Source organism: Myotis myotis, unplaced genomic scaffold (assembly GCF_014108235.1).
Source record: "Myotis myotis isolate mMyoMyo1 unplaced genomic scaffold, mMyoMyo1.p scaffold_m19_p_28, whole genome shotgun sequence".
Taxonomy (NCBI): domain Eukaryota; kingdom Metazoa; phylum Chordata; class Mammalia; order Chiroptera; family Vespertilionidae; genus Myotis; species Myotis myotis.
Genome location: NW_023416333.1, coordinates 2,742,768 through 2,802,527, shown reverse-complemented (window position 1 = coordinate 2,802,527; position 59,760 = coordinate 2,742,768). Strand labels below are relative to the sequence as shown.

At 56.8% G+C, this 59,760-nt stretch overlaps 7 protein-coding genes across 11 annotated transcripts; 1 reads left to right on the top strand and 6 right to left on the bottom strand.

Moving 5' to 3' along the window:
* Positions 1-1,600: 1,600 nt before the first annotated feature.
* Positions 1,601-9,597, bottom strand: VSIG10L (V-set and immunoglobulin domain containing 10 like). 2 transcript variants are annotated; one of them, XM_036296170.1, is made up of 10 exons: positions 9,388-9,597; positions 8,452-9,144; positions 7,767-8,060; positions 7,332-7,616; positions 6,332-6,586; positions 5,621-5,902; positions 4,865-5,161; positions 3,997-4,110; positions 3,612-3,766; positions 1,601-2,519 (listed from the first exon to the last, which is right to left on the bottom strand). In XM_036296170.1, the coding sequence occupies exons 1-10, from the start codon at positions 9,425-9,427 to the stop codon at positions 2,448-2,450; spliced, it is 2,487 nt and encodes an 828-aa protein (XP_036152063.1). In that variant the 5' UTR covers positions 9,428-9,597; the 3' UTR covers positions 1,601-2,447. The 2 variants fall into 2 exon arrangements, with proteins under 2 accessions (XP_036152063.1, XP_036152062.1); XM_036296169.1 differs by having other exon boundaries at positions 1,602-2,519; positions 8,452-9,168.
* Positions 9,598-13,031: 3,434 nt separating this feature from the next.
* Positions 13,032-28,435, bottom strand: ETFB (electron transfer flavoprotein subunit beta). Its single transcript, XM_036296186.1, has 6 exons — positions 28,285-28,435; positions 18,717-18,875; positions 17,808-17,966; positions 15,864-15,926; positions 14,040-14,198; positions 13,032-13,243 (listed from the first exon to the last, which is right to left on the bottom strand). The coding sequence occupies exons 1-6, from the start codon at positions 28,339-28,341 to the stop codon at positions 13,073-13,075; spliced, it is 768 nt and encodes a 255-aa protein (XP_036152079.1). The 5' UTR covers positions 28,342-28,435; the 3' UTR covers positions 13,032-13,072.
* A 1,312-nt stretch (positions 28,436-29,747) lies between these two features.
* Positions 29,748-31,275, bottom strand: CLDND2 (claudin domain containing 2). Its single transcript, XM_036296195.1, has 4 exons — positions 31,107-31,275; positions 30,622-30,759; positions 30,136-30,255; positions 29,748-29,906 (listed from the first exon to the last, which is right to left on the bottom strand). Exons 1-4 carry the CDS (start codon positions 31,273-31,275, stop codon positions 29,833-29,835), a joined length of 501 nt encoding a protein of 166 aa, XP_036152088.1. The 3' UTR covers positions 29,748-29,832.
* Positions 31,276-33,152: 1,877 nt separating this feature from the next.
* Positions 33,153-34,351, bottom strand: LOC118649287 (protein NKG7-like). Its single transcript, XM_036296191.1, has 4 exons — positions 33,932-34,351; positions 33,700-33,846; positions 33,481-33,615; positions 33,153-33,380 (listed from the first exon to the last, which is right to left on the bottom strand). The coding sequence occupies exons 1-4, from the start codon at positions 34,086-34,088 to the stop codon at positions 33,322-33,324; spliced, it is 498 nt and encodes a 165-aa protein (XP_036152084.1). The 5' UTR covers positions 34,089-34,351; the 3' UTR covers positions 33,153-33,321.
* A 33-nt stretch (positions 34,352-34,384) lies between these two features.
* On the top strand, positions 34,385-36,338 carry LOC118649288 (protein NKG7-like). 2 transcript variants are annotated; one of them, XM_036296193.1, is made up of 5 exons: positions 34,385-34,512; positions 35,338-35,559; positions 35,645-35,791; positions 35,876-36,010; positions 36,111-36,338. In XM_036296193.1, the coding sequence occupies exons 2-5, from the start codon at positions 35,403-35,405 to the stop codon at positions 36,167-36,169; spliced, it is 498 nt and encodes a 165-aa protein (XP_036152086.1). In that variant the 5' UTR covers positions 34,385-34,512; positions 35,338-35,402; the 3' UTR covers positions 36,170-36,338. The 2 variants fall into 2 exon arrangements, with proteins under 2 accessions (XP_036152086.1, XP_036152085.1); XM_036296192.1 differs by lacking the exon at positions 34,385-34,512 and adding an exon at positions 34,935-35,153.
* A 7,006-nt stretch (positions 36,339-43,344) lies between these two features.
* On the bottom strand, positions 43,345-48,135 carry LIM2 (lens intrinsic membrane protein 2). Of its 2 annotated transcripts, none has more exons than XM_036296189.1 (4): positions 47,835-48,135; positions 45,253-45,414; positions 43,855-43,989; positions 43,345-43,633 (listed from the first exon to the last, which is right to left on the bottom strand). In XM_036296189.1, exons 1-4 carry the CDS (start codon positions 48,133-48,135, stop codon positions 43,572-43,574), a joined length of 660 nt encoding a protein of 219 aa, XP_036152082.1. In that variant the 3' UTR covers positions 43,345-43,571. The 2 variants fall into 2 exon arrangements, with proteins under 2 accessions (XP_036152082.1, XP_036152083.1); XM_036296190.1 differs by having other exon boundaries at positions 43,346-43,633; positions 45,253-45,402; positions 47,961-48,135.
* Positions 48,136-48,889: 754 nt separating this feature from the next.
* Positions 48,890-52,563, bottom strand: CUNH19orf84 (chromosome unknown C19orf84 homolog). 2 transcript variants are annotated; one of them, XM_036296188.1, is made up of 3 exons: positions 52,180-52,563; positions 51,198-51,279; positions 48,890-49,998 (listed from the first exon to the last, which is right to left on the bottom strand). In XM_036296188.1, exons 2-3 carry the CDS (start codon positions 51,230-51,232, stop codon positions 49,467-49,469), a joined length of 567 nt encoding a protein of 188 aa, XP_036152081.1. In that variant the 5' UTR covers positions 51,233-51,279; positions 52,180-52,563; the 3' UTR covers positions 48,890-49,466. The 2 variants fall into 2 exon arrangements, with proteins under 2 accessions (XP_036152081.1, XP_036152080.1); XM_036296187.1 differs by lacking the exon at positions 52,180-52,563 and having other exon boundaries at positions 51,198-51,415.
* Positions 52,564-59,760: the final 7,197 nt, after the last annotated feature.

Sequence of the window (59,760 nt, the reverse complement as noted above, 5' to 3'; positions counted from 1 at the left end):
CCAGTAGGGGGCATGCAGAAGGCAGCTGATCAATGATTCTCTCTCATCATTGATGTTTCTATCTTTCCCTCTCCCTTCCTCTCTGAAATCAATAAAAATATTTTTTTTAAAAAGAAGAAGAGGAAAGAAAGCTTTTCCCCACTCAGGAGATCGGGCGAGGAGAGGTGTGAGAAGAGAGCCCTGCCCCCTTCTCTTTGCCTTTAGACACAGTTGCGTGAAGATGTGATACCTGGAGCCACAGCAGCCATCTTGCTACATGAGACAACATGCCGACCCACTGAGGATGCAATAAGCCCAGGTCCTTGATGGGGTCCCTAAGATGCCCCACCAGCCTGAAACCACCCACCTCCATGATTCTTACCACCGTTTATTTTGTTAATTGTGGCCAAAAGATTCTTCACTGATGCACCCCTTCATTTCCAAGGGCACCCCTGCTGATAAAGGAAGACATGGTGCTGGGGAGAGCAGCAGCCAAGCCAGCCCTTCACTGGCACCCACATATCTGGGCAGTTCACCTGTATTTATTGACTAGAGGCCCGATGCACGAAGATTCGTGCAAGAATGGGCCCTCCTTCCCCTGGCTACCACTCTGCCAAAGCCGCCTTTCCACCTTCTCACGCTGCCCAGAGGCCCAGAGCAGCTGGGGCGGTGCCATGGTGACATGCAAGCGTCCCGCCCATCTCCGGCCACTCAGTGCCTGTGCATGCAAATTAACCTCCCATCTTTGTTGGGTTAATTTGCATACTCACTCCTGATTGGCTGGTGGGTGTTGCAAAGGTACGGTCGATTTGCATCTTTCTCTTTTATTAGTGTAGATTGCCTGCTGTTTGCCAGGCTCTGTGTGAAGTTCTGGGGATGATGACATGGTCTCTGTCTCCATCCACAGAGCTCTCGGTGTAGAGAGGGAGTCAGAGGCTGAACCAGTAATGATGTGTTTATGGATGAGAAGCAGAAGGTGCAGGGTCTCCAGGGCCTAACCCATGACTGAGGCAGGGGTTAGAGCAGTGATGGCGAACCTATGATACGCATGTCAGAGGTGACACGCAAACTCATTTTTTTGGTTGATTTTTCTCTGTTAAATGGCATGTCAATATACAAAATAAATATCAAAAATATAAGTCTTTGTTTTACTATGGCTGCAAAGATCAAAAAGTTTCTCTATGTGACACGGCACCAGAGCTAAGTCAGGGTTTTTCAAAATGCTGGCACGCCGTGCTCAAAAGGTTCGCCGTCCCTGGGTGAGAGGAGCATCTTCTGAGATGGGCACGGTCACCTTTACACTTGAGAAACGTACCACACAAGAGACAGAGCCATGCTCCACACAGAGCACACGCTAGGGGCAAAGGCCCGGAGGCACATTCACATGGCTGAGAGAGGGCCTGTGCCACTGGAGGGGCCGGGGGAGGATTGGGGGGTGGGGGTCAGAGAGGCCAAGGGAGGTCAAACCACGAGGTTTTGAAGGTCGTGGTGAGGCGTTTGGACAACATCTGAAGGGCAATAAGCAACCAGATAAGGGTTGAAAGCAGTGGTTCCCAATGTGGAACACATGCCTCACGGGGGGAAGGAGGGTGCAATTTGATTTTTAAGGGGGGGGGTGTAATTTGAGAATGAGTTATTAACAGTTTTTAACAGTTATTAACAATTTTTTGTATTTCGTATGGTTCTAGGGGCCTCATATGCAGTATACAAATATGTATGGTGACATATTTATGCATTTCAGTCCTCTAGAATATGTTTTGAAACTTTATTTGCTATTTTTTCATATATTTCCCATTATCACTATTTTTTAAACAATTTCGTAATGATGTCTTCCTCCGTACTTCAACTGTCCTTTCGTTCTTTTCTCTTTCTCTTTCACGGATGCCATGTCCTTTGGAATCTTGTTTAGACCAAGTCAATGGCCTTTCAGGCTTCCTCTATGTGAACAGGAGCTCACTTTTTGAATAATAAGAATTCTATGTCACGGGGGTGGAGGGGGCCTCAGGATTTTAGAGATGCTTAGGGGGGAGGCGTGGCCAAAAAAGGTTGGGAACCACTGGTTTACAGGGAAGAGGACATGTGATCCAGTCTGTTTTAAGATGCAGACTCTGGGAGCTGGATGGGCATGGTCTGGGGGAGGCAGAAGTGGACGTAGGAAGACCTTTTCAGGGATGAGGTGGGGCCCCCTCTCTGACTCAGAGCGGCACAGCAAGCCCCCCTGTTCGCCGCACAGCCACCACGTCTTGCTTGCTTGGTGGTTTGCAACCACACTGTTAAATCCTCGGGAGTCTCCCCAAGCCCGGGAGTCCCACCTCCTTCGTTGCACACATACAGGCAGAGTCTTCTCAGGTGAGAGAGGGAGACAGAAAGTCCCACTTTCAGAGTCCGGCCTTGAGTCACAGTAGGACAGGAGGCAGAACAGGAAGTCTTGCCCAAAAAGTCCTGCACAGAGCAGGCCATTCGCCCGGTCACACCTGTGTGGCTGCCCGGACCGTCTTCGGGCCCCCGCCTGGGGAGATGACTGGGCTGGGGCTGGTGGCCTGGAAGAGAGAGAGAGAGGGGTGGGGGGACAACCTCAGGAGTTACCCTCATGTGGCATGACTCACCCTTTTCTAGCACTAGCTCTCACTATTCAGAAATTAGCGGGGTTTCCTCCACTGACGAGGAATAAAAAATGTCTAGCCGCCCTTGGGAGGAAGGAGACATACAGCTTTACCGGGAAAGAGAAATTCCATCCCACTTCTGAGAGAAAATGGGAGTCTGGCCCATTTTTATGGGGAAAAAAAAAAAAATAAAGGAGGTCCCATCTTACTCCCTCTGTGGGGAAAATCGGAATGTCACGCTTCTTTTAAAATACATGAAGCAAGCATGTCAAACTCGCGGTGCATGAGGAATATGTTTGCGGCCCAGCCAATGTAACCGTATGTAAGAAACGTTTTAATAAAAATTTTGTAACTTAATGTTTACAACATCCTGTTGTACATAATTATTAATAACGAAAGACAACGTTCGCTAATGACTGATGACTATAATCGCGTTGCATTCATTTCCCTTACGCGTCTTACACGCAGGCGCACCATTTCTCTCCACTAATACCAGCAGCGAATATTCTAGCAGCCGATGGCCACTTCGTTAGTCTTGGACTGACTTGTTGGGTGTGCACAACGGGAAATGTTTCGCTTTCGGAGAACAAGAAAAATAGGTTTATTTGCGTGACGCTTATTAATCTGTGCAGTGATTCAGTGCCTGGTAAGCTAATGTTCAAGAAAAAAATATTAATTTTTATTAAAATGTTCTATTCTTTTATGTGAACGATGACTCATTTATCCCAGCCCTTTGCATTCAGCACGTCTCTATTGAAATAAACCCACGTGTCTATGAAAATTGAAGCTTTGGGGGTTTTTTGCGGCCCCACAGACACTTACACCTTGTTTATTTGGCCCGTGTTAGCCTCTGAGTTTGACACGCTTGACATAAAGGTTGGATGGGAAGCCCAGTCGAGCCTTTATATATTTTCAAAAGGATCACATTTTACCAGGATTGTGAAACTGCAAACGAGGAAAGCTGCGGGAAGAGAACTCAGACCGTTTCATCTCCCTGGCTAAATAACAAAGAAACTCCACACTACTCACTTGGTGGGCCCTGGTTGGGCTCGGGGCCTCCAGCGGGACTTTGGGGGGCAGAGGCTGTGGAGTCTGCACCGGGACCACGCTCTGCATCTTCTTTTCTGGTGGGGGGATCACAGGGGCAAAGGTGGGGAGATGCTTCTTCTTCTTGGGAATCGCTCCTGGAAAAGAGAGAGGAAGAAAAAAAACAACAAAAACAAAAGAAAACAGAAACACGTGATTGGCTGCCCCAACATCCCGACCCAGCGGATGGAAAGGGAAGCTGGGGGCTGAGAAGTGGAGCCTTGGTCTGATTGGCTGATAGGGACCTGTAACCGTGCTGATTGGTCCAGCCAGGCCTCCAATCGGGTTTTACCTAGGGACCCTTCCCCGTGGGGCCCCGCTCACTCACCCCGAAACCTGCGCAGGCAGCAGATGCACAGGAGGAGAAGGGCTGCCAGGAGCGCCAGGCCCAGGAGGGAGCCCAGGACGATGCCAGCGATGGCCCCGGGGCCCAGGGTGGAGTCTGGAGGAGGACAAGGAAAGGGAAAGGCAAGGTTGGAACTGTTTCCTAAGTCCCCTGCCCCAGCTCTCCGAACCCAGGGTGCTGGCACCCAGCACTCAGTTCATTTAAGGCTCATTCAGGGACTGTGTGTGCCCAGCATCCTACCACGTGACCAAGACCCATTCATTGCTCAACAAACCCGAGATACCTACTCTCATGGGGGCTCATTTTAGGAGGAAAATCAGAAATGAATGCAAATAAATAACATAATTATATGCCCAGCCGGGTGTGGCTCAGCTGCTGACCATCAAACCGGAACCAGGAGGTCACTGGTTCGATTCCCGGCCAGGGCACGTGCCCAGGTGGCGGGCTCGATCCCCAGTAGGGGGCGTGCAGGAGGCAGCCCATCGATGATAATTCCTCTTTCAGCTCCTTGATGTTTCTAACTCTCTATCCCTCTCCCTTCCTTTCTCACTAAAAATCAATAAAAACATGTTTTTTTTAAAAAAAAAAAAATTGCCAGGCACTGTCAGAAGCTGGAAGGGGCAAGCAGGGCTTCTTTCTACCCAGGGACCCTGAAGGAGCAGGGCCCAGAGGACCCCTTTATTTTTCGTGGCCTCCAGAGCTGTGTGAAGATATGTGTCTGCTGTTTCAAGCCACCTAGTTCATGGTCCTTGGTTATCGCAGCCCCAGGAAACGGTTACAGGGAGAAGGAATCCGAGGAAACAGACAGGGGGAGGCAGCCCAGGAGAAGGCTCGGACAGTCCCAACTCACCGACATTGTAGACCCGGCTTTGGGATGGGGTGCCTGGCCGGGCCCCCAGGGTGGGCAGGATACGCAAGGCCCAGGCCCCCGGGTTCTGAGGAGGGAGGGGCACCACGGCCGATCGCTCCTGAGGCCCCAGGATGAGCAAGGAGACCCAGTCCTGGTAGCTGATGTCTCTGCCCCGGTCAGGCCCCTCTGGCCGGGCCTGGATCTCAAAACCACTGATCAGGGCCCCGCGCTCCACATCCCAAGTCAGCACCGCGGCGTCCTGGGCTCTCTGCAGCCTCCAGGAGGAGATGGACGGTCCTGGGGGGATCAAGGTAGGGGGCGTGATTTGTGGGTCCTAGAGGGGAGAGGGAAGGGGGCTGCCGGCCTGGACTCATAGGTCCCAGGGGAAGAAGGTCCGAAGACCCAGACTTTCCGGTCTGAGGGAGGAGGGCTGGGGCTGGACTCCTGGTTCTGAGAGAGGAGGGGCTGGGGGCCTGGTCTCCTGGGTCAGAGGGAGGAGGGGCTGGGGGCCTGGTCTCCTGGGTCTGAGGGGCTGGGGGCCTGGACTCCTGGGTCTGAGGGGCTGGGGGCCTGGGCTCCTGGGTCTGAGAGAGGAGGGGCTGGGGGTCTGGTCTCCTAGTCAGAGGGAGGCGGGGCTGGGGGCCTGGACCCCTGGGTCTGAGGGAGGAGGGGCTGGGGGGGGCCAGGACTCCTGGGTCTGAGGGAGGAGGTGCTGGGAGGCTGGACTTCTGGATTCTGGGAAAGGACAGAACTCACCAATGAGGGTGATCTTGTCGCCCCCAGCACCCAGCACCCCACTGCACAACACGGAGTAATTTCCGAGGTCCCAGTCCAGGCTGAAGTTGCCAATGAGGAGCCTCCGCCCATCCTGGCTGAGCCTCAGGCGCCCCCCGCCGCCTCCGGAGGCCAGAGGCCGCCCTTCCCGGGCCCAGGATGCTCGCGAAGGTGGCGGACAGCCGGAGGCCTCCAGCGCCACCTCGGCCTCCCCGGACCGCGCCTCCTGCACCATCGGACGCAGCAGCACTTCTCGCGGGGCCTCTGCAGGTGCAAGAAAGGCAGCGAAGGAAGTCAAGACCTTGCCTTGAAGTCAAAGAACAAGTCCTGTGGCCTGTGGCGAATCGGGACATTGAAACCGCAGCACCCCCGTCAGATGAGCAAAGCACCCACCATTCACCCCACTCCCTCATTCATTCAGCATCTGACTTCCTTAAGGACTTGCTAAGTCCATGCTATAGGCCGGGCCCTGGGCCGGGAAAGCCACGCTGTTCTCAGCCATGTATTGCTCTGAACACGTGGGAAGGTGTCAGCCCTCCTCCTGGGTCCAGGAAAGAAATTGTGGCCCTGTCTCTGCTTAAATATAGGAAAAAACTGGGTCCTTCTGGAGTTAGGAAGTTCCCCCTTTTTCATGTCCTAAAGGGGCTGAGAAAGACCCTCAGGAAAAAGGAAAGAGGTCCCGCCCGCTCTCACCTGGGGTGACAGTGCAGGTGCGCGTGGTCACCAGGTGGCGAGCCAGGCAGGTGACGGGGACGCCGCTGAGCCGGGGGTGGGCGGGGACGGCCGCTAGGAGCACGGAGTGCGCCGGGCCCGCGCGGACGCCTTCGGGGAGACCCTGGAACTGCAAGGAGGCGGCCGGGACGCCCCCGGGCCACGAGCAGCGGAAGCGAAGGCTGCGGTCCCCGGGACCCCCTTCGACTGAGCATTGTGGGGACCCCGGGGGCGGATCTGTGGAGCGGAGGTGCAGATCCAGGAGTCAGCTCTCTCCCCTCTAGCCACGCCCCCCCGCCCCCCCTCCCCGTGCATGCCCTCGGCCCCTCCTTCACTTAGCCTCGCCGGAGCCCCTCCACGCTGGCCCCGCCCCTTCCTTGAGAATCCCCGCCCCTTTCACGGGGAATCAGCTCTTCCTGGCCAGCCCCACCCTCTCTCCGTGTATCCCCGCTTCTTGGTGTTGCCTCCCCTTCTTCTGAGATCCCCGCCCCCTTTTACGGGGGATCCCTGTCCTTCGGCGAGGACCCACCCCTCCGCTGCGGCCTCACCGCTCCCCGCTGGCCCCGCCCCCTGCCGGGTATGGCAGCACCTTGCTGGTTCCCCCCCTTCTCCAGGGCTTCCCCCGCCTCTTTTTCAGGGAATCTCCGCCCCTCCATGATGGCCCCGCCCCCATGTGTATTTCAGACCTGGTTCCGCCCCTTCTCCTGGGCAACCCTGCCCCTTTACGCGGAATCTCCGCCCTTCCCTGCAGGCCCCGCCCCTCCACGTGGACACCCCCCCCACGGCCCTCCCTTGCTGGCCCCGCCCTCCGCGTTGGCACCGCCCTTCCCTTCTGGCCCCGCCCCTCCACGTGAATCCCGCCTTTCCTTGCTGGCCCCGCCCTCCATGTTAGCACCGCCCTTCCCTTCTGGCCCCGCCCCTCCGCGTTGGCACCGCCCTCTCCAGGCCCCCCGCCGCCCCGTCCCTTCCCGGCTGCGCTCACCCGCCACCGTGAGGTTGAGCAGCGAGCGGCGCCGGTGGCCGGTGCGTGGGTTCGCGGCAAGGCAGGCGTAGGCGCCGGCGTGGCCCGGCCCGACCGCGGGCAGCAGGAGGCGCGGCCCCGCGGGCACCGCGGCCTCAGCGGGGTCGGCCAGGCTCCACGCGATGTCGGCGGGCGGCCGCGAGGCGGCGCTGCAGCGCAGGGTCACGTTGCTGCCCGCGGTGACATAGAGCGCCGGGGTGGCGTCGCGGTCCGAGGAGATGGTGATGACCGGCGGGTCCGGGCCGTCTGCGTGGACGGAGGGAGTCGGAACCACGAGTGTCGGGGTCACTCGGGACTCCTCCAAGGCCACTGCTCCTCCCCGGGACTCAGGAGCCTGGGCCCCAGGCCCCTCCCCGGCCCCGGGCACCCCGCGCCCCCCACCCCGCCCCCACTCACAGAAGACACTGACGTCGGCCGCCGCCTCCGTGTGGCCGAAGGGGCTGCGGACGCGGCAGGTGTACCGGGCGTGGTCGCTGCGCACGGGGCGCGCGATGAGCAGCTGGTCGCCCTCCGCGCGGATCCGAGGCGGCTCCGCTCCCTCCGGGTCCGCCGCCTCCAGGGCGCGGCCATCCCGGCTCCAGCTCAGCTGCCCGCTGCCAGGCCCCCACCCCACGCAGCGCAGCCGGAGCTGGGCCCCCCCCTCCTCGGTCTCCGGGGCCTCGGGCTGCACCGACAGCTGGGGCAGGGGCTCTGGGAGAGGAGGCACGTGCTCAGGACCCAGCCCCCCGCCCCGGCCCCCCACCTCCTCCTGTGGGTCCAGGACTGGAAGCCCCAGCCCCTCACCCCCTACACCCCGGACTTCCAGGCTCAGCCGGGGCCGCCTCCTCTCACAGACCCGAGTCTGAGTCTGCAGCTCTTTCCTCTGGAGAACCCAGGAGTCGAGGGCCCCCCAGATCCAGCTTCCCTCCGGTGGCCCCATCTTGGCCCCAGCCCCTCTTCTCCTCCCTCCCTCCCTCCCTCCCTCCCTCTCTCCAACCCAGAAGTCCTCTCTCTTCTGCCCCCTTCTTCTGGGGAGCAAACCCCCTGGGAACAGCAGTGGCCAGCCCCAAGGTCTGCCTTCTGGACCTCAGAGCCCACTTACCATACACACCCACCGTGAACTCCCGGGTCTGCCGGGAGACCCCAGCCCGGATGACCTCGGCCGTGTAGACCCCAGCATCCTCCAGCTGGGCAGAGGCCAGTTCCAGGGCCCCTCGGGCCTGGTCAAACCGTAGGCGGTCTCGATGAGCAGGGTCCAGGCTGATCAGAGGGGCCCCGGCCCCCAGGCCCCCAGCTGCTAGCACCTTGGAGCCCCGGCGCCAGACCACCAGAGGGTCCGGGGGGCCAGGGCTGGGCGCTGGAAGCAGGGGGAGCTGGATGGTGCTCCCCACCAGCACCGCCAGGGGCCCCCCCACCTGCTGGGGGAAGCTTGGTCCTGGGGGGGCCTCTGCAGGGACTTTGGATTCGGGTCTCTGAGCAGGGAATTTAACATCCAGGTCCTCGGGGGAGAACTTCAAACCCGGGCCCTCCACAGACCCGTGAGCAGCAGGGGCTGGAACAGAAATGTCTGAAGCTGGAGGCCGCGCCGGGAAGGAAGGCTTTGGGTCCGCAGGAACCTGAGCCCCCAAGGCGTCAGGCCGTGCTGGGGAACCAGGGCTCCCGGAGATGGGGGACTCCGGGCCCAGCGTGTGGTCCCCAGCAGAAACATTTGACCAGGAGGACCCGGATCCGTCCTTCAAATCCAGGGCCTCGGGAATCCGTTTGGAATGGGGGGTGTCCGCCGTGGCTCTTGAACCTGGAGACCGATCCGGAATGTTCCCTGCGGGGGTGGGGGGGGGGGGGGTTGTTGAAAGAAACGTTGGAACCCTGGGCCCTGGGAAGAGCTTCCTGAGTCAGAGATGAAATGGGTTCTCTGAACTCCAGAAGGGGCTCTGGGGGTGAGGACCCCTACTCCCCAGGCTGCAGAGGAGAGGAGGGGAGGGCGTTGGGGGGCTGCTGAGGAGGGGGGCTGGTGGGAAGGGGTGAGCAGGAGACTTACCCAGGAGCAGGAAGAGCAGCAGGGCCTGTGAGGTGTCCATGGTGCTGCCGCACCCAGGAGGACACTGCAGTGAGACTCCCGGCCGGCACCTGTCCTTGCCGGGACAAGTCCGACAGGACTGGTGGCTTACTGGGCGGGGAAGAAGGGAGCCAGACCCAGTGGGAGGTGCCAGGGTCCCCTACCCCAAGCTGGTGGCCTAGCTACCCACCCCATCCCACTGGTCCTCATGAGCTGGTCCCAGCCTGTATCCCCCCACCCCCACCCCGCAACCCCCGCCCAGGGAGGAGATAGTCAGACCTGAGTCCTAGCTGGGAACATAGGATAAAGCCAGGAAGACTTCCTGGAGGAGGGTGAGGTGGCCTTTCAGAGAGCCCCACCTCTGATGGCCTGGGCCTCAGCTCAGGCTTCCTACTCCCCAGCCTCCTGGCCTCGGGTCCCCGCGGTCCTGCCTGCAGCCTCAGGCATACCCACGTCTGGCCCTGCTCCTCCTCTGCTCCAAACCCTCCCATGACTTCCTGTTGCCCTCGGGACCAAGTTCCAGGTGGCTCTCTCCCACCCCTCATCTCTCCTGAGACCCAGAACTGTATCTTCAAGTCCCCTAGAGCCGCCATGCCCTGCGTCCCACTAAACTCCGCATCGTCCCTCTGACCCGGCGGTTCTCAACCTTCCTAATGCCGCGACCCTTTAATACAGTTCCTCATGTTGTGGGGACCCCCAATTTCATTGTTACAAATTGAACATAATGAAAGCCTAGCGATTCATCACAAAAACAATAGGTAATTATATGTGTGTTTTCCGAGGGTCTTAGGCGACCCCTGTGAAAGGGTCGTTTGACCCCCCAAAGGGGGCACAACCCACAGGTTGAGAACCGCTGCTCTCACCCGACCCTCCTCCCGGATTCTCCACCTCAAGTACAGTTCCACCATCTGTGCAGAGGCCAGGAGCCTTCCTCCCCCCGCCCTCCCCATCCCGCTGTGCATCTCTGCCCCCTGCCTCTCTCCCATTTCTCCCTCTCTGTTCCCATGGGCCGGGTCCCAGCAGAAGCCCCGTCCCCCATCCCCTCACCTAGCCTTCTACCTCCAGCCTCATCTCCTACAGTCCCTGAGTCCTCCCAGGACCCTGAGTCCCTCTACACCCAGAGCTGCCCCTCCCTCTCCCCTGCTCACAGCCCTCCCGTGGCTGCCTAGGGCTCTTGGGAGGCATCCAAGGAATGGCTAGACCCTGCCTGGCCTAGTCCCACGCACTCTGCCCATTCCCTCCCACCTCCAGCGCTGACTCTTTGAACACCCTGCCATTCTTTGTCCCATCTCTCCCCTCCCAGATCTGCAGACAAAGTTTCCTCTGCCTGGAATGCTCTCCCTTGCTCTCCGCCCCCCTCCAACCTGGCTAATCCACAACTTGTCCTTCAGGTCTCTTATTAAGAACCAAAATAATAATTGCCACTTATCCGGTGCCAGGAACCGTGCAAAAATGTTTCCCAGACGTTATGGGCTGAACCCTTCCAAACGCCCTGTGAGCTGGTGTTTACCATCCGGGAGAGAGCAGCTCAGAGACAGGCCTGTTGGAGGTTGCACGGCCTGAGGGAGAAGCTGGGCGGATGGCCAGGCTGGGCACTCCTTCTGAAAGCTTTTCCGACCGCCCCATGCTGGCCTCACCAGTCCTCTGAGCTTGCCCAGGTAGAGTTCTCGCCATGCGGATAATAGTAATGATAATACTATATAGTGAGCATTTTCTGCATGTCCAGTGTGGTTCTTGAGGTGCTACATTAATCCTTGAAAACCCCATGGGGTGGGCTTTATAGTGTAAAGACAGTCGCAAATTCAACCCTCCTCCCATTAGGGAGTAGAGTCTCGGGCCCCTCCCCGTGCCTCTGGGTAGGCTCTCTGACCTCTAGACCAGTGGTTCTCAACCTTCCTAATGCCCCGACCCTTTAATACAGTTCCTCATGTTGTGGTGACCCCCAATTTCATTGTTACAAATTGAACATAATTAAAGCATAGTGATTCATCACAAAAACAATATGTAACTATATATGTGTATTCCGATGGTCTTAGGCGACCCCTGTGAAAGGGTCGTTTGACCCCCAAAGGGGTCGCGACCCACAGGTTGAGAACCGCTGCTCTAGACCAAGAGAGTACAGTGGGAATGGCCCGGTGTTTCTGCACCGAGGCCTCAAGAGACTGGCGTATTCCACTTCCTGCATCGTGAAACACTCCTGCTGGGAGCCCAGCCGCCATGCTGTGAGGAAGCTCAAGCAGCCGCATGGGAAGGAGTAATGGCCCCTAGTGAACAGCCGGCTCGCAAGCCTGTGATGGATCCATCTTGGATGTCGTTCCTCTGGCCCTATCTGAGCCATGGAAGAGAAGCCAGCTGTTCCTGCCAAGCTCAAATCTCAGGTTTATGAACAAACGAAAGGATCGTTGGGTTACGCCACCAAGCAGCAGAAAGCCCGACTGTCACTAACTGCACCTGATGGAGGAGGAAACTCAGGCTTAGAGAGTAGGAAGTTGTCCAAGGTTCTCCCGGAGACGGGGATTGGGCAGGATCTGAACCCAGGGCCTCGGGATCCAGGCCCAGGCCTGTAACCCCTGCATGAAGCTCTTACTGTCTCAATAGGCCAAATGAATAGACCAGGGGTCCTCAAACTATGCCCTGCGGGCCACATGCAGCTCATCCCGGCCCGCAGTGCCCATGTGTGGAATGTGCGCAGCACTCCCCGACTCCCCTCCTTCTCTCTGTCTCTCGACTCCTCCTCTCAGTCTCGGGTGTGATCGGACGAGTCACGAGCTTGCCTGTACAGAGCCTGTGCTGCCTGAGGACCGAGGTAAGAACAAGTTAGGATTTTTTTTTTTTTGAAGTTAGGAGGTCTTTTTTTTTTTTTATTTTGCAGTTAGTAGGGCCTTTTTTTTGAAGTTAGGAGAGCCTTTTTTTTTGAAGTTTTGTGTTTTTACTTCAAAATAAGATATGTGCAGTGTGCATAGGAATTTGTTCATCGTTTTTTTTTAAACTATATCCCGGCCCTCCAACGGTCTGAGGGACAGTGAACTGGCCCCCTGTTTGAAAAGTTTGAGGACCCCTGGAATAGACTGAGGCTCAGATTCGGAAAGTAACTCACTTTAAAGTGAGAGTCACTAAGGCCGACTCCAGGTCCCAGCTCTTCCCCGCGCCAGGTTTTGATAATCTCTTGCTTGTCTGTCTCCCCAACCAGAATCGGAGCTTCTGGCCTCCTCCCCTCTTGGGTCCCAAGTCTGGGCAGGGGCCTGGCACCCAGGAGCCCACAGCAAACACCTTGTGGATGAAAGCCCTTCTTACCCCCCACCCCACCTCACTGGTATTTCTCTTTCAAGACTCAACTTAGATGCCACCACACTGGGAGTCTCTTTAACCCCACAGGCCTGCTCGGATGCCCCAGGTGGGCCCCCAGTGCCTCCACATACAGCGCCCAGCATCCCACCTCACGGTTGCCTGTGCCCACGTCCATCCCCCTTCAACATGGAAGCTTCTCAAGGGCAGGGACTGGACGTGACTCACCTGGGTCTCCTGCATTGCCCAGCACAGGGCCTGGCACACAGGAAAACTAAGTAAATGTTTGTTGAATGAATCAAGGAATGGGTGTCCATGGAATGAGGTAACAGAGACAGACGGCGAGAGTCATAGTTTTATTGCCAAGTTTCACGGACGGGGCTCAAATCCGCCCGATCTCCTTCAGCTTGGCCACCAGGTCCTCCGTGGTCTCCACCTTGACGCCAGCCGTGCGCTGGGGCGGGTCCTCCACACTCACCACAGTGAGCTTGGAGGTCAGGTCCACGCCCAGGTCCCCGGCCTTGAGCACCTCGATCTTCTTCTTCTTGGCTTTCTACGTGCAGGAAGCCACAGATCACAAAGCTGCCGAGCCCCCTGCCCACCCTCCTGCAGCCCCCATGGGTGCCACATCCGCTGAACGACTCCCATTGGCTGAATCCTTCTGGACCTGCCCCTGGCCAGGACACATGCGACCTCTTACAGGGCCACACCTGGCGCAGACAACTCCTGTTGGCTGGGATGACCTGGGAAGCCCTCCTATTGTGCGAGTCCTCCTTCAGTCAACAGCCTCACTGGCTCAAATGGACTGGCAAACTCACCCTCTGGCAGTAATAACTCATTGGACTTTTGGCCAAACTGATCCATTAAACTCACCCTATTGGCTGACATGACTCAATGAACCCATCTTACTGGATGAGATGACCCACTGAAATCTCCCTATTGGCTAAGATGACTCATTGAGCCCATCCTACCTGCCAAGATGACCCACTGAACTCTCCCCACTAGCTGAGATGACCCAATAAAGCCTCCTCATTTGGCTAGGATTCCAGAATGAACTGTTCCTATTGGTTGTAATGACAAGGGGAACCCTCTTGATTGTCTGATCAAGCCTTTTATTGGCTGAGATAAACAGCAAGCCCTTCCTGTTAGCCAACAGCCCCATGAGTGCTCTCATTCTTGGCACAGAGGACCCAGTGGACCCTCTCTGTTAGCCAAATGGACAGTGATCCCTTCCTTTGGATGAGATGTCCCTTGGATCCTGTCTCCTCCCATCTGAACACCAGGGAGGCACAGGGCCTATAGCACTCACCCATCCCCAGGCCCCCGTGACCCCTCTGCCAGGTGCTCACCATGATGTTTGGCAACGTGGCATATCGGGGCTCATTGAGCCGCAGGTCAGCGGTCACCACGGCAGGCATCTTCAGGCGCACGGTCTCCAGGCCCCCATCAACCTCCCGCTCCACTTTCAACTTGTCCCCTTCCAGTGTCAACTGGGAGGCAAAGGTGCCCTGGGGAGAGACAGCGTAGGGGGAGTGGGCAGATTAATTCAGGGCAGGCCCCGCGCAGTCCTCCATAGGCTACTCTGCGGAGTGCAGCAGAGGCACGAATGAATGACAGCAGAAGAGGAAGCTTCCTGCAAGGTGATCTATATGCATCAAGTTCAAATACAGGGGGGTGGATGGGGGCAGCAGGCATGGCTCAGTGATTGAGCGTCGACCCATGAACCAGAAGTCACCTGTTTGATTCCGGTCAGGGCACATGCCTGGGTTGCCAGCTCAATACCCAATAGGGGGCATGCAGGAGTCAGCCAATCACTGATTCTCTCTAACCATTAATTTAGTTTCTATCTCTCCCTCTCTATTCCTCTCTGAAATCAATCCTATATAATAAAACCCTAATATGCAAATCAACCGAACTGTGGAATGACTGGTCGCTATGATGTGCACTGACCACCAGGGGCAGACTCTCAATGCAGGGGGAGCGCCATTCAGCCAGAAGCCGGGCTCACGGCTGGCAAGCACAGTGGCAGTGGTGGGAGCCTCTCCTGCCCCCACTGCAGGCAGGTGGTAAGGAGCAAAGGGTCCCAGACTGCAAGAGCCCTGGACTGCAAGAGGGATGTCTGACTGCCAGCTTAGGCCCGAACCCCTGAGGGGTTCTGGACTACAAGAGGGCACAGGCCGGGCTGAGGGACCCCCCTCTACAGTGAACGAATTTCGTGCACCAGGCCTCTAGTATTGTAATAACTACGTATGGTGTCAGACGGGTACTTGAAATATGTGATTAGCTAACCACTATGCTGTACACTTGAAACTACTACAAAATAATACTGAATATAAACTGTAATTGAAAAGTAAAATAAAAATATAGAAATAAAAAAGTTTTTAAAAAGAATCCAAAATAGTTCAATATTTTTTATATTGATTACATGTTGAAATAACATTTAAGATATATTGGGTTAAATACAATATCATTAAAATTAATTTTGCCAGCTTCTTTGAACTTTTTTTTTTTTAACATATCTTTATTGACTTCAGAGAGGAAGGGAGGGGGAGAGAGAGAAACATCAATGACGAGAGAGAATCATTGATTGGCTGTCTCCTGCATGCCCCCTACTGGGGATCAAGCCCGCAACCCGGGTATGTGCCCTTGACTGGAATTGAACCCAGGACCCTTCAGTCCGCAGGCCCACACTCTATCCACTAAGCTACACCTGCCAGGGCTCTTTGCACTTTTTTAATGTGGCTATGAAAAATTTTAAATTGTGTCTGTGGCTTGCATTTCTGTTGGACTGGCAGAGGCGGAGACTGGGGAATCTGGAGTTTGGAGGGGGCATGAGTATCTCATAGAGAGTGGGCAAGGAAGGCTTCTCGGAAGAGGTGATATCTGAGAGCTCTCGACTGAAGGGGGCAGTGAAAAACACAGACAATCTCAGGGGGCCATGTTCCAGGCGGAGGGAACAGCAAGTGCGAAGGCCCTGAGCAGGGACGAGCTGGTGTGGCTGAGGAGCAGACGAGGCCAGGTGTCCTGGCTGGGCACTCCCCCTGCCTGCCCGCGGGAGCAGCTGTCCTACTTTACCTCTGCCTCCCCCTGAAAGGGCAGGGACAAGGGTGACCATGCTCTGACCCCCCCGGGCCTGGCCCGCAGCAGGCGCTCCCCACCCCAGCCTCACCCACCTGTGGCCAGTCCAGAAATCCAGCAGTCATCTGCCCTGTCTGGTTACAGTCATCATCAATGGCCTGAGTGGGGAAAGAGAAGATCGTATGACAAGGGGGCTTCTCACACCCTATCGGGGCCTTTGTCTGCAACAGGGGTCGGCAATATCCCGTGTTCTCTGTCCCAGCGCCTCAGCTCCGCCGCTGTAGTGCCTGAGCAGCCATAGACATCGCGGGTCTGTATAAACGAATGGATGTGTGGGTGTTCCAATAAAACTTTATTTACCAAATTGTTGTCTGATTCCAGGTTTGCTGATTCCAGGTCTAGAGTGATCCCATCCCCTCAACTGGGCCCAGAGACAGGGGCGCCTGTTATCCCCAAGGCCCTGCCTAAATATTCACAGAACCCTCCTGTGCGCCAGGCCCTGGGAGGGCCACACTGGGGAGCTGAATGAATGGGATCTGGGCCAATGAGAGCATTCTGTCCCTGACTCCAGTGATTGGCTCCGGGATGAACGCAGGACTCCAGCTGGACCAATGGAGAGTCAGCCCTGAGAGTTTTGCTGGAGCCCTTGGGAAAGAGGCTCTTGTTTCTGCCGGGGTCACTGGGTTGGCGGGAGGTAAGCCTGGAGGTGCAGAGAGTGAAGCCAAGACAGAAGAACAGAATCTGGAGCACAGGCTGACCTGGATCACGCTGTGCCTGAAGCTCTCCTCACGTGAGCTAATAAGGTCACTTTTTGGCTGAAGCCGGTCTGAGCTGTGATTCTGCCACCCACAGCAAAGAGCATCTCGGCCAGTTCATCCAGCAGGTACCCAGCAGGAGGCCCGGGCCCCAGGAGCTGTCCCTGACACGCAGGACAAGCAGGGCATCGAGTCTGAGCCCCCCCAGCGGATGCAGGAAGCTTCAATAGGCCACCAGCACCCGTTACCTGGGGAGCTGGTGTGACACCCGAGCCCCACCAGCCCCACCCAGCCCCACCCAGACCGTGCCTTTTTGGCCTCTTCTCTGGTGAGACCTCCTGCCTCAGTTTCCTGATTTGTACTCTGGCTCCCCTGCTGTCATCTCTCTCTGCTCTCGACTGCCTGGCTTGGGCAGGACACCCAGTAACCTAACTGGACCCATCAGTCTGCCCTTGCCCCAGGCTGAGCTGGCCCTCTGGAATGCTGGTCTCCCCCCTCGGGGACCCCAGCTCTACCTCTGAGCCTCCCGTGGGTCTCTGCGACCACCTCACCTCGCTGTCTCTGACCTTCTTTCTCAGCCTCATGCTTTCCCTGTCCGGCTCCTGTCTGTCTGAGGCTGTTCTGAAGACCCCCCTCGACCCTTCCCCTGGGTGAGCACCATGTCTGTCCAGATGGGATGGGGTGGGGAGGCCGACCCCGAGGAAGGCTCTCCTGGGATGTTGTGTGCTGGGGAAGGTTCTAGTTGAGTTCTCACCCCAGAGCCCCCCCCCACCCCCAAACCCCTGGCCTCCAGTCTCTCCCCTTCCAGGCCATTCCTCATGGGGTTTCTCTGCACCACAGCTGTACCTCCCCACCCCCCCGCCCTGTGCTCATAGAGCCCCCAAGGCTCCAGGGTGCCCTCGAAGGCCTCAGGTCTCTGTTCAAGCCAGGCCTCAGTCAGAACCCATGTGGATGCCCCACCCTCCAAGTCAACCAAGCACAGTCCCTCCCTCCTCCCTCCTCCCTCCAGGCCCTGTCCCTCTAGCACATCTGTCTCTGCTCTGTCCCATGGGCCGTGGCCCAGGCCTCCAGCATTCCGATCCCACCCCATAGGACCCTACAGGGACCTTCCGAGGCCCACAGTGACCCTGCCCGTCCTGCTCAAACTCTGGAGCAGGGAGAGCCAAGTCGCAGGCTACTGGGCCTGGGACCCACGAACCCGGGCCTGAGTCACCTGCCTCCCCCCTCAGGCCTCCCCACTCCCAGTCAGGTACACGGGGACGGGGGAGGGGCTGGAACACCCACCTGCTTGCCCAGCAGCACCAGGCCCACCTTCTCCTTCTCTGCCAGCTTGGCCAGGACCCGGGCCACCTGCAGGGGACCCAGGCGCTCGGCCTCTGCAGCCGGCACGTCCACGTGGATGCCTCGGTCTGCGCCCATGGCCAGGGCAGTGCGGAGGGTCTCCTGGGAGGAGAGAAGGGGCTTGGCTTGGCTTCTTGCACCAGGGGGATCCAGGAGCCTGATCCCCAGCCCCTCCTCCCTCAGCCCCAGGGGTCCAGGCCCCCAGCCCCTCCTCCCTCAGACCCAGGGGTCCAGCCCCCAGCCCTCCTCCCTCAGACCCAGGGGTCCAGGCCCCCAGCCCCTCCTCCCTCAGACCCAGTAGTCCAGGCCCCCAGCCCCTCCTCCCTCAGACCCAGGAGTCCAGGCCCCCAGCCCCTCCTCCCTCAGACCCAGGGGTCCAGGCCCCCGGCTCCTCCTCCCTCAGACCCAGGGGTCCAGGCCCCCGGCTCCTCCTCCCTCAGACCCAGGGGTCCAGGCCCCCAGCCCCTCCTCCCTCAGACCCAGGGGTCCAGGCCCCCTGCTCCTCCTCCCTCAGACCCAGGGGTCCAGGCCCCCACCCCCTTCTCCCTCAGACCCAGGGGTCCAGGCCCCCACCCCCTTCTCCCTCAGACCCAGGGGTCCAGGCCCCCACCCCCTTCTCCCTCAGACTCAGGGGTCCAGGCCCCCACCCCCTTCTCCCTCAGACTCAGGGGTCCAGGCCCCCGGCTCCTCCTCCCTTAGACCCAGGGGTCCAGGCCCCCACCCCCTTCTCCCTCAGACCCAGGGGTCCAGGCCCCCACCCCCTTCTCCCTCAGACCCAGGGGTCCAGGCCCCCAGCCCCTCCTCCCTCAGACCCAGGAGTCTGGGCCGAGCACCCCTCCTGGGCTCTGGCACCTGGCACTGGCTGGGCCCGCAGCTGACAGCAATGACCTCCTTCACCAGTTTCTTCTCCTTGAGCCGCACGGCCTCCTCCACGGCGATCTCGCAGAAGGGGTTCATGGAGTGCTTCACGCCATCGGTGACCACACCCGTCTTGTCCGGCTTCACTCGAATCTGTGCAGCCAGGAGGGGAAGGGACAGGGTCAGGGGTCGGGGTCACGGCACCAACCCTCGCACAGGCTGGATGGGGATCACCGGGGCCTGGAGAGGGGCAAGGCCTTGCCCGGGGTCGCAGGTCTCCAGGGACAGACGGGGTTAGAATTCGAAGGCGGGTGAAGGGCCGCCCTCTCACCCTCTCACTCAGACCCGCCCTGACACAGGGACAGCTGACTCGTCGCTGCTCCTTGGGCCTGAACGAGGGTTTCTCTGTCGTATCATCACCCACAGTGAGAAACGCATTTGATGATACCCCCAAGGGTGTTGCAAGCACACACGTAAGTTCACGTGTAAATATAAATACCACTGCAGCGTGAGGTTCGGTGCACGGTACTTACCTTCACTCTATACACTATACGGGGACATTTTCTATTCTTTTTTTTTTTTTTAATTGATTTTTAGCGAGAGAGGAAGGGAGGAGAGCGAGAGAAGCATCGATGTGAGAGTGAAACATCAACCAGGTGCCTCCTGCACACCCCCTGCCAGGGATCGAGCCCAAAACCCAGGCCTATGTCCTGACCAGGAATCGAACCGGCGACCTTTCGGTACACAGACGGCGCCCAACCAACTGACCACACTGGCCAGGACAATTCTGTTTCTCTTAATGCCAGCCCTCGACAGGGACTTCATGATCAACGCACGGTCACGATCTGGTTTGAAAAGAACCCGCTTCAAAGGCCGCTCTGCCACACAGGCTAAGGTGGGGGCGGGGCAGGGCAAACCTCTCCTCACAGGGCAGGTCCTCGCGGAGCCCCAACTCTGTGCCTGGCCCTGGGCTGCACAGGTCATCTGGTTTCTCTCTTTCTTTCTTTTTTTTGTTAATCCTCCCCAGAGGATATTTTTTCCATTAATTTTTTTAGAGAGAGTGGAAGGGAGGGAGGGGGAGAGAGAGAAACATTGATGTTAGAGAGACACGTTAATTAGTTGCCTCCTGCACACGCCCTGACTGGGGTTGGGGATCAAACCTGCAACCCATGTACGTGCTCTTGACGGTGCATTAAACCCACGACCTGGGAATTGAACCCATGGCCCTTCGAGGCACGGGTTGGTGCTCTAACCACTGAGCACACTGCCAGGATGCGTCTGGGTTCTCGATGGAGAAAACTGGGAAAATGGCAGGAGCTGAAATGGGGAGACCACTGGGCGGCTGTGAGCCGTTGAAATACGAGATGACGGTGGCTCTGGTGGCCTTGACAGTCGAGTGGAGAGGAGGATGGGCCGGAGGGTCCTTGCAGGTAGGACTTGGTGGGGTGAGAAAGAGGAGTCCAGCAGGACACCCTTGGGGTTCTGGTGGGATATGAGCACAGCGGGGAGGATGCTGCCTGGGCTCTAGGCTCAGGGTGTTCAAGAAGCCGGTGAGACGCCCAAGGGGCCAGGCTGGGGAGCCTGCACCACACAGCTGGGACCTGCCCCTCTCCTCCCAGGTGGCCGCCCCCAAAGGCTTGGCCCACGCAGGTCCCCGCCCAGCAGGGGACACCAGGACTCTCACTGCTTCCCTACAGCTTCCTCTCTGGGGCTGGGGGGTGGGCAGAAGCAGAGATGTGGGATGAGGAGGAAAAAGGGAAAAGGGGCAACTATTATGTTCTATCACCATCCTCTCGTTTTTAAAAAGTCATTTTAACTCCAAAAGTAAGGCTCACATGTCAGAACTGGATGAATTTACTCTCAAGAAACGCAACTGGAGCAAAAACCAGGTGCCGAATCCATGTGTTTTGTTTTGTTTTGTTTTGTTTTGTTTTGTTGTGTTTTCACAAGAACCTGTGCTAAGGACATGGCACATACTCCCCCAAACCCCCCACACGTTCCCCTGGCTCCTCTCACCCATCCTATTCGAATGCACCTTCCCACCCGGGCCGGTGTGGCTCAGCTGGTTCAGCGCCATCCCACGCACCGAGATTCCAGGGCACATGCCCTGGCTGTGGGCTCGATCCTGGTGCAGGAGGCAGCCGGTCAATGTTTCCATCTCTCTCTAAAATCTATAAAAAACATATTGCTTTAAAGTAAAATGCACCCTCCCAACTCTCCCCACCCACCCCCTTATCTGGTTCGCTCTTTTGATGGCACTGGCCAGCCAACATATGCCATACACTGCGCTCAGAATGTCTGACCTATCTTCTTCCCACCGGAATGCCAACTCCCCGAGGATCGGGATGGGTGTCTGTTTGGTTCGGCCTAGATGGTGCCTGGTCCATGGCAGGTGCACGGTTAACACTTTTAGCGAATGACTACGGACATGCAATGAGAGTTATGTTAGAATCTGCTCCTGTCTGTTCACTATGTTTTTTTTTTCAGAGAGGAGGAAGGGAGAGGGGGAGAGAGAGAGAAACATCCACGATGAGAGAGACTCATTGACCGGCTGCCTCCTGCACGCCCCACTGGGGATCGAGCCCGCAACCAGGCTTGTGCCCTGACCGGGACCTCCTGGTTCATAGGTGGACACTCAACCATTGAGCCACACTGGCCAGACTTATTACAAAATCCCTCTTTCATGAACAAAATTAAAGAGAAGAGAGGAGTTTCCTCTCTAAACAGGAAAGCAGCCCCCTACCATGAGTTGGGGGGCCCATGCCTTCCCTTGCTGTGGCAGGACCCCGCCCAGGCCCCTGACTCCAAGGAGGGAGGGACCAGCTCACCTCCTCCGGGAAGATCTTTTAAGCTCAAGTTCACTTACAGCTTCACAAACACTGTTTGGCCCTGGCCGGTTTGGCTCAGTGGGTAGAGCGTCGGCCCATGGACTGAAGGGTCCCTGGTTCGATTCTGGTCAAGGGCACATGCCTCGGTTGCAGGCTTGATGCCCAGCCCTGGCTGGGGCTTGTGTAGGAGGCAACCAATCAATGTGTGTCTCTCCCCCATTGATATTTCTCTCTGTGTGTCTCTCTTCCACTCTCTCTAAAAATCAATGAAAAAATACCCTCAGGTGAGGATTGAAAAAATAAATAAATAAAATAAAACAAAAACACTGTTTATCCTCAAAAGATTAAGAAGAGAGCTACCATACTACCCAGCAATCCCTCTCCTGGGTATATACCCGAAAAACTCGAAATGTATTCGCATTTATGCAGCATTGTTCACTGCAGCATTAGTCACAGTGGCCAAGACATGGAAACAACCAGTGTCCGCCACAGAGGACTGGGTGACGAAGACGTGGACATAGGCACAATGGAGTACTGCTCAGCCCCAAGGAAGCATGAGACAGCGCCATTTGCAACAAGGACGGACCTTAAGAACATGATGCTTAAGTGACATAAGTCGGTCAGAAAAAGCTACGAACCACATGATTTCACTCACACGTGGGATATAAAACTGAAAGTCGCAAACGCAGACAGCAGAGTGGTGATTGCCAGAGGGAAGGGGATGGGGGAAATGGAGAAGATCTGGCTTTGGGCACATGGTACTACATACAGATCCTGTAACACAGAAGCCCACACCTGAAACCTATGTGCTCATGCTGACCAATGTCACCCCAATCGATGTAATAAATAAATAAATAAATAAATAAATTGTAAAGCAACACTGTTTAGTCAAATTACATAAGCCAGGAAACACTTGGCTCGGTGGGTTAGAGCGTCGTCCTATACACCGAAAGGCTGCAGGTTCGATTCCCGGTCAGGGCACATGCCTAGGTTTCGGGTTTGATCCCGGGTCAGGGTTCTCATGGGAGGCAACCAATCGATGGTTCTCTCTCTCTCATTGATGTTTCTCTTTCTCTGTCGCTCCCTTCATCTCTCCCTCAAATCAATGAACATATCCTCAGGCGAGGATACAAAAAATCCTGATGGTTTATACATTGAGGCGTGCGATTCAGCATGAAATTTCCAGTCTTTCTCTTAAAGGAGCAGCATATGAACCTTCAACAGAAACTGCCCTGAGCCAGGCAGCACCTCATTTAACTCTCCTAGGAGCCCAGTTCCTGCCATCACCATCCTCACTTGACAGACAGGGCCACTGAGGCACAGACAGGCCACGCGCCCTGCCTAAGGCCACACAGCAAGGAAGTGGCGGCACTGGGGTCTAACCCCGAGTCCACTTGGGCACCTGCGACCCTCCAGGCTGCCAAGGGTGCCTGCCCACAGGGGCGGGAGAGTCGGCCCTTTATTCCTTGCCCACTGTATCCAAGCAGGTTTTTACCAACTGATTTTTTTTTAATATACTTTTATTGATTTTAGAGAGGAAGGGATAGGAAGAGATAGAAATATCAATGATGAGAGAGAATCATGAATCAGCTGCCTCCCGCACACCCTCTATTGGGGATCAAGCCCGCAACCCGGGCATGTGCCCTTGCCCAGAATCGATCACGGGACCCTTCAGTCCACAGGCCGATGCTCTATCCACTTTGCCAAACCGGCCAGGGCTCCAAGCAGGTTTCTACCAAGTGATTGCCGACAGCCCCTCCTGAGCCCTGGCCACGGTTCGAGGGCTTCTGTTCAGTTCTGTCCTCCAGACTCTTCCACCACGAGAGTCGCTGGGCGTGAGCTGGGGCTTCAGGGGGGCTCAGAGGGACCAGGACGCAGCAAGCAGGACAGCCCACGCCAGACGGGGAGACGGCGGTCAGCAGGCTAGGACAGCAGCCAAGCACCCAGGCAGCAGTCCGCGCTCTGAGGCCCGCCAGTGGGACACCGTGTGGGGGCAGACGAAGAAGGCTCACGTCCCCTACGAGGCGGCACGTGTGGCCTGAGGGACAGGGAGGTGCCCGCGATGCCGAGAGCAGGAGGGACGAGGGGACGGAGGCAACGCCATGTGCTCCCAGAACCGAGAGAAGGCGTGGCTGGTCAGGGTCAGGCCCAGAGATGGAAACGGGTTCGGGGGGCCCCGAATTTCCATTCTTTGGAGGATCCTCAAATGGAGAGCTAATCATGAACACAGAAGGGCTCCAGCCTCTCCTTGGCCTTGAAAGCCCTAGAGGTTAAGCTTCCTCAGCCTCATGGAAAATGTCCTTGGCCAGAAGTGGGGGTTAGTGGGTTGCCAAATGCCTATTAATACCCTAGACACATACACAGAGACACAGACACACTCACACACACAGACACAGACACACACACACACACAGGCACACTCACAGACTGCCAGAGACACACACACAGAGACACAGACACACTCACACAGACACAGAGACACACACACACAGGCACACTCACAGACTGCCAGAGACACACACACAGAGACACAGACACACTCACACAGACACAGAGACACACACACACAGGCACACTCACAGACTGCCAGAGACACACACACAGAGACACAGACACACTCACACAGACACAGAGACACACACACACAGGCACACTCACAGACTGCCAGAGACACAGACACACACAGACACAGGGACAGACACACTCACAAACACAGAGACACAGACACACACAGACATAGAGACAGACACACTCATAGAGACAGACACACACACAGCCACAGACACAGACACACAGAGAGAGACACAGACACACTCACACACACAGACACAGAGACAGACACACTCACAGAGACACAGACACACACACAGACACACACACACACACACACAGGCACACTCACAGACTGCCAGAGACACAGACACACACAGACATAGAGACAGACACACAGAGACACACTGAGCAGAGCATTTGTTATGCTTTGAATAAGTGACTAAATAAACTTCCATCGCTATTACTGCCAACAATAACAATATGACTGAGTGCTAGCCGACACTTAACCACGTGCCGGGCACTGAAGAGCTTATTTCACCTCCACTACAACCCAATAAAGCAGCGGCCGCCAACCTTTCGGACCTCACGGGCCTCCAGTGGTCTGAGGACCACCGGCTGGCGACTGCTGCAGTAAAGGAAGTACTATCATTATCCCTGTTGTACAGAGGAGGAGAATGAGGCTCAGAGAGGCTAAGCGACTCCCCAAAGGCCACACAGCAGGACGCAGACCCGGGGTGCCAGGCTCAGAGTCTCCACTCTGAACCTTCCCGGCAGTGCACCCGCTGTCTGACCAGGATCAGTGACGGCACCAGACAGACCCTCCTCCCCACCCGGAGCTCACATCCTGGGAGGGGAGACAGTCACTAAAGCAAGAAACCTGTAAACTACCTGGTGGGTTCCAAAGTGATAAAAGGGGGGGGGGGGGGGCGGGGAGGGTTCAGCAAGGAAGCAGACGGGACTGTGCAGCTGAGATTTAGGTAGGTGACCAGGAAAGGCCTCTCAGAGGTGCCATTTGAGCAAAGACTGGAAGGAGGTGATGGAGGGAGGCTGGGCACACAGAGGCGAGTCAGAGCCGGCACACCCGAAACGAATTGCCGGGGTAGGGGTCTGCCACCTGGGTAAACAGGATCCCAGCTCAGTGTGGGGAGGCTAAGAAAGGGAAGCCCAAGGCCTGCAGAAGCACCCAAGGGCACACCAAGATAGCCTGCGGAGGCGAGACGGGGGGCTTCCTGGAGGAGGCTGTGCCCGATTCACTAAGCGTTGATGTAACAGCGGGTCGGAGTGAGGCAGGACAAGGCAGGGGGCATGAGAAGCAGAGGTTGGAGGGTGAAGTAGAAGGTGCCCAGGCAGAAGGCACAACAGGGATGAGGGCCCAAGGCAAGAGGCAGCCTGTTGTGTTGGGAAAGCACAAAGGGTGAGAGAGGGGCAGGGGGATGCGGATGGCTGAACAGGGAACCAGGGCCAAACCTGGAGGGGCCTTGAACCCCAGGCTGAGGGGCGGGGGACTTTGTCCTGAGGGTGCTGGGCCACTGGAGGGGCGGGGGCAGCTCCAGGCGCAAGGAGACCCCTGAGGCTGGGAGGGTCCGGGCTGGAGGGGAGAGACAGGAGCAGGGAAGGAGGCTGGGGCAAGGGTCCAGGTGGGAGAAGATGAGGCCTCAACTGCTGTGGCCATGAGGATGGAGAAGAGGGAACAGGATGGAGAACAGGGAGATGGAGGGGGCAGGAGGGTTGGGGCTGAAAGCTGATGGGCTGGGGGAGGTGCAGGAAGGAGGGGTGCCCGGGCTCTGGCCCGGTGATTAGGTTGTTGGCAGTGTTTGAAATCATGTATTTGTTCAGAAAGGGACATCAACAGACACATCCCTTCCGAGACAGGATGCCATGGAGAGGGCCCCAGGACTGTGGGAGGGGCAGGCAGCACCCACACTTCAGGAAAACTCAGGAGCGGATACCAGGACGCTGCACGTTTCCCCTCACACAGCACACACAGCGGAGGCACCCATGCAGGGCCCGAGGCTGGGCGATGCCGGGACCCACAGCTGAGTTCACTGTGAGCCTGCCTGCTGGGGCGACAGATAGGGCCCCAGGCATCTCAGGCCAGGGACCAGGGCTGGCAGCTGGGTCCGAGGCCCAGGGGCTACAGAGCCCAAAGGATCAGGGGGAGGCCAGAGGGAACCAGCAGAGTCGAGTCCCAGAATCTGAGAGGAGCAAGTCTCCACAAGCCTGGGGCCCACACCTCTGCCAGAGAGTCCAGGAGGTCGGGCGCTGTGAGTGGGATGGGCAGAGGGCAGCTGGAGCAGGGCTCGCCTGTGTTTCAATAATGCCAGTCGCTACCCAGCCAGCAAGTAAGGGAACCTTCGTGGGCCTCAGTTTCCTCACCTGTCTAATGGGATTAATAAATCTAGAGCAGCCCTGGCTGATTTGGCTCAGTGGATAGAGCGTCAGCCTGCAGACTGAAGGGTCCCGGGTTCGATTCCAGTCAAGGGCACATGCCTGGGTTGTGGGCTCGATCCCCAGAAGGGGGCCTGCAGGAGGCAGCCGATCAGTGATCCTCTCTCATCATTGATGTTTCTATCTCTCTCTAGCTCTCCCTTCATGTCTGAAATAAATAAAAATATATTTAAAAAAATAAATAAATCCAGAGCAGCGATTTTCAATCTTTTTCATCTCACGGCACGCATCAACGACTAAAATTCTGCACACCAGAAGTTTTGTGGTGCAGCCCACCACAAAATATATGATGCTTTTTGCCGATCTGACAAAAAAAATAATTGGTATAATTTGGACTCATTCACATCAGATGTGTTGGCTGCTGTCATTTTTTTTTTTTTTTTTTGCAGTCTAAGGGGTACGGGGTCAGTGCCCCTGACTACATAGTCAGGTATTGCACGTTTTAACAATTCTTGCGGCACAGCGGCGAGCCCTGGCACCATGGTTGAAAACCGCTGGTCTAGAGCCGTGGTCGGCAAACTGCGGCTCGCGAGCCACATGCGGCTCTTTGGCCCCTTGAGTGTGGCTCTTCTTAAGCCTTAGGAGTACCCTAATTAAGTTAATCACAATATACCTACCTATATAGTTTAAGTTTTAAAAATTTGGCTCTCAAAAGAAATTTCAGTCGTTGTACTGTTAGTATTTGGCTCTGTTGACTAATGAGTTTGCCGACTACCGTCTAGAGAGGATGTCGAAAGAATGACATGGGTTCATCTCAGCCGAAGACTTAGAACGCTGCCTGGTGAACAGGTAAATATCCCCCAAATGTAAGCTGTTATCATCACTGACGTTTTCACACCACACACCCCAACCTGGTGGGGGGGCCCCAGTTTGCACACCAGGTCCTGTGCAGGTGATGCTGGGGACACAGAGGCGGGCTCCCGGTCTGCTGGGGGGGCTGGCGGGGGAAGGGGGCAGACATGGGTGGGCAGTCACCACTTTATCTGGTTTAGACAAGCACTGAAAGGCAGTGGCCTGGGGCAGTGTGTCTGATTGGCCTCTGTCCACACCAGCCTCTCTCCAGGCACGAGCCAGGCTCTCAGAGACGCCCCCAAACCGTCTCACGGAGGATGTGAGCCATCCCACCGACTCATCCGACTGGCTTTCGGCTGCAGGGAGCACTTTTCCCGCCTTCCCGCTATGCAGGTGGCACAGATCTGGGTTCCCTGGGCACCTTGTCTGAGCTCCAGGGCAGCACGATGCCCGCTCTGCGGTGCATACAGTCCGTGGGTTTGCAAGGCCGCCGGCGGGTGGCAGCATGGCTTGTGTGCAGAGCCCTGGCTGGGGAGAGGCGCCGACGGGCCTGGACGGGAACCTCGGCTCCGTCCCTTCCCGGCCCAGGGACCGCTCTGTGCCTCAGTTTCTCCGCGTGTTAAACAGGGAGCTCGACTCCACCAGCGGGTCAGAAACAGAGGCGGTCACTCGCCCTGCACGCAATTGTTCAGGCAGTGAGTTCAGAACCGGAGGAAAGGAATCGGGTCCTAACCCCGGAGGTACGAGCGGCTGTCAGAACCTCACAGTCTCTGGATCTGTGCCCTCAGGTGTGACTTTGACGTTTGAGGGGGCTGGGGGGGGAGGGCGAGAGGGCAGAGATCAGAGGTTACGAGAAGACCCCCCCCATACAAGGTGCGCTCGTGACCCCGGAAGCACACGGCCGCGGGGCACGGGGAGGTGGGAGAGGGGGGCCCGGTCACCTTCACGGCAAAGTCGATGACCCTCTTGACAGCCACCAGCGCGCGCAGCTCCGCCATCTTCCAGCCGCGGCCACCTGCGGGGTCAAGCCGCACCCTCCCGGCCCTAGGCCGTGAGGCCCCGCCTCCTCGTCCTGCTCTGCGCCTGCGCCCGGGCCGCCAGCCAGTCACCTCTGCGGTGCCCGCCTCCGCCCCAACAAAGGACCAATCGGAAGGCCGGAGTGAGGGAGGTGTGTCAAGCGGATGAGGACCAATGGGAAGCGGATTCCAGAGGGAGAGGCGGAACCCGGAGATAAGCGACGAGGGCTTGGGAAGGGGGCGTGGCCGGGAACTAGGGGAAAGGTCGCTCCCGGGGGAGGGAGCGGAGCGGGGAAGGCGCCAGGCGTTCTACGTTTTCCCCAGCGTCCTCCGACCTACCCCTGCCCCAGTTCCCCGTGTCTTCCTCGCGTCTCAAAGTCGCAGCGCCAGTGTCCCCACGCCCCTGAATCCTTCCGTGTTTGCTCTACATCCTCCCCATGCTCCCCGTGTCCCCGTTCCCCGCCACATCCATGTCCCTTCTTAAAAAAATATATTTTATTGATTTTACATAGAGGAAGGGAGTGGGATAGAGAGTTAGAAACATCGATCAGCTGCCTCCTGCACACTCCCTACTGGGGATGTGCCCGCAACCAAGGCACACGCCCTCGACCGGAATCGAACCTGGGACCCTTCAGTCCGCAGGCCGACGTTCTATCCACTGAGCCAAACCGGTTAGGGCCTTTTTTGTTGCTGTTGTTAATCCTCCCCCGAGGGGCAGGAGGAGAAACAGAGAAACATTATGTGAGAGAGACACATGGATCAGTTGCCTCCCGCACGCACCCTGCCCTGGGGTGGAGATCTAGCCTGCAACCGAGGTCCGTGCCTTGGACCGGAATCGAACCCGGGACCCATCAATTCGCGGGCCGACGCTCTATCCACTGTGCCAAATCAGCTCCGGCCGCATCCCGGCGTCCTTTGTCCACTCCATGTTCGTGTCTCCATGCGGGGTCCGCCGGGTCTCCACATTCCCTATAGCAGCGGTTCTCAACCTTCCTAACGCCGCGACCCATTAATGCAGTTCCTCATGTTGTGGCGACCCCCAACCATAAAATTATTTTCGTTGCTACTTCATAACTGTAATTTTGCTACTGTTATGAATCATAAATATCTGATATGCAGGATGTATTTTCATTGTTATAAATTGAACATAAAGCATAGTGATTTATCAGAAAAACAATATGTAATTATATGTTTTCCGATGGTCTTAGGCGACCCCTGTGAAAAGGTCGCTCGACCCCCAAATGGGTCGTGACCCAGAGGTTGAGAACCGCTGCCCTATAGGTTCATGTCCTTATGTCCTCCCTGAACCTCTATGGACCCTCGTGTCCTGAGCCCCCATCCCATGTTCTTCATTGCCACGTTCCCACGTGTGTGCAAGTGGCCCGTGTCCGTGTCCTCGCATCCCCAGAAAGGGAGGCGGAGCCAGCGGTGGAAGCTAAGCGGGTCCTTTATTCTGCCCCAGGCAGGCTGCGGTCACAAGCACACGGGGAACCCGCTGATGGCATCCGTACTCTGCAGGATCATGTCCACCAGCAGAAAGCAGAAGCCTGGCGGGAGGGAGAGCAGCGCGGGAGGAGTGGGTGGGCCCAGGGGCGGGTGGCGGGAGGGGCCTGGGTTTTTGGGGGGCGGGGGGGGCGCTCCTCGGGCATCTCTGTCGGGTCTATGAAAGCCGGGAGGTCAGAGTGGGGTTTCCTGGAAGGGCGGCTGGGCAGTCTGTGCGGGGAGGAGGGTCCCCCCGTGTATTCTCCTCCATCCCCTTCCCGCTGTCCAAGTTACCCGCGAGAATATAGAAAGGTACAGCCATCCACCCCAAAAAATAGGACCAGGAGAAGAAGACGTCGTTTTTCCACGCATTCTTCACGGTGTAGCCTGTCAAAGCCATCAGCAGCAGGAGGCCTGGCCCCGCCCACCCGCCAGATGAGCGTGGCCTGGAGGGGGGGGCTGCACCCAGGCCCCACCCAGACCGCGCCCACCGTCCTGACCACGCCCACCCTTCAGATAAGCGTGACCCGGAGGGGGCGGGGCTGCACCCAGGCCCCACCCAGATCGCGCCCACCGTCCTGGCCACGCCCCCTCCGGACCGCTCAGCTGCAGAAGACCTCGCCCACCTCCTCCGGGTCCCGCCCCTAGCCCCACCCTCTCCAGCTGTGTTCCCAGAATCCTTGGGGTCGCCAGCCCCTCTCCTTGGCTCCTTTCCAAGGCCCTGAGTCGAGACCCATGGGGGACCCCTGTCCCCTGCCTGGGGGGCTGGTCCTGTCTCACCGCAGAAGAAGAAGACAGTGCTCGTAGTCCGGCCCGGTGAGTTGCCCTCCCGACACAGGATCCTCAGCGCCGTCACCAAGCCCACGATGCTGAAGGCGGCCCCCAGCACCATGCACGCCCCGGTCACCTCCAGCATGACTGGGGAGAGCCGCCGCCTCAGCCCCGAGCAGCCAGCGCCGCCCTGGCCACCGCCCCCACCCACTGGCACAGGGCTGGCAGCAGAGTCGTGGCGGGGCGGGGGGGCGGGCGTTGATGGGGACATGGAAGTTGTCATGAGGGGATGTGGTCATGTTGGTGGTAGCCTCGGTCACCTAGGGGCAGCTAGATCTGAGGCTGGAGGGGAGGGGGTGGGGTGGGGGCCTCCCAGGGTGTGCCCAGCTGTTGGGTCAGGGGAGGGGCCCGCTGTGGGCAGTGCTGGGGCTGTCTGTGTAGTGGGGGCTGGGGGGGCTGGGGGGCTGACACTATCTGGACGGCCTGGGCCTCACACTGGCAGGGCATATTAGAGCAGGTGCCCTGGGTACAGTCCTGCCACAGGCCGCTGTGTCCCGTGGGAAAGCGAATCCAGTAGTTGGTAGCTGTGGAGAGCACCGTGAAGATGTTGGCCAAGAGGCCCAGCAGGGTGCCCCCGCACTGAAGGCTCCGCTTCACCCCCATGCCAGGGGGGCTGCTGCAGAAGCCACATACGCTAGATTGGACAACACCCCTCCCACCCCGAGGCCCCCTCCAGGGTCCCTGAGAGCCCCTCCCAGATGTCTCTCCACATCCCAGCCGGCTGCCCTGACACCCCTGCCTGGGACCCCTGCTTCTGGGGACCTCGAGGTGTCCTCCTTCAGGTCCTCCCCCCCCCCCATGCTGCAGGCCTTCCCCCAGCACCCCTGCCTGGGACAGTGAGACCATCATCCCAGGAGTCACTGATCAGAAACCCCCCTACCTTCCAGAGACCTCCATCACCCAGTGGGATGTCCCTTTGGCCTGTCCAGTGCGCTCCCCACAACACACCCCCACACCCCCACTTGTGTGACTCACAGCCAGCTCCCAGGGCTTCCAGGAAGCAGGTGCAGCGGGGGTGGGGGAAGAGAGGCTGGGTTAGGCTCTGTGAGGCAGCAGGAGTTCCAGAACCCCCTCTCCCAGCGGCCATTTAAAGAGATAACCACCCACCCACCTGTCCACACAGGCATCTCCCAGCAAAGGGGCAGCTCAAAGCCAGATGGTAGGTCTGTATGGAGCCTGGGGACCAGGACATGGTAGAACACGTCCTTCTCAAAACTTCTCTTCCCTTGACCCATAAGCACTCCTGGTCCCCAGATCTGACTGTCCCTTCCAGACCCCCCAACCAAGCTCCTGCCCTTCCTGCTCCCTGCATCCTGTACCTTCTACCAGCTTCAGTGGCCACGATGCTCTGAGGCCATCCCAGACTCCATCGCTAGCCCTGGTCTCTCTCCCGAACCTTGGCCTGGAGCCCTCACCTGCTTCTGGCCATCTCCCCCCACTCAACACCTCCCGCCTGAACTCAGCATCCTCCACCAAACCAGGAATGACCCCACCCTCTCACTCCTTGGCACTGTCCTTGCCCCCTTCTTGCTCTTCACCCCACAAAGCCCTTGGATCCCCAAGGCCGGGTCCTTCTGCTCCCTGAATCTTTCTGGCTACCTCCCTCCTTTCCACCTCATGCCCTGTTGCCTGTCAGCCCTCGTCCTCACTCATGTCCTACCTGTTGGTAGCATTGCCAAGCTCCTTTCTTCCTCTTGGCCTCTCCAGAGACCTCAGAGAGGGCTTGCTGGCCCTGGGGGCTGACACTGTCCCGCCCCTGCTCTCCTCCTGGCTCCCCAGCCCCCTTGAGAGAAAGTCAGCTGTGGCTTTAGGGGTCCTGGCTCCCACCCACCACTCCATTCTCATTTCCTCCCTCCCACCCCACAGCCTTTTCATGCCTCCGTCTCGGCATCCTTCCTCCTGGATTCCCTTTCCTTGGCCCTCAAGAAGTCCCTAAACACCCTCTCCCCAGAGAGCTCACCTCCACCCCCCACCACACCATCACCCTTTGTCCCACATCCTTCCTGGGCTGTGCCTGTCCCCTGGCCTGTGTTACCTCCTCTTCCCCACCTGACTTGCAACCCCCCTCCATGGGCATCACCTGGATCTGACTTCTGTCATCACCCCCGGACCCACGCGAGGCCCAGCAGAAAGGATGTGCTTGGGGAAAGCCAGCAGAAGGAAAGAATGAATTACTGAGATGAACAAGGAGAATTACAGCACAGGTGAGGGGCCCAGAGGGAGTGAGGAAGAAAGTGCTGGAGCCAGAAAGGCATAGGGAAGAGCAGAGAAAGGGGGACGAAGAGGAGAGATGGAAACAGATGACAGACAATGGCCAGAGAAGCCGGGAGAGGATGTGGGCAGTGCCCGAATCCACACTAGGTGGGGGCCCTTGGGGAGCAGATCGAGGTTTCAGATTCTTTTCTGGGTGCCCAGTGTCGCCCACCGGGGAGCTGGCGCACCATTGGCTTGTGCCGTGGTTGAATTAACCTCAAAATAACCAGACTGCAGCAAATCATTGTTGAAAGAATGAATAAACAAACAATGGGGCTATGGAAGGGCTGGGGGCGAGGGCCGAGGGAGGGCCAGGTGATCCCATGGCTCCGGATGATGCTTGGATGATGCTTTCCAACCCACCTGCTGTCCTCACCTTCGGCTCACATGTTGGGCTCACACTTCGTCATAGCCAGGCCGAGGGGCACGGGAGTGAGCGACCAGACCCAGGCTACCTGGGGTGGCAGAGGGAGCTTAGTTAGCACTTGTCCCCGCCCCCACCTGCTCCCACAGAGCCCCCAGTGGGCCCTCCCCAACTCCCGAGGCAACAGTCACCTGCACTGAACCAGAGGAGAGCCGCAACCCAGCCCAGGTAGAAGGACCAGGAGAAGGAGGACTGGATCTGGGGGTGTCGAGGTTGGCTCCACCAATCACTGGTGTAGACGGCCATGGCCACCACCATGAAGAGGGCTGAGACAAGAGACAAGGAGACTGCTCAGCGCCTCTGCGGGAATTCACAGTCCCGAAGGCCCACGGCCAGTCCACATTCCTTACCTGCAACAAAGGCTGTGATGGACGAGACCAGGGGGCCGCGGCCCGGGGCGGACAGTGAGGGGATGCAGGACAGGACCAGGAGGCCCACAGACCCCAGGCCACACAGGGCGGCCAGAATGCTGAAGGTCTGCGTCACGTGGATGAAGTCTGCTCAGAGAGGAGACCTGTGAGGACCTGTCCCCTCTGGCTCTTCTCCCCTGTCCCCCAGACAAGACACACCACTCCCCCTTACCTGCTACTAAGTCCTCACCCCTCTTCGGCCAGAGGCCCGAGTGAGCTGAAGAGCCGGGCCCGATGGCCACGAACCAGAAATCCGTGCTCAGAGCAACCAGGGCAGAGACCAGGGCCAGGGAGCCGGCCAGCAGGGCCAGGGACCGCCAGGGCTCCATGGGGGTGAGCGCTGGGTTCCTGGGTCTCTGAGAGAAGAGGCTGTGGACCCAGACTCTTGGGTCATCTGAGCACCCCCAAAAGCAAAGAAGCCAACAAGCAGTTGAGGCAACTCGGGGGCTCCTTAAGACCAGACTGGTTCTGTTTCACCCACTTCAGTTCCTGGCAACAGATTCTCACACACCCTCCCTTCCTGGGTTGTACCGATGACGTCTCCCCTCCCTGAGGTCCTGGTCCCCCACTCACAGTGTGTGGTGGGGCAGGGTGTCATCGGTGGTTTGGCCAGTGGTTCAGAACCTGCCTCGCTGTCTCAGGTTTGTCTTCACAACAGAGGTCCTCTTCAGGGCCATTCCAGCTCCACAGCGGTCAAGTTTGCCTGGGCCTTCTCCCTGGGCTGTGGCACCTTCACCTTCTACCTGCTCACAGGTGAGGTGCGGCCCAAGGCCTGATACTGGTGTGGGAGGAAGACGCTTGGAGGGCCGGAGGGCCCTGCATTGACATCCCTGGGCCCCTGGCAGGTACGGTGACCCTCATGATCCAGCCAGCCATGCTCAGAGCGGGGCTGTGTGAACCGACACATCAGAGGAGGAGGTGGGCGTGTTTTCCCCTCCACAGACTTTTACAATCCTGATTCTCTCCCTTCTGCCTGCCCTGAGCATGCGCTGCAAAGCAGGGGCCCAGGAACCGGCCACCTGCCCACCTACCCCCTCCTCCCTCAGGACCTGGTGTCCACATCTCCAGCTCCTTTATCCTTCAGCCCCAGGCATCATGGAGGCCTTAGAGTGGGGGCCCCGCCTCTCTCACAACGGAAAGTTGCAGCACTCACAGGAAGACATGACACATCCCCCAACTGTCCCCTGTGGCCACATCCCTCCCCTCGTTGAACTCACACCCTGGCCTCATGTGCCAACCCTACCTCTGAGCCCCCAAGCCTGTCATCTCTTCCGGGAAGCCCCCCCTCTAGTGTTGAGCAAGGCTCCGAGGGTAAGAGCTACAGACCTGAGATAGCGAGGCAGGTTCTGAACCACCGACCAAACCACCGGTGACACCCTGCCCCACCACACACTGTGAGTGGGGGACCAGGACCTCGGGGAGGGGAGACAACCCAGGAAGGGAGGGTGTGTGAGAATCCGTTGCCAGGAACTGAAATGGGTAAAACAGAACCAGTCTGGTCCTAAGGAGCCCAGCCCCCCCCCCCCCCAAGTTGCCTCAACTGCTTGCTGACTTCTTTGCTTTTTGGGGGGGGCTCAGAGGACCCAAGAGTCTGGGTCCACAGCCTCTTCTCTCAGAGACCCAGGAGCCCAGCGCTTACCCCCATGGAGCCCTGGCGGTCCCTGGCCCTGCTGGCCGGCTCCCTGGCCCTGGTCTCTGCCCTGGTTGCTCTGAGCACGGATTTCTGGTTGGTGGCCATCGGGCCCGGCTCTTCAGCTCACTCGGGCCTCTGGCCGAAGAGGGATGAGGAGTTAGTAGCAGGTAAGGGGGAGTGGCGTGTCTTGTCTGGGGGACAGGGGAGAAGAGCCAGAGGGGACAGGTCCTCACAGGTCTCCTCTCTGAGCAGACTTCATCCACGTGACACAGACCTTCAGCATTCTGGCTGCCCTGTGTGGCCTGGGGTCTGTGGGCCTCCTGGTCCTGTCCTGCATCCCCTCACTGTCGGTCCTGCGCCGCGGCCTCCTGGCCTCGTCCATCACAGCCTTTGTTGCAGGTAAGGAATGTGGACTGGCCGTGGGCCTTGGGGACTGTGAATTCCCGCAGAGGTGCTGACCAGTCTCCTTGTCTCTTGTCTCAGCCCTCTTCATGGTGGTGGCCATGGCCGTCTACACCAGTGATTGGTGGAGCCAACCTCGACACCCCCAGATCCAGTCCTCCTTCTCCTGGTCCTTCTACCTGGGCTGGGTTGCGGCTCTCCTCTGGTACAGCGCAGGTGACTGTTGCCTCGGGAGTTGGGGAGGGCCCACTGGGGGCTCTGTGGGAGCAGGTGGGGGCGGGGACAAGTGCTAACTAACCTCCCTCTGCCACCCCAGGTAGCCTGGGTCTGGTCGCTCACTCCCGTGCCCCTCGGCCTGGCTATGACGAAGTGTGAGCCCAACATGTGAGGCGAAGGTGAGGACAGCAAGTGGGTTGGAAAGCATCATCCAAGCATCATCCGGAGCCATGGGATCACCTGGCCCTCCCTCGGCCCTCGCCCCCAGCCCTTCCATAGCCCCATTGTTTGTTTATTCATTCTTTCAACAATGATTTGCTGCAGTCTGGTTATTTTGAGATTAATTCAACCAGGACACAAGCCAATGGCGCACCAGCTCCCTGGTGGGCGACACTGGGCACCCAGAAAAGAATCTGAAACCTCGATCTGCTCCCCAAGGGCCCCAACCCAGTGTGGATTTGGGCACTGCCCACATCCTCTCCCCGCTTCTCTGGCCACTCTCTGTCATCTGTTTCCATCTCTCCTCTTCGTCCCCCTTTCTCTGCTCTTCCCTATGCCTTTCTGGCTCCAGCACTTTCCTCCTCACTCCCTCTCGGCCCCTCACCTGTGCTGTAATTCTCCTTGCTCATCTCAGTAATTCATTCTTTCCTTCTGCTGGCTTTCCCGAAGCACATCCTTTCTGCTGGGCCTCGCTGGGGGCTGGGAATGCTGACAGGAGTCAAATCCAGGTGATGCCCATGGAGGGGGGTTGCAAGTCAGGTGGGGAAGAGGAGGTAACACAGGCCAGGGGACAGGCACAGCCCAGGAAGGATGTGGGACAAAGGGTGATGGTGTGGTGGGGGGTGGAGGTGAGCTCCCTGGGGAGAGGGTGTTTAGGGACTTCTTGAGGGCCAAGGAAAGGGAATCCAGGAGGAGGGATGCCGAGACGGAGGCATGAAAAGGCTGGAAGTGGGCTGTGGGGCGGGAGGGAGGAAATGAGAATGGGGTGGTGGGTGGGAGCCAGGACCCCTAAAGCCACAGCTGACTTTCTCTCAAGGGGGCTGGGGAGCCAGGAGGAGAGCAGGGGCAGGGCAGTGTCAGCCCCCAGGGCCAGCAAGCCCTCTCTGAGGTCTCTGGAGAGGCCAAGAGGAAGAAAGGAGCTTGGCAATGCTACCAACAGGTAGGACATGAGTGATGACGAGGGCTGACAGGCAACAGGGCATGAGGTGGAAAGGAGGGAGGTAGCCAGAAAGATTCAGGGAGCAGGAGGACTCGGCCTTGGGGATCCAAGGGCTTTGTGGGGTGAAGAGCAAGAAGGGGGCAAGGACAGTGCCAAGGAGTGAGAGGGTGGGGTCATTCCTGGTTTGGTGGAGGATGCTGAGTTCAGGCGGGAGGTGTTGAGTGCAGGGAGATGGCCAGAAGCAGGTGAGGGCTCCAGGCCAAGGTTCGGGAGAGAGACCAGGGCTAGCGATGGAGCCTGGGATGGCCTCAGAGCATCGTGGCCACTGAAGCTGGTAGAAGGTACAGGATGCAGGGAGCAGGAAGGGCAGGAGCCTGGGTGGGGGTCTGGAAGGGACAGTCAGATCTGGGGACCAGGAGTGCTTATGGGTCAAGGGAAGAGAAGTTTTGAGAAGGACGTGTTCTACCATGTCCTGGACCCCAGGCTCCATACAGACCTACCATCTGGCTTTGAGCTGCCCCTTTGCTGGGAGATGCCTGTGTGGACAGGTGGGTGGGTGGTTATCTCTTTAAATGGCCGCTGGGAGAGGGGGTTCTGGAACTCCTGCTGCCTCACAGAGCCTGACACACCCCCCCCCCCCCGCACCTGCTTCCAGGACGCCCTGGGAGCTACTGTGAGTCACACAAGTGGGGGGGTGTAGGTGTGGTGTGGGGAGCGTACTGGACAGGCCAAAGGGACATCCCACTGGGTGATGGAGGTCTCTGGAAGGTAGGGGGTTCCTGATCAGTGACTCCTGTGGGGACAGTCTCACTGTCCCAGGCAGGGGTGCTGGGGGATGGGCCTGCACCTTGGGGGGACCTGAATGAGGGCCCCTCCAGGGCCTCCCTCAGGGCAGGCAGAAGGAAGAGAATCAGGATTGTAAAAGTCTGTGGAGGGGAAAACACACCCACCTCCTCCTCTGATGTGTCGGTTCACACAGCCCCGCTCTGAGCATGGCCGGCTTGACCATGAGGGTCACGGTACCTGCCAGGGGCCCAGGGATGTCAATGCAGGGCCCTCCGGCCCTCCAAGCGTCTTCCTCCCACACCAGTATCAGGCCCTGGGCCGCACCTCACCTGTGAGCAGGTAGAAGGTTAAGGTGCCACAGCCCAGGGAGAAGGCCCAGGCAAACTTGACCGCTGTGGAGCTGGAATGGCCCTGAAGAGGACCTCTGATGTGTAGACAAATGGAGCCAGCAGTCCCAGGACAGCTGGAGAAGGGGGACCCCGGGACCCAGCTGGCCGGACCTCTTCCTATATTGGAGTCTCCAGTTGGCAGGCCCCCGTCCTTCACTCAAACCCTCACCAGTAAGGTAACTGGCCATTTCGGAGAACCTGGCCTCAAGGACAGGCTCCCAGGGCCAGATCCAGGTCATGAGCAGGAGGGAGAGCAGCGCAAAAATGGCCGTGGACATGGCTCCCGTGAGGAGCGCTGGACAGGCCTCAGGATGCCTGGGCCATGGGCGTGTGGTGTGGGGAAGGTCCGAGCACAGAGCCCAGCTGCAACCTTGACCCCATCCCCCAACGCACCCCCATCCTAACCGCATCCCTATCACCCAGTCCAACCCCCTCCTCATTTGCAAACCTAACTCATTCTCAATCCCAGCTCCAACCCCAAACTCAACCCCACCCCAATTCCCCACCTAAACCCATGCTCACGTCCAAACCCACCTCTGAGCCCAATCCCAGCTCAACCCAGTCCTAACCCTCTCTCAACCCCATGAATAATTTCAGCTCCAACCCCAACCCAATTCTCCAAACCAGCTCTGAACCAATCCCGTCCCAACCCCAAACACAACCCATCTCTGAACCCCAGCTCCAATCCCTAACTTAACACCAGCCCTATCCCACCACCTAACCCCATTCTTATTGGCAAACCCGACCCCAAACGCACCCCATCCCCATCTACAAACCCAAACCCGTCCTCATCCTGAGACTTAACCCGATCCTCATTGCCATCCTCACACCAGACGGTTTCCAATCCCAGCTCCAGCCCCAGTCCCACATCCACTTCCTTCCTTATACTTCCCCCCCAACCCCTATAAGTCCTACCTCAACTCCACCCCATTTCATGTTCATCCCATTTTCCAAGTTCAAGGCTGTAACTGTTTCTCATCTCCCTAAGTCCCACCACTACCATTGACCAACGAAAGGTTGACCTTGCCTGGTCCTGGGAGGAACCTCATGTCTGCTAAGTGTCTCTGTTTACCTGGAGTCCTTGGGCCACACCAGATAGTTTATGCTATCAATGTGGTTGCGGGGGGAGGGGGGGGTCTACTATATCCGTTTGACCCCTGGAGATGCTTGGAAACTGAATAACTAAGGCCAGCCATGGGGGTGCTTCTTGCCTGACCCCCCCTGAGAACCCTGGACACCAGGGTTTGGGTGAGCTTCTCCCGTTTGCAGGACTCTGTTGGGTGTCCTCACGCATCATTGCTGGGAGAAGTAAGTGCTGTCCGTACGACTCCCCTCGGGGAGACAACTGGGACCTGGTGGTGCCTGGTCTCACTTGGATGCCGCTCCTTGCTTTGCTGATGTTAAACTGTACCCTTTCGCTGTAATAAATTGACTGTGAGTGCAACCGTTTTCCTGAGCTCTGTGAGTCCTTCTAGCAACTCATTGAACCCAGGGGTGGTCTCGGGGACCCCTGAACTGTAGTGAGTAGAGGGGGATTAACTCAGAGAGTTAGCAGGGCCAGAGCACATGGCATTTTGAATGATCTGGAAAGACTTTAGTTGTTTTGTTTTTTTTTTTTGTTTTTTTTTATATATTTTATTGATTTTTTACAGAGAGGAAGGGAGAGATATAGAGAGTTAGAAACATCGATGAGAGAGAAACATCGATCAGCTGCCTCCCGCACATCTCCCACTGGAGATATGCCCGCAACCCAGGTACATGCCCTCGACCGGAATCGAACCCGGGACCCTTCAGTCCGCAGGCCGACGCTCTATCCACTGAGCCAAACCGGCTTTGGCTAGACTTTAGTTGTTTTTTTTTTTACCTGAAATTGGAGCCACTGGAGGGCTTAGAGTGGGAGTGACATGATTTATTTTTTGTTGTCATCACCTGAGGATATTTTTTCCCATTGATTTTTAGAGAAAGTGGAAGGGAATGAGGAGAGAAGGAGAGAGAAACATCGATGTGAGATAGACACAGTGATTGTTTTCCTCCTGCAATCCAGGTACTACTTGCCCTTTAACAGGAATCGAACCCGCCACCGTTTGGTGTGCGAGCCAATGCTAGCCTCTGAGGAACACCGGCCAGGGCAGGAGTGACATGATTTTAATAAAGATTTCTCCAGATGCTGCATAGAAAATGAATTGTAGGTGCAGGAGGGCAGGCGGGGTAAGGGCTGAGCTGGTTAGGAGGGTGTGGCAATAAACCAGGTGACAGACGACGGACGGTGGCTTGCATTAGGGTGATCACTGGTGAAGCAAGAGTCAAATTCCCAGACACATTTTAAAGATAGAGCCAACACTCTTGGCTGATGAATCAGATGTGGAATGTGACAGAGAAAGCAGCTGGATAAAAACGGAGCTGTCCTTTACCAAGATGGGGAGACCATGGGAGGAGCAGGAGTGGGGTGTGAGCGGGACCAGGAACCCGGCGTCAGATAGGTGAGGCGTGAGGTGCCTCTTTTTTTCGAGTGGAAAGGCTGAGTAAGAAGTTGGAGGTATGAGCCTGCAGTTACAACATCATCATTGCTAGAGTAAGCCCCCATAAATATGATTGCCGGAATACTAAGCCCCAGTAAATATTTCTACTTAACGAGGCCTCAGTCAAGTAGGATTAGAGAAGGCCTCAATTGCCATTATTTTTTGGACGAAGCCTCTATAAACATAGCATTATTGTGATTTGAGGAGGCCCCAATAAATCGTATTTCTAGGGAGTCAGCCTCTATTAATAATAGCATAGGCGGTGATAAATATTACTGAAATTGCCCGTGCTAAATAGCCTTATTATTTTATGATTGGCGTCAGTACATGTCATGGCAGTCGACATCCGTTTATTGGGTGACTGAGCAAATGAAGACAAGGTCAAGGTCAAGCTCATGATTAGCGTGTGAAGAGGTGGGTGAAGGAGGTGAAGGGTCAGAGTTCTGGAGCCCATTGGGGACCGGAGAGGAGGTTGGGAGAGCCAACTAGAGATGGAGGGGTGAGGGGGCAGGTGGACAAGGAAGCTAGTTTATTTTTTTCCCACTGAGCTCTCTATTTATCCTATCATCCTACTGTGATATTGTGATTTCTTTCTTTTTTTAAAAAAATATTTTTTTAAATATATTTTATTGATTTTTTACAGAGAAGAAGGGAGAGGGATAGAGAGCTAGAAACATCGATGAGAGAGATCGATCAGCTGCCTCCTGCATGCCCCCAACCGGGGATGTGCCCGCAACCAAGGTACATGCCCTTGACCGGAGTCGAACCCGGGACCCCTCAGTCCGCAGGCCGACACTCTATCCACTGAGCCAAACCGGTTCAGCAATATTGTGAATTCTAATAAGAAATGTGTGTTTGATCTGGGGGTCCTGATTATGGCAGCTCCTAAAAGCCCTGGAATTTCCCAATCACGGAAGCCATTAAGATGCAAATGAGGTGACTTTTGGGCCCCACTTAAGGATGGGGGAATGGTTGCCAGGGGAGCCAACATGTGCTTAGAGCAGTGGTTCTCAACCTTGGCTGCACATTAGAATCGCCTGGGAATCTTTTTAAAATCCTGATTTCTGGCCCTAACCGGTTTGGCTCAGTGGATAGAGCGTCGGCCTGCGGACTGAAGGGTCCCAGGTTCGATTCCGGTCAAGGGCATGTACCTTGCTTGCCGGCACATCCCCAGTAGGGGGTGTGCAGGAGGCAGCTGATCGATGTTTCTAACTCTCTGTCCCTCTCCCTCCTCTCTGTAAAAAATCAATAAAATATATTTTTTAAAAAAAAATGAAATAAAATCCTGATTTCTGGGCCTCATCCTCCAGAAATTCTGTTTCTTTGTTATGGGGTGAGGCCACCACATTAGTAACAAAGAATTTCCGGAGGATGAGGCCCAGAAATCAGGATTTTAAAAAGATTCCCAGGTGATTCTAATGTGCAGCCAAGGTTGAGAACCACTGGCTTAGAGGGTTGGAACTCTCAGTCCCAGCCCCTGACCTCTGGGGAGGGGAGAGGAGCCGGAGGTTGAGTTCACTCACCAATGGCCAAGGATTTCATCAATCACACGTGTGTCATGCAACCTCCTCGGGGAGTTTCAGGGGTGGTGAACACTGGGAGATTTGGGGAGAGTGGTGACTTCAGAGAGGATATAGAACAGTGATGGCGAACCTATGCCACGCCTGTCAGAGGTGACACGCGAACTCATTTTTTTGGTTGGTTTTTCTTTGTTAAATGGCATTTAAATATATAAAATAAATATCAAACATGTAAATCTTTGTTTTTACTATGGTTGCAAACATCAAAAAATTTCTACATGTGACACGGCACCAGAGTTAAGTTAGGGTTTTTCCAAATGCTGACACGCCGAGCTCAAAAGGTTCGCCGTCACTGATATGGAAGCTCTGAGTCCCTTCCCCACACCTGGCCCTGTGCATCTCTTCCATCTGGCTGCTCCTGCGTTATGTCCTTCTATAATAACCTGGCAAAGTAGTAAGGAACATGTTTCTCTGAGTTCTGTGAGCAGCTCTAAGAAATTAATGGAACCTGAGGAGTGGGTCATGGGAACCTCCAACCTATAGCTGGTGGTCAGAAGCTGGTAGGCTATGATTGGCATCTGAAGGGGGGGGGGGGTGCAGTCTTGCAGGACTGAGCCCTTAACCTGTGGGATCTGATAGTATCTCCAGGTAGATAATGTCCGAATTGAATTCATTGCCTGGAAGAAAAAATACCCATTGGAATTGTTGTCAGAGTGGGACTTACCCACCCGTTTCCTAGATGTTGAATTGTCACCTGTGTGGGGGCTGCATGACTCATCTCTGTCCCTGTGTCTACAGAAACAGCAGGTTGGGTTGCCATCATACACCCCCCATTCGCCACACTCACCCCCACTCCTTAGGGAGTCACCCTGTGGTAGTTTCACATCAGTTTTATTAGAATCCAAAAAATCGCTCTAATAGATATTCCATTTCTCAAACACCCCCCCCCTTCCCCCTCCCCACCCCATCTCCCTGGGGGTGGAGCCTTGAGTCTTCTCAGGTCCCTCCCACCAGACCCCATTCTTTCTCCTTCCACGTGGGACCCAGGGGTTAGGGGCCCCCACCCAGAGTCCAGGACCGAGCCCCCTCATACCCCCAGGAACCAGGATTTCAGGCCTCTAGACCCTCCCCCTCCTCCTCAGCGACCTCATTTTAACTTCCCAATGAAGTTGGTGGATACCCCTGGGCTCAGCGGGGAGTGGACTGGCGCCGACATTCATTCATCCGGTAGGCACACATGTAGAAAATTCCTGTGCGAGAAAAGATCCCCATGGACACTCCACCACCCCCCCACCCCCCACCCCACCCTCCCACCCCGAACCGCCTCTCAAGCCCCCTGGGTGTCCACAGAATCTGGAGTCTGCCTTCTGCCTGGGTGCTGGGAGCCCATGGGAGACACCCTATCATCTCACCCTGGGGAGTATGCTTGCTCATCCCAGACACCGCCCTCCCCACCCCCAAGCCCAGGTACCTGCAAAGAAGGTCATGAGCAGGGCCACCCAGCCCAGGATGTAAGACCAGGAAAAGCGCCAGTCCCCGAAACGGCGGCCGAAGAAGCTGACGGTGACTCCGGTGTAAATGGCCAAGGCCAGCAGGACAAAAATAGCTGGGGAAGGAGGGCGGGGTGGAAACTGGGATGAAGTTGGGCTTGGAGATGGGGGTGGACGTGAGATTGAGGAGCGGGGTAAGGTAGGGTGGGGTGGGCGGGGTGGGGATGGGGATCTGGTGAGGACAGGGTTGAGTTGAAAGTGGGAGGACAGGTGGACAGGGAGGGGTGGGGCTGGGGTGGAGCTGGGGCAGGGCTGTGCTATGTCGTAGAGAATCTGATTGGCCTTTGTCTCTGGTTCCTGGGAGGACTCCACGTCCTGGAAACTTCCTGAGTTATGAGTGTCTTTGACATTGTTAAGCCTCTGGGATCACACCTGTTGTTGAGCTGAGATGATGACTCAGGAAGGGAGCTGGTCGCCAGAAAGACCAACCACCAACCAGAACGGAAAGTTGAGGCTTTGAGCTGGTTGATGTCAGCCCCTCTGGGGAGGGGAGGGGGAGGAGGTTGAGTCCAATCACATGTCCAGTGATTCAGTCACTGGAGGCCAAGTGCTGGGAGCTTCCTGGTTCCTGAACAAATGGGTGTGTGAGGCGGGTGGGGGTGTGTGTGGGGTGGGGGGTGGGGAGGGTGCCAGTCCCTCTCAGGCATCTCCTTCTGCGTCTGTTTATTTGGCTGGTCTTGAGTTGATCCCTTATAACAGGGGGTGGGGAACCTGTTTTCTGCCAAGGGCCATTTGGATACGTATAACATCATTCGCAGGCCATACAAAATGATCAGCTTAAAAATTAGCCTGCTGTATTTGCTCAAACATGTAATTAACTCACCCCTAATGCCTGGGCAGGGCCAGACCTAATGATTTCGGGGGCCTGAGACATGTGACCCGCGGGCCAAACGTTCCCCACCCCTTTATAATAAAACTGTCCTTGTTAAGTACAGTGCTTTTCTGAGTTTGGTGAGTTGTTCTAACAAAAACGTTCAAACCTGAGTGGGTCCTGGAACCCTCAAATTGGTAGCCAGTTGGTCAAAAACGCAGGTGGCTTGGGGACCCCACTTGCAGCTGAAGTCGGGGCAGTCTTGTTGGGAGCCGTGCCCTTACGCCTATGGAGTCTGACGCTAATGCCAGAACTGAATTGCAATGTCCGAATAGGTGGAATCAGAAACGGCCTGGGTGTTGGTGTTGGTTTTGGGGTTGGGATGAGGGTGGGGGTGGGGTTGAGAGTGAGGAGTCTGGGATGAGAGTGGTGTTGGGGGTGGGGATGGGTTGGGGTTGGGGAAGGGCAGGGAGTAGGGAGAGGGAGAGGGTAGGGCGGGTCCACTCACCGGAGGCGAAAAACATGATGCCGGTGGAAAAAGGCCGGGAGAGGCGGGTGAAGGTGGGCTGCTGAGCGAAGGCCAGGATGCCCATGATGATGCCAGAGGTGGCACACAGGGAGGACAGGATCATGAAGGCCCGGGTGGCATTCCAGTACGCTGTGGGAGCACCTGGCGGTCACTCCTGGGCCTCCCCTGCCCTCAGTGGTGAAAGCTGCTGCCTCTGAGAGCGGGAATGCCTTACCCCTCTCCATATCCCTGCTCTAGCTTCTCCTTCACATCTTAGCAAGTGTCCTCCTTTTCACCTGGCCAACTCCTATCCATCCCTCAAAACCCAGCTTGTAAATCCCCTCCTCTAGGAAGCATCCCTTTGCCACTCAGGTATCATCCTCACCCCCTGCTCTGGGTTGTGACTCTTTATCTGTCTCCCCCTCCAGTCCGATTGCTCCCTGAGGACAGGGACTGGTTGATTCTATGTCACGAATACCCGCCAGCATAGGTTTGGTTTGCACGGGGCCCGGGGAAATGGTTGTTGGGTAAGCGAGTGAATGCATGATGCTGATTCCCCATGTTGTCCTGCTGATGGTTCTTTATCCTCGCTCCCATGGCTCTATTGCATTTCCTTCGTGCCACTTGCCCATATCTGAAAACGCCCCGTTTGTTTGTTTTTAACTTGTTTACAGTGTCTGTCTCTCCCCACGGAATTCTCAGCTCTGTGAGGACAAAGGTCTTGCTTTCTCATTCACTGCTCTGTCCCCAGCACCTGGTGCCTGGCCTATGACAGATACTCAATAAGCATGTGGAAGGAAAGGATGTTGAATACTGGGGATCATTCTTCTCTCTTTCCATAAAGTGTATACTATGTAACATACTATATCATAGACAGAGATGTAGTATATGACATAATATATCATGTACATATATAATATACTAGTGGCCCGGTGCACGAAATTCATGCATGGGCGGGAGGGGGAGTGTCCCTCAGCCCAGCCTGCACCATCTCCAATCTGGGACCCCTTGGGGGATGTCCGACTGCTAGTTTAGGCCCGATCCCTGTGGGCAGTCAGACATCCATTCACAACCAGGACCGCTGGCTCCTAACCACTCACCTGCCTGCCTGCCTGATTGCCCCCACCCCCCCCCCCCCCCCCCGAGGGCCATTTGGGGGCAGTTTGCAGGCCAGCCAAGCCCCCGGCTTTGTCCAGAAGGACGTCTGGAAGGTCTCCGGAAGGTCTCCTGGTCTAATTAGCATATTACTCTTTTATTAGTATAGATGTGTATAATATACATTGCCAGAGCCCTATACTGTAAGTACTATTCTTATCCCCATATTTATAACATATATTGTAATATATACATACATACACACACATACATATACATAGAGTTCTGTACATATATATTACATAGCCTGGCACATAGCAAGTATAATACCTCATCCAGTATTTAGCAAATTTAGGGTCTATCTTGCTTTTGTATCCCCCAGTACCTAACAGGTTGTTTTTTTCCAATTACAGTTGACAATCAATATTATTTTATACTAGAGATCCAGTGCACAAAATTCGTGCACTGGGGGTGGGGGGTGTCCCTCAGCCCAGCCTGCACCCTCTCACAATCTGGGACCGCTGGCTCCCAACTGCTCACCTGCCTGCCTGCCTGATTGCCCCTAACCACTTCTGCCTGCCAGCTGGGTCATCTCCTAACCACTCCCCTGCCAGCCTGATCAACGCCTAACTGCTCCCCTGCAGGTCCGATTGCCTCCAACTGCCCTCCCCTGCCAGCCTGATCTTGCCCCCAACAGCCCTCTCCTGCTGGCCTGATCACCCCTAACTGCCTCTGCCTGCCTCATCACCCCTAATTGCCCTCCCCTGCCAGCCTGGTTGCTCCCAACTGCCCTCCCCAGCCAGCCTGACTGCCCCTACTGGCCTCTACCTCGGCCCCCACCAAGATGGCTTTGCCCGGAAGGAAATCGGATGCCCAGAAGATGGCCAGTTGACCCAGTCAGTCTAATGAGCATATTACCCTATTATTAGTATAGATCAGTTTTGGGTATATAACATAGCGGTTAGAGAATTATATAATTGAAGACATGATCCCCTGACAATTCAAGCGCCCACTGGCACCCTACATAGGTATCACATTATTGCTGCCTATTCTCCCTATGCTGTACGTTACATCCCATATCTTCTTTGTAGCTACCAACCTGTACTTCTTGAGCCCTTCACCTTGTTACCCCACCCGCAACCCCCCCCCCCCCCAATCTGGCCACCATCAGTCTGTTCTCTGTGCCTGAGTCTGTTTATGTTTTGTTTGTTCACTTATTTTCTTTTTTAGATGCCACGTATAAGTGAAATTGTACGGTATTTGCTTTCCCTGACATATGTCACTCAGCATATTGACATAGTTCTTGATCCATCATCAATACTTAGAAAATGCTGTTCTGGCGACCACAGCCCCCTGACCTCGACTTGTGTGGGACACGTCCCCTCTCCCCTCTGAACCCCTCAATCGATACATGCTGCACCTGCCCTGGAAAGGAATGCTGAAACCCCAGCTTGGCCCCTTCCCGGGCTCAGTGACCTTGGCTTGACCCTTTCCTTCTCTGAGCCACTGGTTTCTCCATCTGCGGGATGGGCAGCCCACCCTTGGCCTATAAGGTTCTGCCCTGTGGCCTCTGCCCCAGGCACAGCCCAGACCCCGCCCGCCCAGAGCCTTACCCACGCTCTCCGACTGCAGGTAGCACTTGTTGCCCAGGCAATACCGCCACAGGCCCTGGTGGGCAAAGGACCCCGACAGCCGGTACTGCATCCAGTGGTCAGTCACCGTGGCCACCACCAAGAGGATAGTCCCCACCCAGGCGCAGAAGAGGCCGCCGCCCATGAAGCTGTACATGGCGATCTGTGGGGAAGGGGAGAGATGGCGTCAGGAGCTGGACTCCTGGGTCTGAGGGAGGAGGGGCTGGGGGCCTGGACTCCTGGGTCTGAGGGAGGAGGGGCTGGGGGCCTGGACCCCTGGGTCTTGGGGGAGAAAGATCCTGGGGGGCCTGGACTTCCAGGTCCTAAGCCAGGAGGTGGTGTGGGCACTGGGGCACCAAAATCCCTGGGGGAAGAGGAGGCTGGGGCCCTGGACTCCTGGGTCCCGGGTGTGAAGGGGGCTGGGGCTGGCGCTGGAACCTCATCAGGCCTCAGGGAAAGGAAGGAGCTGGAGGACTGGATGCCTAGGTCTTGGGGGAGGAGGGACTGTGGGTCCCATGCCCGGTTCCTACCTGAGTCTCAGAGCCTGTGCTGAGCCCTCCGTCTGCCTCGGCCCCTCTGTGCAGACTGAGCCGAGCCAGGTCGCTGGCCTCTCTGCTCCCTGGGCCCCCCAAATCCCTTAAGCCTCCCCACACAATGGCCCCACAGCCCAGCAGCTTCTAGCAAGCAGAAGTGCAATGGTGGCAGAGGCCCCAAATGGAATTTGCTGAAGCAGGAATCCAGGCCTCCCTCCCTGCACCCCCAGGCCCCACTGGCCTCTCTCTGTGACCCTCAGCGACCTTCCCCCCCAACCCCCCCACCCTCCTTCCCATCACAGGCCTTGCTCACAACACCCACTGGGTCAGCCTGAGCTTCGTAAGCGCGCACACACACAGACACAAGACATAGGGACACGCATCCATTTATTGTTCAACCTCCCCTCCCCCCCACTCCCAAGGGCAGGGAAATGGGGTGGTGTCTGGGAATACTGGGCCTGGGGCTGGGTGGGGGGGATTCTTTGTGGATGAGGCCAGAGGGCGTGTCACAGTTGGGGCCAGGACAGGAAGGAAGTTGAGGATGAGATGGGTGGGAGATGAGCTGGGACTGGGGCTGGGTTGACCTGAAGTAGGTGGGGGGTGAGGATGAAGCAGCTGGGAATGGAGGGGATGGGAATGTGGTACCGAGTGGGGGTGGGATGGGGTTGCAGAGGCAGGTGAATGGCTTTGGGGTTGAGAAAGGGGTCAGGATCCCGACAGAGAATGAGCTGAGGGTTGTCGCTGTAGTTGGGGGTGGTGCTGGGTATGAGGTGCAAGGCTTGGGATGCTAAGTCAGGTCCAGGTTTCACAGGGGATTCCCAGGCCCCCTGTTGGGGCCCTGGTTTGGGGGGAGGGGCAGGGTGTCTCTGACAGGGCTGAGGTCCCCCTTGGGCTCCAGGACCCTCTTGGTGACCCTGAGTGGCCTCCGGAGGCCAAGGTGCTGGGCCCTCGGCGCCTAGTACTCCGTGTCCCAGTCCTCAGCGGCAGGTGGCGTGGCCAAGGGTGGCTCCGGACCTCCCGCCTCCTTCTTCCCATCCTGGGTGGGCAGTGTTGGGGGTGATGACGGCGTCGTGGGTGGGGTCCTGGGGCCAGCCCCGGAGTCCCCTGCCCAGAACGGCTTTGGCTGCTCAGACCTCCCAGGGCCCTGTCGCCTCTGGCCCCGGCCCCGGCCCCGGCCCCAGCCTGGCCTGCGAGGGACGTCCCAGTCCCCACACCCCCTGAATGGCCTCTTGGCGGTGGGGGGCTGGGGGTCGGGAGCCTGGGGGTGGCAGGTGCAGGAGGGCAGGGACTGCTGGAGGTTATAGGCCCCCAGCAAGGCGCTGTGCAGGAGGTAGGAGAGGGCGTCCAGGCGGATGGGCACGGTGACGGAGGCCAGGCCCTCGGGGAGCCCCAGGTGTGCTGGATCTGGGGTGCCCAGGAGAGAAGATGGCAGGGCCGGGAAGGGCATGGGGGGCCAGGGCCCCGTCCCAGGCGGTGGCAGGTGGTTCCTGGAATGGCAAGAGGACCGGTCAGCGGCTCCCACCATCCGCACACCTTTCCCAGGGCAGCCTGGTGGCCTCTGTGCCTCCCGGGGCCCATCTCTCTGCCTTGACTTCTGCATCCACCTCGGGCGCCCTCACCCCCTCCTCCCAGCCCCTCTCTCCTCCCGCCCTCTCTCTGTTTCTCCTTTGACAGGGAGACGGGCAGCTGGGCTGGCACTTCAGCATCAGGAGATGCCAGCTCCAGTCCAGGCTGCCCACCCGGCTCGCGCCTGATGCGTCTCAGGCCAGAGCACTTTCCCACGCTAACCTCGATCTTTCCTACCAAAGCCTGCCTTTAGGAGTTGCCCAAGGTGCCTGCGAAACGGCTGGGCTTGGGCTGTGTTCAAGAAATGCAGGCAGGCCCTGACCGGTTTGGCTCCGTGGATGGAGCGTAGGCCTGCGGACTGAAGGGTCCCGGGTTCGATTCAGGCCAAGGGCGTGTACCTTGGTTGCAGGCGCATCCCCAGTAGGAGGTGTGCAGGAGGCAGCTGATCGATGTTTCTCTCTCATCGATGTTTCTAACTCCCTCCCTTCCCCTCTGTGAAAAATCAATAAAATACATTTTAAAAAAAAGAAATGCAGGCAGTTATTATTATTACTGTTGTTGTTGTTGTTGTTATTATTCTTTCTCCAGGCCTATGGCTGTTCCTGGCATTTTCCAGTCTCCTGGCTCATTCTCGAAATCCCTCTCTGTTCCAGGAATATCTGCTTCCAGCTCTCTCCCTAGCCCAGTGATGGCGAACCTATGACACGCGTGTAAGAGGCGACACACGAACTCATTTTTTTTGGCTGATTTTTCTTTGTTCAATGGCATTTAAATATATAAAATAAATATCAAAAATATACGTCTTTGTTTTACGTTGGTTGCAAAGATCAAAAAATTTCTGTATGTGACACGGCACCAGGGTTGAGTTAGGGTTTTTCCAAATGCTGACGCGCCGAGCTCAGAAGGTTCGCCACCGCTGAATTCTAGTCCTAAGTATCGTGCTCAATCTGTCACCAAGATCCTTCAAGGTTCTGTTTCTGTGCGATGATACCCGAGACTTTTTGTTTGTTTGTTTCTCTGACGCTCTCGGGGGTCCATTCACCTCCCTCTGACTTTCTCCGTCCCCCCCCCCCCCACCCTCGGGTCTCCGTCCTCCCGAGGGAGGTCTTCAGTCTCTCACCCTTCCGGGCCCGGCTCTTCCTTCTGCTGCTCCATCTGCACGAGGGTCCCTGGAGTCCCTTCTAGCACCTTCCGCTGGGCTTCTCCAGGGCCAGGGAGGGGGGAGGGGTCCGGGGAGAAAGGGGCGGGGCTTGTCAGAAAGGGGGCGTGGCCTGCAGGGCGTGGGGAGCCGTGGGAAACGATGCAGGGCTGGAGCATAGTTCCCCAAGCCCACCCAGCCCAAGACTCAGCTCCCACTTCCCCAGACCCAGGGGTCCCGGCCCCCAGCCCCTCCTCCCTCGGACCCAGGGGTCCAGGCCCCCAGCCCCTCCTCCCTCAGACCCAGGGGTCCAGGCCCCCAGCCCCTCCTCCCTCAGACCCAGGAGTCCAGGCCCCCAGATCCTCCTCCCTCGGACCCAGGAGCCCAGGCCCGCAGCCCCTCCTCCCTCAGACCCAGGGGTCCAGGCCCCCAGCCCCTCCTCCCTCAGACCCAGGGGTCCAGGCCCCCAGCCCCTCCTCCCTCGGACCCAGGGATCCCGGCCCCCAGATCATCCTCCCTCAGACCCAGGGGTCCAGGCCCCCAGCCCCTCCTCCCTCAGACCCAGGGGTCCAGACCCCCAGATCCTCCTCCCTCGGACCCAGGTGTCCAGGCCCGCAGCCCCTCCTCCCTCAGACCCAGGGGTCCAGACCCCCAGATCCTCCTCCCTCAGACCCAGGAGCCCCGGCCCCCAGCCCCTCCCCTCGCTCCACCTGTGCCCCTGTTTTCTGGGGGCCGGGTGGTGTTCCTCAGGACTGAAGGAGCATTGAGACGGGGCAGTCTGGAGGTTGGACCCTCCCGGGGTTGAGGGGTTAGTAGCTGGGCTGGGAGCTTCAGGGGCTGGCTTCCCGTTTGGGCTCTGTCTCCGTCTTCCTTTGTGACTTTAACTTCTATGTTTTGCTTTCTCTCTCTGAGAAACGGGGCTACACTACCCCCCCCCCCCACCCCGGGTTCTTAGGAAGCTTACGAGGATCCCACGTGTGTCCAGTAGTCAACACAGAATCGGAACTACTATCATTGATCTCAACCAGTGAGACTCTCTGGTCGTTACCGCCGGCGGTCACGGCCGTGTCTTATTGAGGAATAATAGTCGTTCGTCTATCCATTCATTTAAGAAACGCCCTCTCACCGCCTGCTCCGTGCTGGGCCGGGCGCGGGGGGTGCAGCCGGGACCAAACAGATGCAGCCCCGATTCCCACAGGCGTCGAGGGAGGCGGACCAGACACAACAACACACTTCCTAGGAGGGCGGTGAGGGTGTGGGGCCAGGGCGAGGGGGTGCAGCGGCGCAGGGAGCAGCTGCTTCGGATGGGAGGCTTCGGGGAGGCGCCCGCAGACCGGGGACCTGCGCATCCCCGGCGGCGGGAACAGCGCGTGCAAAGGTTCGAGGGTGGAGCAGGTAGGCAGTGTTGGAGGGACTGGGCCGGGATGAGGGATGCAAGGAGAAGGAGAGGGGACGGTCTATTTTTTTATTTAAATTAAATCTTTATTGTTCAGATTATTACAGTTGTTCCTCTTCCCTCCCCCGCCCCCCCGTAGCTCCCCTCCACCCGGTTCCCACCCTCCCTCTGCCTTCACCGCCCCCCCCCCTCCACTGTCCTCATCCATGGGTGCACGATTTTGTCCAGTCTCTTCCTGCACCCCCACACCCCTTTCCCCCCGAGAATTGTCAGTCCACTCCCTTTCTATGCCCCTGATTCTATCATATTCATCAGATTTCTGTTCTATTCTATTCATCAGATAATCTGTTCATCAGATTTTTTATTCACTTGATTTTTAGATTCACTTGTTGATAGATATGTAGTTGTTGTTCATAATTTTTATCTTTACCTTTTTCTTCTTCTCCCTCTTCTATTTTTTTTAAATAAATGGCTTATTTTGGAATATCTTTATATTTATAGAAAACTTACAAATACCGAGTTCCCATATACTCCTCACCTAGCTTCCCTAATGTTAGCTTGTCACGCTGCTGTGTAGCACTTGTCACAGTGACAGACCAACGTGACTATGAACGAATTTTTACACTGTTTTCTTTCTTTCTTCCTTCCTTCCTTCCTTCCTTCCTTCCTTCCTTCCTTCCTTCCTCCCTCCCTCCCTCCCTCCTCCCTCCTCCCTCCCTTCCCTCCCCTCCCCTCCCCTCCCCTCCCCTCCCTGATGCAGGATATCATCGGTCATCGCGTCTCCTTTGTAGTCTCTGCTCTGCGGCAGTTGGTCTTTCCGCCCCGCCTCCACAGTCCTGACGGTTTTGAGGAATACTATTAGCTATTTTATAAAATAGAGATCTGTCTCAATTAATAATTCTAATTCATGAAATTCTCATTTCAGAGAGGGCCAAACTGTGTCTCAGGGAGGTCACGTTAGTTGCCTGAGGTCCCGGAGCTTGTAAGGGGCACAGCAGGGATCTGAACCTGGGGCCTCCTAGCTCTGATCCCAAACAGGCAGCTTACATGCCTAGGCAGGGTTTGTAACTTCAGGGCTCCAATCGGTGCTATTTTACGCAGCAAGTTGCCTAGGCGTTTTGAGTGAACGTTTCTTTGCAGAGAAATAGCGCTTCTGCTCAATTCCAGCTTAGATGCGGCGTTGGGGGGGGCGGGGGTCAGGCGGGGGGTTCCTCCTACGTCCGCGATCACAGTCTGACTTCTGCAAGTACCTCGTAGCTGGCCCTTTAAGGCTCTCCCCCGACGCTGGGAGAGAGGAGGCCGGATCTCGCGTCTCTAAAGAAACGCCTGTCTTTCAAAATTGACAGGCAAGTTTCGAAAAGTGACCAATAAATTCCCGTGTCGGGGTGAGGGGGTGGAGGCGGAGGAAGGAGTGAAGCTTCCGATTCGCTGGGGACCAATTTGGCCCCGCCCACTCCTTGCTACGTGAGGCAGCGCGAGATAGCTTCCTCGACTCTGATTGCAGAGGGAGCTTGAGTGGCGTCCCAGTGCCCCGCCCTCCTCCGCTCTTTGATTGGCTACGTTCCTGAGCGCGAGCCTCTTTCTCACCCTCTGATTGGCTGGATTTTTTCCGCTTCTGTGTTTCGGGCTGTAACGGACAGTTTTGGCTTTGGCCCTTAGCGGTGGCGGTTATCCGCTCGGGGACGGTCTCTTCCGCCGCCCTCAGATCGAAGGTGGGAGAGGACGGGGTCCCTGGGCGGGGCTGAGGGGGAATCCCGCCCACGGAGCCCCATTGCCCTACTCCCGCCTTAGCCCCGACCCCCCCTTTCACCGCCCCCCACGGGTATCTTCCTGTCACGGATGCGAGAGCTGATCTTTAGGGCCTTCCCAGCCCACAGGGCTCACAGATCCCCCAAGGCCCCCTTCCCTCCACTTCCGGCCCCTCCCGGACACCCCGGGGCCCCGTGCGCTCCCCTGAGCCTTCCCCACCCTCTCAACCCTTCCAACTGGGGTCCCGTGTCACCGCCCCCCGCCCCCCCTTCCATCCCTCCTCCCGCCCGCTGGAGGGCCCTCCCCTCCCAGCCCCTCAGGGCCCAGGGGTCACCTTGAGACTTTGACCCAAGAATTCTGCTTCTGCACCCCTTATTTATACCCCCCAGGCCCCTCAGATGACGGGGGGAATGGAACCCTGCGGACTCCGAGGAGGGGTCCCATCCTTCCTTGGGTTTATGCCTTCCCACACCCTCCCCCCGTGGTCCCCCAACGTCTGGGCCCCTGAGGGTGAAGGTCAGGACCCCCCACCCTCAGTTCGGCCCCCCCCCCACCACCCCCCCTCCGCTTCCCTAGTCTCCCTGCTCCTTCCTGGGAAGTCCTGGAACTGAGGGCCCCCCACTCTTTCAGGGGCGCCCAGGCATCCTTCAGTGTCCAGGGAAGGTGGTCTCCAGGGGAACCTCCACCTTCGGATCCATATCCCTTACGCTTCCCCCCCCCTTCTTAATGCCCACCCCCCATTGCCATTCTCCCCTTCCCTGCCCCCCTTATAGGTGTTTTATGGACATTTTTGAAATTCAGGAAGCCATCCTGAAGCCCCCCCCCCTTCCTGAAGGCCCCCCCTCCTCACTGCCAGCTCCTTCACATCCAGGTGCCCCAGGGCGCCCTTCACAGGAAAGGGGGTCCCTCCCGCCCTGTGAGCCCCACTCTGCCTACCTAGGGGCTCCCCCCCTCATTTCCTCCTCCCTCCCCTGCTCAGGGCTTATCCTCAGGGCCTCTCCTCCCTCCCTTGGGAATTGCCCCTCCCCCTTTGACAGACATTTGGGACCATCCTTTTTTTTTTTTCTTTTTTTTTTTTTAATATATATTGGTTTCAGAGAGGAAGGGAGAGGGAAAGAGAAACATCAGTGATGAGAGGGAATCATTGATCGGCTGCCTCCTGCACGCCCCCTACTGGGGATCAAGCCCACAACCCAGGCACGTGCCCTTGAAGAACGGAATCGAACCCGGGAACCTTCAGTCCGCAGGCCGACGCTCTATCCACTGAGCCAAACCGGCCAAGGGCAGGGACAGTCCTTTTCATTGTCTTTTCAGAGTTACCGTGTTGAGGGGGTCACCTTCGGGGCTTCCCCGGGTTTTGAAAATTCCCACAGAGCACCCCCCAGACTCACTGACTGTCCCCTGAGTTACCTTCCTGGTTCAGAGGGTGACCTCAGGGCCGCCCTTCACCTTGGAAGTCTCCCAGCCCTGAGCCTTCTTCCTCTTTTTTTAAAATATATTTTTATGGGTTTCAGAGAGAGAGAGGGAGAGAGAGAAACATCAATGATGAGAATCATGGATCGGCTGCCTCCTGCACACCCACTACTAGGGATTGAGCCCACAACCCAGGCATGTGCCCTTGATTGGAATCGAACCCGGGACCCTTCAGTCCCCGGGGCCGATGCTCTATCCACTGAGCCAAGCCAGCCAGGTCTGAGCCTTCTTCCTCCGATACTGGCCTCCTCACCCTCATGGAAGGACCTACATCCTCTACCAGTGGTTCCCAACCTTCCTAATGCCGCGACCCTTTCATACAGTTCCTCATGTTGTGGCGACCCCCAATTTCATTGTTACAAATTGAACATAATTAAAGCGTAGTGATTCATCACAAAAACAATATGTAATTATATGTGTGTTTTCCGATGGTCTTAGGCGACCCCTGTGAAAGGGTCGTTCGACCCCCAAAGGGGTCGTGACCCACAGGTTGCGAACCGCTGCTGTAAATGAAACCTGACCCTTTGAAGTGTGTATCTCTGCCTCGCCTCCGGGCAATTTGTGTTAATAAAAAGCATGGGGTCCTGAGCCGAGGAGAGCTTAGTTCCTTTGCGCTAAGCTCCTCTGACCCCCTAATGCCTTTCAAAATTATATTTTGTCTCTGGACTCTTAAGTTACACCCGGCCCCTCTCCAGATTGCTGAACCCTTCTAGATGCTGGAACAAGAACCCCGGCAATCACTGAAAAGGAGGTCAGTGTATTTTCTATTCATGTCATCTTTGGACGCAGTAAAATTCACTCCTCGTGGCGTACAGTTCCGAGTCTTGGCAAATGCATGCGGCGATGGGACCGTGACCACAAACAAGACATGGAACACCTTGTCATCCCTCAGACACTCTTGCCCTGACCCTTTGTCGGAGTCACCTCTAAGAAGACACCCAGCATCTTTCTGGAAGACCATCTGGCCTTGTCTAGCAAAACTGAGAAGCCACAGCCCCTGAGACCTGCGAAGATGATTGCCAAGGCGTCACCCATGGATAGATGAGTTCCCTTGCATTTTACTGATCAATGAGACATGGCTCAGAGAAGTGACTTGTGTCATGTTGGCAAACACACAACAGAACCGGCCAGGACTACACCTGTCATTGTGGCTTCTTTTCCTTCCACACACTGCATTCCAGGATCGATGGTGGTGGTGGTGGTGATGATGATGGTGATGATGATGATGGTGATGTAGGAATAAAGTAATAATGCATATGTTTGAAGAAGTACAAGGAATTAGCCTCTATTCCAAGGGCTTTTTTTAAAGTAATTTTATTGATTTCAGAGAGGAAGGGAGAGATAGAAACGTCAATGATGAGTGGGAATCATTGATCGGCTGGCTTGTGTGCTCTTGACCAGAATCGAACCTGGGACCTTTCAGTCCGAAGACTGATACTCTATCCACTGAGCCAAACTGGCTAGGGCTAATCCCAAGTGCTTTTATCTAATTCAATCACGACAGCCCTAATAGGTATTATTCTTCTTCTCATTTTACAGAGGCGGGAACTACGTCATGGGGTGGTTGATGACTTGCCCAAGGTCATACAGCTAAATGTATGGCATTTCTTTTCTTTTTTGTGTGTGTTGTGTGTGTTTTAAAATTGTTATAAGAGTTTATTTGAGCCAAACTGACGACACATGCCAGGGAGCAAGATCTCGAATGCCCTCGTGACTGGCCTCTCTTAGCTGCTCTGGCTATGCATTTTCTTAGGTTTGATTTCTTGAGGACAGTGAAGGAATTTTAAGGGGACGGATGAGGTGGGAATCCACCTGTGAAGGGGGATCCTCTGGTGATGGCTTCTGGAGAAGAGAGGCTTGAGAGCCGTCTCAGCGGAGATGGGACAGGGTACCTGTTATTCGGGGTAAAACAATTAATCAAACCCAGCGACTTCTCGGTGCATGGGGCAATGCTCACCTAACTGAGCCACAGCGGCCGGGGCTCACCCTGACTTTCGTCCTTTATAATAAAACTGTAATCAGGGGCAGTGCTCTCCTGGGTCCTCAGGGTCAACAGAGCAAATTACTGAACCCGAGAAGGTCGTGGGAACCTTTGCATTTGTAGCTCGTTGGTCACAAGTGTTGGCGGCCTGGGACCTCTGAGCTTGTGGCAGGCGACTGAAGTGGGGGCAGAGGAAGTGCAGCCCACACCGCACAGTCCAGCGTGGTTGGGATGTGTGAGTCAAGTGGTCCCTGAGGAGGGTGGCTAGGTGTCAGCCAGCGAGAAGGCATCTCACCCAGGAAGGCAGCAGGGGGCTGTGCGGTGTGTCCTGGTGGTGAGATGTGTGTGTGTGTGAAGGCCCTGGTTTGTGCAATAATGACCTGGGACTTGGCGGGACGGAGGAGTCTTGTCCGGTTCTCTCAGGGGAAGGCAGTGCGGTGCCAATGAGAAGGACAGAAAAGACAAACGGAACAAACACCACCAGGGCCAGAGTCGGAAGACCCAGCTCCGATTTCCTGCTGTATCTAGAGCTGCCAGATACTCTCTATAACCAGTTATCAGAGACCATCAACTCCAGGAAATATAACTATGACACGGCTCCGTGTTTCTTTTTGTTGGTTTGTTTGTTCAATCCTCACCTGAGGATATTTTTTCCCGGTGAATTTTAGAGAGTGTGAAAGAGAGAGGGAAAGACAGAGAGAAATATGCTATGAGAAGAACATCATCCATTGGGTGCCTCCTACACACACCCCAGCCAGGACCTGGGCCGGGGAGGAACCTGCAACCGAGGTGCAGGCCCTTGACCGGAATTGAACCCGGGACCCTTCAGTCTGCAGGCCAACGCTCTATCCACTGGGCCAGTTCCATATTTCTGGTCACTGATGCAGTTGTGTTTTGTTAAAACTTTTTTTTTTTTCACCCCTAACCGTGTCTTGGACATTCTGTAACTTACCAGTCAGTTCTGATGACAAAAGTCAGCCTGATCTGACCTACCCGGTGTGGCTCAGTGGATAGAGCATCAGCCCCCGGTCTGAAGGGTCCCAGGTTCAATTCCGGTCAAGGGCACATGCCTGGGTTGCAGGCTCGATCCCCAGCAGGGGGCGTGCAGGAGGCAGCCAATCAATGATTCCCTCTCATCATTGAAGTTTCTATCTCCCTCTCCCTTCCTCTCTGAAATCAATAAAAATGTTTTTTTAAAAATCAGCCTGATCTTACACCTGCAGCTCAAATTTGGCTTAAATCCCAACATCTCCCCTCTCCACGCAACAAGGTTGGTCTCTGCCCCAGGTTCCTGGCACAGAGCTCCTGCAACCTCATCATTTCCTCAATGATGGGCATGTCTTCTGTTCTAAGGAGGTGACTGGGTGGGCTCCCGGATGGAGGCTGGTCATCAAAAAGACCAAGCCATAGAGTTCCATAGACGCCAGGAACCTTCTGGGGAAGAGAAAGAGGCTGGAAATGGAGTTAAGGGTGGATCATGATGAAGCCTCCATAAAAATCTCAACCTACGGGGCTCAGAGATGAGTGGGAATCATTGACCGGCTGCCTCCTGCACGCCCGCTACTGGGGATCGAGCCCACGACCTGGGCGTGTGCTCTTGACCAGAATAGAACCTGGGACCTTTCAGTCCGCAGACCAATGCTCTATCCACTGAGCCCAACTGGATGGAGGTTCCCCACCCCTTGCCCACCCTTGCCCCGTGCATCTCTCCCACCTGGCTGCTCCCTGTAACATCCCTGTGTCATAAACCAGCACATGTAAGTAAGGGTTTCCCTGACATCTGTGAGCCGTTATGAAATGATCCAACCCAAGGAGGGGGTCGTCGGAACCCCCAGCCTACGGCCGACAGGCCAGAAGCACATACGGCAAGCGGGCTTGTGTCTGGCGGCTGACATCGGGAGCGGGGCCGACTACAGGACTCAACCCTTCGCCTGTGGGTTCCGGTG

What these genes read in the sequence shown, in the direction of transcription:
- VSIG10L (XM_036296169.1), bottom strand. Translation starts at nt 9,427, where the DNA reads ATGGACACCTCACAGGCCCTGCTGCTCTTCCTGCTCCTGG. An exon ending in GCTCAACCTCACGGTGGCGG is followed by an intron (nt 6,587 to 7,331) that starts GTGAGCGCAGCC and finishes TCCGCTCCACAG; the next exon opens with ATCCGCCCCCGGGGTCCCCA. An exon ending in GCCCAACCAGGGCCCACCAA is followed by an intron (nt 2,520 to 3,611) that starts GTGAGTAGTGTG and finishes TCTCTCTTCCAG; the next exon opens with GCCACCAGCCCCAGCCCAGT.
- ETFB (XM_036296186.1), bottom strand. Translation starts at nt 28,341, where the DNA reads ATGGCGGAGCTGCGCGCGCTGGTGGCTGTCAAGAGGGTCATCGACTTT. An exon ending in GCGGGCCCAGCCAGTGCCAG is followed by an intron (nt 17,967 to 18,716) that starts GTGCCAGAGCCC and finishes CTCTCCTCCCAG; the next exon opens with GAGACCCTCCGCACTGCCCT. An exon ending in TGGTGCTGCTGGGCAAGCAG is followed by an intron (nt 15,927 to 17,807) that starts GTGGGTGTTCCA and finishes TTCCCCACTCAG; the next exon opens with GCCATTGATGATGACTGTAA.
- CLDND2 (XM_036296195.1), bottom strand. Translation starts at nt 31,275, where the DNA reads ATGGGGGTGAAGCGGAGCCTTCAGTGCGGGGGCACCCTGCTGGGCCTC. An exon ending in CACTGTCTTCTTCTTCTGCG is followed by an intron (nt 30,256 to 30,621) that starts GTGAGACAGGAC and finishes GGGCGGGGCCAG; the next exon opens with GCCTCCTGCTGCTGATGGCT. An exon ending in ACCTTTCTATATTCTCGCGG is followed by an intron (nt 29,907 to 30,135) that starts GTAACTTGGACA and finishes CCCTCCCGCCAG; the next exon opens with GCTTCTGCTTTCTGCTGGTG.
- LOC118649287 (XM_036296191.1), bottom strand. Translation starts at nt 34,088, where the DNA reads ATGGAGCCCTGGCGGTCCCTGGCCCTGCTGGCCGGCTCCCTGGCCCTG. An exon ending in GGGTGAGGACTTAGTAGCAG is followed by an intron (nt 33,847 to 33,931) that starts GTAAGGGGGAGT and finishes CTCTCTGAGCAG; the next exon opens with ACTTCATCCACGTGACGCAG. An exon ending in CATCACAGCCTTTGTTGCAG is followed by an intron (nt 33,616 to 33,699) that starts GTAAGGAATGTG and finishes CTCTTGTCTCAG; the next exon opens with CCCTCTTCATGGTGGTGGCC.
- LOC118649288 (XM_036296193.1), top strand. Translation starts at nt 35,403, where the DNA reads ATGGAGCCCTGGCGGTCCCTGGCCCTGCTGGCCGGCTCCCTGGCCCTG. An exon ending in GGATGAGGAGTTAGTAGCAG is followed by an intron (nt 35,560 to 35,644) that starts GTAAGGGGGAGT and finishes CTCTCTGAGCAG; the next exon opens with ACTTCATCCACGTGACACAG. An exon ending in TCTCCTCTGGTACAGCGCAG is followed by an intron (nt 36,011 to 36,110) that starts GTGACTGTTGCC and finishes CTGCCACCCCAG; the next exon opens with GTAGCCTGGGTCTGGTCGCT.
- LIM2 (XM_036296189.1), bottom strand. Translation starts at nt 48,135, where the DNA reads ATGTACAGCTTCATGGGCGGCGGCCTCTTCTGCGCCTGGGTGGGGACT. An exon ending in GTGGCTCAGAGAAGGAAAGG is followed by an intron (nt 45,415 to 47,834) that starts GTCAAGCCAAGG and finishes AGTGACCGCCAG; the next exon opens with GTGCTCCCACAGCGTACTGG. An exon ending in GCTCATGACCTTCTTTGCAG is followed by an intron (nt 43,634 to 43,854) that starts GTACCTGGGCTT and finishes TTTCTCGCACAG; the next exon opens with GAATTTTCTACATGTGTGCC.
- CUNH19orf84 (XM_036296187.1), bottom strand. Translation starts at nt 51,394, where the DNA reads ATGCTCCAGCCCTGCATCGTTTCCCACGGCTCCCCACGCCCTGCAGGC. An exon ending in GAAGAGCCGGGCCCGGAAGG is followed by an intron (nt 49,999 to 51,197) that starts GTGAGAGACTGA and finishes TTGCCATTCCAG; the next exon opens with GAACCACCTGCCACCGCCTG.